The sequence below is a fragment of the Chelonia mydas genome, chromosome 11 (genome assembly GCF_015237465.2).
Source record: "Chelonia mydas isolate rCheMyd1 chromosome 11, rCheMyd1.pri.v2, whole genome shotgun sequence".
Taxonomy (NCBI): domain Eukaryota; kingdom Metazoa; phylum Chordata; order Testudines; family Cheloniidae; genus Chelonia; species Chelonia mydas.
This window is the reverse complement of record NC_051251.2, coordinates 15,432,520-15,504,608: the sequence shown is the minus strand read 5'-3', so window position 1 is coordinate 15,504,608 and position 72,089 is coordinate 15,432,520. Positions and strand designations below refer to the sequence as shown.

General features: G+C 42.3%; 1 long non-coding RNA gene across 1 annotated transcript; it reads right to left on the bottom strand.

Annotated features, from left to right (window-relative positions):
* Positions 1-22,496: 22,496 nt before the first annotated feature.
* LOC122462472 lies at positions 22,497-51,624 on the bottom strand. Its single transcript, XR_006285018.1, has 3 exons — positions 51,513-51,624; positions 38,720-38,869; positions 22,497-22,993 (listed from the first exon to the last, which is right to left on the bottom strand). It is a non-coding gene; the product is annotated as an uncharacterized LOC122462472 (long non-coding RNA).
* Between the last annotated feature and the right edge of the window lie 20,465 nt (positions 51,625-72,089).

The following is a 72,089-nucleotide window of genomic DNA, read 5'->3' as shown; positions in this document are numbered from 1 at the left end:
ACCAGATGCTATACCATATGCCAGAGGGAACTCATCTGCTAGCTAGAGAGTGCCTCTCATCTTGGGCAGCTGCAGTTAGCAACATGTGTTTTCTAGGAATGCCCGATGCACCTTTTTTAAAAAAAAGTGTTGATGAAGGGAATATGCGCCCCTGTAATTCTGCTTCTATGAAGATATTTTGCACATACAAATAAGTTTTCAGTTCACTGGAAATTTTAAAAAAAGTTTTGTGCTGAACTAAACATCAATTTTTTGGCAAATTAAGATGTTAAAAGAAGTAGTTTTGTGCCAAACAATATGTTTCATTTCAATTTCAAGCTTTATATTTTGTCTCCTTTTTAAATAAAATTAAAGGACGTTTCAAAATGAATTTTCATTTTGAAACAAAACATCTTTTTGAAAGTATAAAAAAAACTGATTTTTTTCAGTATTTTTTCGTTTTTTTTTTCCCCTGCCAAAATTGTTTGCCAAAATCTACCTGAAATCAAAAAATGTTTCTGTGTCACTGATTAGGTTGAAAAATTTCACACAGCTATAATTTTTCAGGATTCTCACACCTAAGTCTTAGCTCCTTAATGTGAGACCAATAAAATTATCATAGCTCTTGAAGTTTTGTGTCCTTGAGAAGACAAAGTCAGTGGGGATACTCATGTGAGCGCGTGTTCACCCACATTAATAAGAGTTCCATATTAAGAAAGGTGCCACAAACTCCTGCGCTGTGATCAGAATCCATGACCTTTGATTTTAAAACCACAAGCTTCTGTCTATTGTGCTAAAGAAGCTGTTTAATTAGCTCAGCAGCTAACAGAACTGGTATAAATGAGTAGACCTGAGCTATTCCAGCAGGTAGACAGCAGTGAGGTATACATACAAATGAGCTACTCAGACTCCCTCCCATCATTCCCCACCTGCGGCCTTTTCAATGCACCTTCATTTTATGCTACACAAACTGTGATACAGAGCCTCTGCCTTTAAGGAAGAAAGAAAACAAAAATGATCCGTGATATAAACCATTTCCTTAAACTATCTCGCTCAGGAGGAGGAAGTCTGATTAAAAAGAGATTAAATAGGTTTAGCTTGACATATTGAAACAACTGTGTGGGATCCCAAATCTTGTTAGCAGCAGCATACAAAATTGTCCTATCTAACTAGAATTGCATTTTCTATATTTGGTATATGATACATATTATTCTACATAGGGTGAACCTGAAGGTTACAGAATCCTTAATCACATGAATTCCCTAGTTTATGACAATTGTCCTCTCTAGGAGGAGCATTCTATGTAAGCGCTTTTATTTTGATTATACTGCATATACTGATATACAGTTCACCCTAGTTGAAGAAATATATGAGACATTTTTTTTAATTAATAGCAACTAAAGTTTCCAGGTTGTACTCAAAGTTATTTCAATTTCTATTCTATAATCTGCTGAAAAATACTTCAGTAACTTTTGCACAATAAACCAGTTCAAATGGGAGCTGTGAGTTCAATACTAAAATGTTTGGCCAATGCTCATTCATGGGAAGCCAATATCTTGGCAGGGGTTATTATAGGCTGAATGTTCATGTTAATGCTATCACCTCAGCACATCTCTATGGTTTTATTTTTAATGATACTGTATTGGTTAGCATTTTATTGAGATTCTGACTTGCTTGGGGAACCGACTGAATAATTATATTATTATATATTATATTAGCATCTGTTATTGCCAATATATGTTAAGGATAACCTAGTTACCAAGAAGGCAAAGGAATGCAATGATGTTCATATACGTTAATTGATGCTTACAGCAATCTTTTTGTTATTCTTCAGGCTGACCTGTCACACCTTATTTATAGTTTAATGCTGAATGAGAAAGAGAAATCAAATCAGCTGCTTATTGTGAATGCTGAAGAATGTTAACACAGATTGTGCTCAAAACCTGAGCATATAGTTCATAGTACTGCTCCTGATTTTGATGGTTTAAAGAGTCCACTAGAGAGAAGTTTACTGAGCAAAGTCCTCATTGCTTAGGGTATACTCTAAGTATATAAAGGAAGTGTTGAATTATTTTTTGCAAATAAATTAGCCATCAAATTTAGCTTTTTTTCCTCTTTGCAAATAATTTGTGATATAATCCAGATTTCTGTAAATGGATTTGTTATTTGCAATATTCACCAAATAGTTTGTGCCAGCATCTTTCAGCCTGCGGAGTGGACAACAACTGGTTACTTTAACTATTTGCTATGGTAGCATGTTTGCTCACCTAAAGCACATCACCAAAGGACTAAAACTAATGACAAAGAAAAATGTATAATAGTGAATAATTTTGTTCATGTACAAATATCACAGTGCACAAAGTGTTCACATGTGAACACAAATATCTGTAGGAAAACAGAAATTCCCTAAGCATTTCATAAGTGCATGGATTGTACGGCCAGAAGAGACCACTGTGATCATCTAGAATGATCTCCTGTATGATCTCCTATAGAACTTCCCTGAATTTGTGTTAGAAAGACATCCAATCTCAAATTAAAAATTCCCAGTGATGGAGAATCTCCCAAAACTCTTTGTAATTTGTTCCACTGATTAATTACCCTCACAGTTAAACATTTGCACCTTATGTCCAGTCTGAATTTCTCTAGTTTCAACTTCCAGCCATTATATCTTGTTCTTTCCTTGTCTGTTAGATTGAGGATCCCATTATCAATTATTTGTGCAAACAAAATACCTTTGCTTAAATACTTGTGAACAGAGAATAACAAGGTGAAAAAAAGCCATTCAGGATTCCCAGAAATGTTCATAAACTCTCTCTCTCTTTTCTTCCCCCCAAGAATAAAACCTGCTGTAGTTTGTAAGTGAGAATGGCTGCAATTTAAGTTTTTTCAATGGCTTTTTTGAGAATGGCTGCAATTTAAGTTCTGCCAATAATCTAGTGACAATCAATAATCAGTCAGATTTTTAAGTACAGGTAATATGAGATAAGAGTTTTAAGATTTGCTACAAAAACATAAATATACACAGGAAACAAATACTTTTATCAGGAAAATGGGTTACACACTACTAGGAAGTAAAAAAATGAGTTCATCTTTCTGCAGCAAAGTGCACTTAACAGACTGTCTGGACAAGTGCTGTGCCTCTTAACAAGCACTGATGAACCTTCATGGTTTTCCCATATTTGTGAAAATCACTTTGTTTAGGTGTTTACCTTTTAGGGATCATTGTTCAAACAATATTATTTTCTCCTAAGGACTTGAAGGATACCTCTCTGTGACATCAGTTATATGGTATGTGTCCTGATCTGTACAAGAATCATAGTATCAAATCGCAGCTGGGATTGTATGGCCATAGGTGACAGCAGAGGAACACAAGAGGTCTCCTTATCCCCTTACAAAGCTATCCATAGCCTGGGTAGTTGTGTAGGGCAAAAGCGCAAACTCAAATGGAGTCTATGTCCTACCCCTCTAGGCATGTGGGTGGGAGTGAGTGTATGGGTGGGGCTTTGACTGTTCCCCTTTCACAACATGCTCTCCATCATAGCTGTGCTTGCATATTGGGCGGAGTCTGGAGTGCCAATCAGAACAATCATCTGCTTGAGCACTTCCATTCCAGAACCAAAGAGTGAAATCCTGGCCCCACTGAAGTGAGTGAGAATTTTCCATTGACTTCAATGGGGCCAGGATTTCACCCAAAGGCTTCAGGGTAATTCTAGGTTTGCATTTAGCTGCCGCATCCCCTACCAAAATGGTATAGGCTTTTTATTCCTTAGTCTTTAGGGCAATGGCCAGAATTTCTTCCCAGCACTCATGTTTCTCATGAAAAACATGAACCAATTCTACCTTTCTAGGTACTTATAAGGCCCACATTACCGTAGTATCTAAGTGCCTCTAACTACTTAGTGCATTTATCCTCAGAAGACCACTGTGAGGTAAGGAAGTGCTATCATTCCATTTTACAGATGAGAAACAAGACCCAGAAGGACTAAATGATTTGCCAAAGATCACACAGTGAGTTTGTAGCGGAGCAGGGAATTCAACATGTCTCCATCAAGTCAACACCCTAACCATTGGATCATCCTTCCTCTCATTTCTACTCCAGCCTCCTTAATAACACTAATGGACACATCCCTTTTAAGAATTTCCCTAGAAACAGGAGGATGTTTCCAGACTGCAAACTCAGCAATAGTTCACTCCAGAAATTAAAGGAATCTATTGTTTCAATCAGTGAAGGTCCATAGAATTCAAATATATTCAATCAAAAGCTAAGCTTTCTCAGGAACATTAGATAACATCTTCAAAAGCACCTAAATCCCATTTTCAAAATGGAAAGCGACACTTAGGAGACTAAGACTTTCATAGCTCTGTTAAGTCAATGGCAGTTAGGCGCCCAACTGCCATTTGTGCCTTTGAAAACCTCCCCCTACATTTTTTAAAAGCAGGATTAAAAACGTGGGTCAACCAAAAAGAAGTCTCTTTCAAACCAAGAGAAAAGACAACAAATACATAACGAGTCTTTTTATCTATTGAAAAGGAGAGTGAGCAAGCCTGAAGTCAAGCCATCCCAGGCTGTGATCTTGTCAGATCACACAAGCTAAAGCTGGTCTGTACTTGAATGGGAGATCTTCAAGGAAATCCCAGTGTGGGGCAAAAAGTGGTGTTGATGCCTGATGCTTCCTTCTGAATCAAATACTGAACTAATGGCCCTGCATGGCGGAAGGATGCACTCTGCTGTTGGAGGTGCTATCTTCTGAAGCAGACATAAATTGAGGTCCAGACCACTTGTGGTCTTCAAAAATTCCATGGCACTTTTCACAGGAATAAGCACATTGCCTGTATAAAACCTGGCCAAATCCTACTCCCCGTTAACATTCCCCTTGTGTTTCCAACTGAATATAGTATTTTTTTATACTTTTTGCACCCCTAATTGTGTGTCATGTTGTGGTTTTTGTTATGTAGCTGCCACATCTACTTATAAATATTCCCACCTACTTATAGACCTTATTCGATAATGTGCAAGCAGTGAAGTAGCACAGAATAGATACAGAAACATAAGGACCTTCACAGTCTGGTACATAAGAATTTTCCTTAATCTTCAATAAAGCTATCAGTGTAGAGAAAATTAGAAGAGTACAGGAATACAGTGCAATACAATTGTCACTAAGAAGCTCTCAAACTCTCCTGTAGTTTTAACATGTATTTAATGGGTAAGTGAGGAGAAAATACAAATCCTGTTTCTGTATCAACCACTAAGACATATTTCCCATTGAGGTATTTCTGCTTCCACCTTCCCGCTGGGCTTTCACCAGGATAAATGTGTGAATTTAGCACATTAGTTAATCTAGCCTCACCACGGCCCTGAGAAGTGGCTAGGTATTATCACAGATGAGAAAACTGAGGGACCAAAAGGCTCCGTGGTCCATGAGCAGCATATAGGTATATGTTTGAATCCAGGAAAAGATGAACACAGCCTTTAGGCTGAGTGCTCAGCTAGTTTCTGAGTGCACTAGCAGCTGAGGAGGGCAGAGCAGGGGCAGTATTTCCACAGCTTCTGGCCTGCCCCCCAAGCTTTTAGGAGCATCCATTATTTTCCACTTCAGCTCCCTACTATGTATCCTAATAGCCACCACTGAAAAATCACCATGTGTGTGACTGGACCAAGACAGCACAGAAAGTGTGTCACAGTGACAGGAAGAGAACCCAGGTCTCCCGGCTCCTATGCCTGTGCTTAAGCCAAACTGCCCTTCCACCCAGTAATGTAAGCTCTCTTGTTAAGAACTGGTGACAGTCTCTGCCATAGGATATAATTCTGCACCATAACTAGTCCTTTCAAGGCTATATTATCTAACTGGCCAAATCTGATCTGAGAGAGAGAGTGTGGAGCCCTTACACAGCCTCATGTAACTAAGTTCCCACTAAAAGAAAAGGAGTACTTGTGGCACCTTAGAGACTAACCAATTTATTTGAGCGTAAGCTTTCGTGAGCTACAGCTCACTTCATCGGATGCATACTGTGGAAACTGCAGAAGACATTATATACACAGAGACCATGAAACAATACCTCCTCCCACCACACTCTCCTGCTGGTAATAGCTTATCTAAAGTGATCACTCTCCTTACAATGTATATGATAATCAAATTGGGCCATTTCCAGCACAAATCCAGGTTTTCTCACCCTCCGCCCCCACCCCCACAAACTCACTCTCCTGCTGGTAATAGCGCATCCAAAGTGACCACTCTCTTTACAATGTGTATGATAATCAAGGTGGGCCATTTCCTGCACAAATCCAGGTTTTCTCACCCTCCGCCCCCACCCCCACAAACTCACTCTCCTGCTGGTAATAGCGCATCCAAAGTGACCACTCTCTTTACAATGTGTATGATAATCAAGTTGGGCTGAAGCCAATGGGGCTAGAACTGTAGGTTGAGTAAGGGCTCTACAATCAGACTCTATGGAACAGGAGCAAGGTATAACCCAGCATGAGTTGGAAAACCATTTCCAGAGAGGAGTGATCAGTGGTTAACAGTCAAGTTAGGAGGACATATCAAGTGCGGTCCTGCAGGGATCAGTTCTGGGTTCAGTTCTGTTCAATATATTCATCGATGATTTAGATAATGGCGTTGAGAGTAAACGTACAAAGTTTGCGGAGAACACCAAGCTGGGAGGGGTTTCAAGTGCTTTGGAGGACAGGATTAAAATTCAAAATGATCTGGGCAAACTGGACAAATGGTTTGAAGTAAATGGAATGAAATTCAATAAGGGCAAATGCAAAGAACTCAGTTTAGGAAGGAACAATCAGTTGCACACATACAACATGGGAAATGACTGCCTAGGAAGGAGTACTGTGGAAAGGGATCTGATGGTCATAGTGGACCACAAGCTAAACATGAATCAACAGTGTAACACTGTTGCAAAAAAATCAAATATCATTCTGGGATGTATTAGCAGGAATGTTAAAAGCAAGACACGAGAAGTAATTCTTCCGCTCTACTCTGCTCTGTTTAGGCCTTCACTGGAATATTGTGTTCAGTTCTGGCCATCACATTTCAGAAAAGATATGGACAAATTGGAGAAAATCCAGAGAAGAAAATAATTAAAGATCTAGAAAACATGACCCATGAAAACAGGAAAGATTGAAAAAAAATGGCTTTGTTTCGCCTGAAGAAGAGAAGACTGAAGGGGGACACGATAACTGTTTTCAAGTGCATAAAATGTTGTTACTAGGAGGAGGGAGAAAAATTGCTCTCTTTAACCTCTGGGGATAGGACAAGAAGCAATGGGCTTAAATTGCAGCAAGGGCAGTTTAGGTTGGACATTAGGAAAAACTTTCTAACTGGCTGGGTAGTTAAGCACTGGAATAAATTGCCCAGGGAGGTTGTGGAATCTCTGTCATTGGTGATTTTTAAGAGCAGGTCAGACAAATATCCGTCAGGGATGGTCTAGATCAGTGGTTCTCAAAGCCGGTCCGCTGCTTGTTCAGGGAAAGCCCCTGGCGGGCCGGGACGGTTTGTTTACCTGCCGTGTCCGCAGGTTCGGCCGATCGTGGTTCCCACTGACCGCAGTTCGCCGCTCCAGGCCAATGGGGGCTGCGGGAAGTGGTGCGGTCCAAGGGACGTGCTGGCCGCCTTTCCCACAGCCCCCATTGGCCTGGAGCGGTGAACTGCGGCCAGAGGGAGCCACAATCGGCCGAACCTGTGGACGCGGCAGGTAAACAAGCCGGTCCAGCCCGCCAGGGGCTTTCCCCCAACAAGCAGCAGACCCACTTTGAGAACCACTTGTCTAGATAATACTTAGTCCTGTGTTTAGTGCTGGGGACTGGACAAGACCATCTCTCGAGGTCCCTTCCAGTTCCATGATTCTGTGAGTAAGGATGGCGGAATTGAGTCCTTAGAGAGCAGTCAGTGAATCCAACTACAATACTAGAGTAAGGTATCCAGCCACAGGTGAATGTCCAAACGTATATCCTTTTTTTGCCTGAAAACCTGTAGAGATACTCTAGTTATAGACATGCTATTTTGCAGTACTCAGGAATCGCTCCTGAAATGGAGAACTTTTCTAAAAATAATTGAACCTTTTAAATGACATTATTTCTCATTTCTTAACACTAACGTATGTGCATGTTATCCTGATCAGCTACATTGTCTAAACCCATCTAGGCCCTCCATAACCAATCCTTTTGCTATCCATACTTTATCCATTCCTGTTGTCTCTAGTTCTTTCTCTGCTGTCTGTCAAAAGTTGATCCATGACTTACCCAGGAGTCAAGTCCTGGAATAACTCTGCTATCTCTGATATAAATTCTTTATGGTCATTTATAAGTGGTCCATTGCTTTCTTTTATCACTTGTTTACAGTGTATATATAGATCTGAAAATTCCCTAATTATTGATACCTCATCTTCAATTAGCTGTTGATTCTTTTTAGTCGTTTCTGTTTGTTTTTAAAACTCTTCCAGTTGTCTTCCTTCCTTGGTGCCTCTTTGTTTTTAAATGCCCTCTCCATACCTCAGCCTCCTGAGGCCCAAAAGTGAGAGACAAGGAGGAGCAGAGATCCAACAAGGAGAGACACAATAATAGTGCCGGAAAATGTACATGAATCATTATTTTAGCATAAATCCTGTTGACCATGACAGCCGTGTGAGAGAAGTGACCATTGCTCATGATATTAGGAGTTTCAGTCCAGTGAACAGGGGAAAGGATGCACCCATGGAAAGGGGGCAGCTTTCATGCCGCTGTCTCTGGATGGGTGTTACAGAACATACACAGACACATCAGACAAGTCCATTTTCCCAAAGAGCCAGACATTTGTAAACCTTTTTTTCTGTCATCTCTAAATGAGCCTTTAACTTACAGGGCAGGCTGCACTGCAATTTCCTTTTCAGTTTTACTAGCCCTCTGCAAACACTCCCAATTTCCTGGATTAGTATCCCACCCTCGTTGCTAATTGTTGTGTCTTCTGATCTTTACACAATAAATGTAATAGGAAGGCCCAACCAGGGTACAGTGTAGTCCAAATAACCCTGTTTACTAACTATATACAATATACAAGGCCTAGCTACATATATATACTATGGCTCTGGCAGCTTTCTGGTAGCATTGAAAACATAGAAAACAGTGAGCAACACAAACTCTTTAAAGGGATACTACCCAATCCCTACACACGACTGTGTCACTCCCACTAGCATAAGAAGGGAACTCGGAGAGGTCTACCTTCTGGAGTTTGTGGTGGAGTTTTTTGCTTTGCTGGTTTTTAAATAGAACAGACAAGCAGAATCCAGTGTGACAAATTAGTCTCTGAGTGAGTCTCTCAAAGGGAAATATAGTATTCTCATCCCTTGGGAAATTTAAAATTAGACTACATAAGATACAAGCAAAAGCTTCTTTGTAATGAACAATTTGTAGGACCGACTAGATGACCTCATAAGTATTGTCTATCTCTACCTCAGTGATTCAACAGACCTTGAAAGTGATGTTATTTTACTTCATATAGGTCTCTGTTCACCTGTTTAGCTCTAGTTCCAAGCATACTGCTATAAGTTGATGTTTTAGGACCCAGTTGTGCAACTCTTACTCATGCTGGTGAGCACTAATTCATATGAACAACCTGATATGGGTGGTGTGATAAAAGCATGAGCTAGTATAACATACTGGTGATTGCCCTTCCGTGCAGAGCCACGGAGGATATGAATCTGCAACAGCCCCAGCTAGAGAGCCTAAGCTTAACTCTTAATAAATCTATAATTCAAATGTTCCACTGAATTTAATGGGACTATTCATGTGAGTAACATGAGCTTACCAGTTTGAGCCTGGGTTGTGTAATTGGGCCCCAAAATCTGTGTGTTTTTTCCTGGAATGAATTTTGATTGTGGTTTGTCTATCGGTATCTGAAATATTTCCTTTTCCACTCCTCATTTCCCATGTATTATTGAATTTTAGCCAAATTTCCCTTTGCTCATTGCACTTTCCTTGGAGTCTGATTCTCCAGAAGTCCAGTATATTGGCGTTACTACCCTATCTGCAGGCCCTCATCAGTATTTTAAAGCTGATGGTATAAGGGAAGAAGAAAGAGTTGATGGGCTAAAAGAAGGCTTTCTGTGATAAATGTCTTAACAGAATCTGTGACATCTCATCGAGCTAAAATTGCATGCATGAAACAGCCCATTTTCCTGAGGTCATCAGAATGATAAACCATTCTCAGGACAACACAGTAAAAATGCCATTGTTTTATGTAAAGCAATTTTGCAGTACAGTCTACCTCACATTGGGCAATTTGTCCAGGAATAAAAGGCAAGTATGCACTTTATATGAGCATTCCCGTTTGAGGAATTTCACCATCTGCATCATAGTAAAGAGAGTGAATAAGAAGCAGAACCTAAAAGAAATTAGATGAAAGGAGAAAATGGCATAAGATGGAAGTTGTGGAAGAATGATAGCAGAGCAACCAATTGTGCTGTAGTGAAAATTAATTGAGGGGACCAGATTCTGCCTTGGCAACATGAAGATCTTAAAGAGGGTGGAACCAGCTTTTGATGATTAATTCTCAGCATAATAGGGTTCTCAAGTGCCACAGAGCTGCCACAATAGCAGTATGCCACATGCCACTCACAACTCGCAGTGTTGCATGAGTGCTGTGGGTTCTGGCCATTTTTGTCTGTGAAACGACGCACAGGAAGCTATCGCAGTCAAGTTTAAATTAGAGCAGCCCTAAGAAAGCTGTAACTTGCTTAGGCTAGGCAGGCTTAAAGAAATGGAACTTAAAGCTGAGCCCCAAAACAGAAAATTCTGCCCCAAAATTAACATATTGTTTTAACACCAGCTGTGCAACTTTTTATCTGTGTGCATAACTGTCTTATCCATGCTATGGATTGGAAAATAATTAAATTTTTTTTTTTTTTGCAATTTCATTTTTTTACTTTATTTGAAATACAGTAGAACTTTGTTTATCAGAGCCTCCGTTACCCGTCTCTCTGGAGTAACCGAACCACCAGCGCACACACAAGAATATATTGAGGCTTCAGCCCCCACCCCCAAAGCTCCGCCACCTGGGGTTGACAGCCCAAGCCCCTCCTGATTATCTGATCTGGGCCCGGCCCCAATTAGATTGGCTAAACAGGGTTCCACTGTATATTAAAAAGCACTTGTGGACAGGCATAAAATGCACGGCTACAAAATAAAATGCTGACAAAGGTCAACCCAGATAAACTCCCTGTAATTAATCCCAGACAGTCACCTTATGAAGGCAGAAGACTTACTTTGTATTTATGTACTTGCATCTTACATACGTGAATACACACACACATATATTTTACACCTATATATGTGTAACCCTCACCCCCTTTCCTCCCTGGCTTACTCGTGAACAGGCAACACTCACCTCTGTGCCTGGGCGCCTGATGTTGTTGACATTAAAGGAGATCCTGAGTATCCCAGTGGTGATGTTGGGTAGGTGGGGATCCTCTATTCACCCCTCTGCTGCAGTCCCATTACTCCTAAAGGAGTTTAAAATTGGTGGTGCCTCTACCTGGCTGGCCCCTGTACACCTCCAGGAATAAAACCATTCTAATAATGATGATTATGATGATGATGATGCGTCATGTGGCATGCGTGTAACTCAAAAATACCAATTATAAATAATATACTTCAAATATACTTATATTAGTTTTAACACACCTTTACTTAACAACTTAAAGAAACAGGGTATAACAAATTAAGATTAAATGTCATTACTAATTTAAATCCACAGGGGGCAGTTGAATAAAATCAATTGACAAATATAGTATATAGCAATAAATGAAAATTATCTAAACTGGCATTTACACTTCCACCATTTGCCCCACCCTGAATCATAGAATATCAGGGTTGGAAGGGACCTCAGGAGGTCATCTAGTCCAACCCCCTGCTCAAAGCAGGACCAATTCTCAGTTTTTGCCCCATATCCCTAAATGGCCCCCTCAAGGATTGAACTCACAACCCTGGGTTTAGCAGGCCAAAGCTCAAACCACTGAGCTATCCCCTCCCCCCCCACACCCTGGAGTGTACACTCCTCTGGATTTCAGAGTCCAAGACACTTGCGTGGGTGCACTGGAAGATCTGCAGCTGGGGACAGCACTCTGTTAGTTCTGTGTATTAGTCGAGGCAAGGCAACAAGCTGCACAACCCCACTGACGATTGGAGCTGGCCCCACCAAATGTCAGCAGCTCTGGGTCTTGGTTCGATGATCACTCTGCCTCGCCTCAGACTCAGTCTCTCAGCTGTGCCCCCCTCCTTGCAAGTACTTTACCAAACCAGAGTGGGGGTTACTCACAGTCCTTCACTGCAGGCCCACCTCAGTCAGCTCTAGGCACAGCAACAGTCTCCAGTGAAGCCACCAACAACCTCTGAGGTTCCCTGCTCGATCAAAGCCCCTGCAGGCTCCCAGCAACAGCTCCTGACGTCCTAGCAGCAGCTCCTGGTATGGACAGAGCTCCATACTAGCAATCTGGATCCTCTCCCCAAAATGGAGCCCACCACCTGCTCTCCCCGTATTCCCTGGGAGAGGAAGTCTCTCACTCTTTCCCCAAGGCATCATGTGAGTTGTAGTCTCGAAGGCTGGATTGCAGCAGACAGGATCTTCCCATCTGGAACACGCCCAGTAAAGTTCAGAGACCCCTCTAGTAAAGGGTACCTACATATGGTTTCCATCTAAACACAGTACATATCCAAATCAACAGCAGGTTGAGAAGTATAAGCGAAGCTTCCCACTTTAGTGTATTAGACAATTTTGAATGGGAACTCACTCCATGGATTCACAGTTTATAAGGCCAGAAGGGACCATTGTGATCGTCTAGTCTGATCTCCTGCATGACACAGGCCATAAGACTTCCCTGCTGTATGTTCAATAGCTGTGCATGAACTAGAGCATATCTTTTAGGGGGAAAAAACCATCCAATTTTGATCTAAAAATTTTTTACTCATGGAAAATCCACCGGAAGCCTTGGTAAATTTTTCCAATGGTTAATCACCCTCACCGTTAAAAACTGCACCTTATTTCTTGCCTGAATTTGTATAGCTTCAGCTTGAAGCCATTGGTTGCTATTATGCTTTTGTCTGTTAGATTAAAGAGCCTATTATCATCACATTTCTTTTTCCCATGTAGGCACGTAGACTGTATCAAGTCACTCCTTAACCTTCTCTTCGATATAGAACTCAGTCTATTTAGTTTTTCACTATAAGACATGTTTCCAATCCTTTAATCATTTTATGGCTCTTCTCTGAACCCTCTCCAATTTTTCAACATACTTCTTGAAGTGTGGACACCAAAATAGGATGAAGTATCCGGTAGTGGTCTCACCAGTGCCAGATAAAGAGGTAATATAACCTCTCTACTTCTACTCACAATTCCCCTGTTTCTACATCCAAGGATCACATTAGCATTGGTAGCTCATGTTCTGCTCATTATCCACATAGTTCCCAAGTGTTTTTCAGTGTCCCTGCTTCCCAGGACAGGGTAAGTACATCCTGCCATTTTTGGTTCCTAAATGTATGACCTAATACTTTGTCATACTGAAATAGATATGGATTGTCTGCACCCAGCTTACCAAACGATCCAGTAAAGCGAAATCTAGCCAACCATTTGGTGCAGTATAGCTTTTTTTTTTAAACTACAATTACGATACATTTTCCTTGAACAGAAAAGAAATAAATCCACACTTCATGAAGCAAAGTATGGATCTGTGTAGACCTTAGGATTCTAGGCTCAAATTACTGTAAATTCTCTCATTTAAACCTTTAATTTTCTCATATTCCACAGCTAGAGGGGTACCCATAATAAGACAGTTAGAAGCACCCATACCCATACTGTCAGAAACATAATTTCTCTAGGTGTAATTTCATAATTAGATTCAATTCTTCAGTCAATGAATGATTAAATATATCATGCCATTTCCTATTACTGGCAGAGGACCATCTGAACAAATTGATCTTACCTCATTAAGCATCCACCCACCAAGTCTAGCATATTACACTCAGCTGAAGCTGATCTAATGTAGACCTTATATCACTTTAGTGTGAAGTATTCAGCAGCCATTTCTCAAGATTCATGGATGGCAAAATAGCAATATTTATAAAACATGTCTCAAGAAATCTGCCCCTCCATGCACAGAAGGATACACAAATGAGCTTGCATTTTAACTCAGTCACTTAGGGCCAGGTCTGGGCCAACTAGGAGCAGATAAGGAGAGTGAGACCTGCCTTTGCATCCTTTTCACACCTCCACTGTAGGGGAATAAACAGGGACCATGCACCAAGTACTTCTTCCCAACCTAGTGCAGGTGGGCAGGCTTTCGATGGAGAGGGGGTAGAAGGGTGGGTGGCCTGTGTGAGGGGATAGCAATCTGTTGCGATACCTTCAGATTTGTTCTGTGACATACTGCTGGGACAGGTGAACCTATGGGCTGCCCCTTGCAGAGAGCTAGTTATATAAGCACAAACTAGCCCTTAGGGGGGCAGACTTACCAAAGGACTCAGCACCCAGAATGGGGTCCACCTTGTGATAAGAACTCAGCATGTTTGGTGCACGTTGGATGCTGAAAAATCTTTTGAAATTCTGGCCCCGTAGTTCTTTGAAAATGTGGTATCTCCTACCTAAAGGATTTGGGCATTAAGTACTGTTTGTTTATTTTATATATTGTTTGGAGCTTTTGCAGACATGAAAATTTGCTGCTTTTTTTTTCCCCTCTCTGGTTGAATAACATCTAAACTCCCAAAGGACTGATGATGTGCTAATGAGACACAGCAAATACCAGGAGATACATTAACCAATATTCCACCCTCCGCAACTTTGTGGAGCTCGGTGGAGTTACTCCAGGCAGAGATTTGGCCCATTCGGACTAATAACCTAAATTGCAAATAGGATCTATTTTCAGAATCTGTAAACATAAAAAATTATGACATCACTCAGGAAATAAATAAAGGACTAAATTGTGTGCTACAGAAACCATAGTTTTGGCCTGAAGCAGACAGAATGAGTCAGATTCTGCTCTCATTAAGTGCCAGATCTCCTGTGCCCTTTGAAAACAATGAGACAATTGCCACTGAATTCCATGGTCTATGTCACAGGGTGCAGCCCTCCTTGCCAGACTGGCACCTCCTCCTGGTCAGTCTGGGGATTAGCTCAAGGCCGAAACCCACACCCCTGGTCTGCACACCTGCACTCTCCTCTACAGATGCCGATGGCTCCTCTCTCAGCTCTAGCACAATGGGGCCACCGTCTTGGTCGAGGCATTGAGGTGCTGCTATAATATTATTATTGTTCTGAACAATAATACAGGCACACTGTATATGTCAGCAGTGAATGTTGTCCTAGAGCTCCTATTGTGAAATGTAGAATCATAGAAGATCAGAGTTGGAAGGGACCTCAGGAGGTCATCTAGTCTAACCCCCTGCTCAAAGCAGGACCAATCCCCAATTTTTGCCCCAGATCCCTAAATGGCCCCCTCAAGGATTGAACTCGCAACCCTGGGTTTAGCAGGCCAATGCTCAAACCACTGAGCTATCCGAAGATGGAGAAAAGCAGCATGCACTGGTGCTGCTGGATGACTTGCACATTATAAGCTGACAAAACTAAATTTTTGTTTATTAGATTACAATAGAAAGGAGCAAGCATAGAAATGTAGGGCTGGAAGGGACCTCAACAGGTCATCTAGTCCAGTCCCCTGCACTGTGGGAGGACTCAATATTATCTAGACCACCCTGACAGGTGTTTGTCTAACCTGTTCTTAAAAATCTCCAATGACAGAGATTCCACAACCTCCCTAGATAATTTGTTTCTTCTTTACTACCCTTCCAGTTAGGAAGCTTTTCCTAATGTTTAATCTAAATTTCCCTTGCTCCAATTTAAGCCCATTACTTCTTGTCCTGTTCTTAGTGTTTAAGGAGAACAATTTATCACCCTCCTCTTTATAACAACCTTTTGTGTACTTGAAAACTTATGTCTCCCCTCAGTCTTCTCTTCTCTAGACTAAACAAACCCATTTTTTTTCAACCTTTTATTGCTCTCCTCTAAATTTCTCCAATTTGTCCACATCTTTCCTGAAGTGTGTGCCCAGAACTGGACACAATAATTCAGCTGAGGCCTTATCAATGCTGAGTAGAGTGGAAGAATTACTTCTCATATCTTGATTATAAACATTCCTACTAATACATCTCAGAATTGTTGACTCATATTTAATTTGTGATCCACTAGAACCCCCAGATCCTTTTGTGAAATACTCCTTCCTAGGCAGTCATTTTCTATTTTGTATTTGTGCAATTTATTATTCCTTTCCAAGTGAAGGACTTTGCATTTGCCCATATTGAATTTTATCCTATTTATTTCAGACCATTTCTCCAGTTTGTCAAGATCATCTGAATTGTAATACTGTCCCTGAACAGAATAGAACCCAGGAAAGATCCTTGAAGGACTCCCCTCAATATGCCCGTCCAGCCTGATTGTGAACCACTGATAACTACCCTCTGACTACAGTTTTTCAACCAGTTGTGCACCCACCTTATAGTAGGTTCATCTAGACTATATTTCTCTAGTTTATTTATGAGGTCATGTGAGACAATAGCAAAAGCCTTACTAAAGTCGAGCTATATCACATCTACTGCTTCCCCCTAACCACAAGGCTTGTTACCTCATCAAAGAAGGATATTAGGCTGGTTTGACATGATTTCTTCTTGGCAAATCCATGTTGGCTGTTACCTAGCTCCTTATTTTCTTCTAGGTGCTTACACATTGAATGTTTGAGTATTTGCTCCATTATAATTCCCTGGGTTTTATTCTCCTGTTTATAGATAGGTACTATACTTGCCCTTTCCCAGTCCTCTGGAATCTCTCCTGTCCTCCGTGAGTTCTTAAAGATAATTGCTAATGGCTCAGAGATTTCTTCATCCAGTTCCTTAAGTATTCTAGGATGTATTTCATCAGGCCCCTCTGACTTGTAGATAACTAATTTGGCTAAGTAATTCTTTACTTCTTCTTTTCCTATTTTAGCTTCAGATCCTACCTCAATTACAATGATGTTCACTATGTTAGTCATCCGATCACTGCAAACTTTTTTTTTTGGTGAAAAACAAAAAGGCATTTAACACTTTGGCCACTACTGCTTTTTCTGTTTTCTTTCCCTCCTCATTGAATAATGGGCCTACCTTGACCCTAGACTTCCTCTTACTTCTCATGTATTTGTAAAATGCTTTCTTGCTACCCTTTATATCCCTAGCTAGTTTAACCTCGTTTTATGCCTTGGCCTTTCTAATTTTGTCCCTACATCCTTGTAACGGTTTTTTGTTTTTTTTTTGGTTGGTTGGTTTTTGTTTTTTGGGGGAGGGGGGGTTGTTGTTTTTTTAAAAATATTCATCCTTTGTAATCTCACCTAATTTCCACTTCTTTCTATGACTCTTTTTTGAATTTCAGGTCATTGAAGATCCCCTAGTTAAGCCAGAGTGATCTCCTACCATAGGGTTGCACAACCTATGGCTCCACCAGAGCATTTCATAAGGCCCATGGCCTGTTTCAACACAATATACTAACAGACGATGCATTAGTGTTTTGTCATCATGTTTACATCATTTTAGTTTACACAAGTGTGTAAACAGACAATACTATATATGGAAAAAAATCGAAATACACATGAAACAAGCTGAACTTAAAATATAAATTAATACAGGTGACTTTAAATCTTATTAAAATATGTAGGATTTGTTTGGCCCATGCAAGGTTGTGCTTAGGTTTATATGGCCCTCCTGTGTAATAAGGCTGAGTACCACTGTCCTACCATACTTCCTATCTTTCTATGCATTGGAATAGTTTGCTCTTGTGCAAGCATACACTTCTCCTGGCTGGGTGTAGAGGGGAGGCCAAGTTGGAGGGCAAGCCCACCCTGCACTCACCCTCTAGTGGTGGTTCCTGTCCCAAGGGGCTGGAGGCAGTTCTCTGCTCTGGGTGCTGCATCCTAGTTCACATGGTTCCACTCAGGTTTGGCCTGGCTGCCCCTTTGTCAGGGCACAGGGGAGGCCCTGCCAGACTTTAGTAACAATGCAAGCTCACGCACCAGGTTACAACACCCCGAGCAAGGATCCAAGTCCAGTCCTGTGGGACAAGAACTGTGGCTGCGGGATGAATGTGCGGTAAGCTTGCTCTGCAACGCCCCCTGCCCACACCCTTGACATCAGGCTGGGATTAGGGATATGGTGCTATTCTGGGTTGTCGATGCCCCCTCGGCATTTTAATATACTGCACCCATTGAATCAGGAGGCTACATCTGGCCCAGATTAAAAAAAACTGTAGTGAGGCCCTGCTGTAATATAAGATACAGTGCCAACTGGCAAGCACTGCAAGGAAATAAACCCGTAGCTCCACTGGAGGAACAGAAGACACATATGTACAGTGGGAGGGTTTTGCAGTTCTAGTTAGAGGGAAGGAAGGGGATTTCAGATTTAAGACCATTATTTGTTTTCAAGGAACTGAGCTAGAGAGGCATTGAACGTATTACCTTCAGTGGGTATTGCAGGTGCTTAATACTTCTCTGGTCAGGCCATAAATACACAACTGAGAACTGTCACATCGCAAAGTGGGCCATGTGATGATTGAATTGGAAACTCCCAGGGGCAAATCCAATAAAAACTTAGTTATTTTTTGGGGGGGGTGGGGGGAACTATCAGAAAATACGGGATGAAAAATGCAAAAATATTTAGTGCTTATGAAAAAGGCAGCTAATGTACCATGGTGATTTACATCAGTCCTTATACACCCACCACATTCTCTCTGTATATACAATATAAAATTAGACACATGTCTGAGCTGGAAGTTCAGTGATATTTGTAGTTGCCACTCTAGAGAGTATCTTGGATCATGAAGTTTAGATCTAAGTTTCCCCGGATTTCAGAGGGATTCACATCTGGCTTGGGCTTATGTCCCTCTTGTCTTTCAGTTTAACAATGTAGCTATTTTCTTGGTGCACAACTGCACACAGGCATGAAATAGCCAAAATACATTATTCCTCCATTCCTTCACACCTTCATTACTAAAGATCAAGTAACGGTTTCCTTAGCAATTGTATCAGTCCCTATGAGAATCACTAAACCATCGTTTTCACTTTCCCTCTACTGTATGTTACAAACAAATGCAAAACATTTAAAAATTATTTTTGTTCACTGTGCCACAAAATGGTAGTTCTGTGGAGTGATATATTGTAATATGAAATATTGAACCCTGCTTCCCTATATTTTTCTCAGCTTCTTCCCATTGTGTAGTCAATTCAAATAACAATGCTTAGGGCAGAGTATGTCATCACAGAGCCCAGCTATGGAAAACCTGTCTTCCAGATGGTTACTCAGCAATATCCTTTGGCTGTTCAGCTTGCAGTTCTGAAGTAGAGCTAAGTTTTCTGAGTAATTAGTAAGTCAAGGAATTTACTGGACTAGTGTGTAGCAGTGTACCCATGCTCCTATGTCAGTCACCATTTTTAAAGACTTTACAAAAATAGTTATATCTGTATATATGGTTAGGATGAAACAAGTTCCTACATGATGAGATTACTGGTTCTGTGGATGAAGGGAAAGCAGTGGATGTATTGTTTCTTGACTTTAGCAAAGCTTTTGACACGGTCTCCCACAGTATTCTTGTCAGCAAGTTAAGGAAGTATGGGATGGATGAATGCACTATAAGGTGGGTAGAAAGCTGGCTAGATTGTCGGGCTCAACGGGTAGTGATCAATGGCTCCATGTCTCGTTGGCAGCCGGTGTCAAGTGGAGTGCCCCAGGGGTCGGTCCTGGGGCCGGTTTTGTTCAATATCTTCATAAATGATCTGGAGGATGGTGTGGATTGCACTCTCAGCAAATTTGCAGATGATACTAAACTGGGAGGAGTGGTAGATACGCTGGAGGGCAGGGATAGGATACAGAAGGACCTAGACAAATTGGAGGATTGGGCCAAAAGAAATCTGATGAGGTTCAATAAGGATAAGTGCAGGGTCCTGCACTTAGGACGGAAGAATCCAATGCACCGCTACAGACTAGGGACCGAATGGCTAGGCAGCAGTTCTGCGGAAAAGGACCTAGGGGTGACAGTGGACGAGAAGCTGGATATGAGTCAGCAGTGTGCCCTTGTTGCCAAGAAGGCCAATGGCATTTTGGGATGTATAAGTAGGGGCATAGCGAGCAGATCGAGGGACGTGATCGTTCCCCTCTATTCGACACTGGTGAGGCCTCATCTGGAGTACTGTGTCCAGTTTTGGGCCCCACACTACAAGAAGGATGTGGATAAATTGGAGAGAGTCCAGCGAAGGGCAACAAAAATGATTAGGGGTCTAGAGCACATGACTTATGAGGAGAGGCTGAGGGAGCTGGGATTGTTTAGTCTGCAGAAGAGAAGAATGAGGGGGGATTTGATAGCTGCTTTCAACTACCTGAAAGGGGGTTCCAAAGAGGATGGCTCTAGACTGTTCTCAATGGTAGCAGATGACAGAACGAGGAGTAATGGTCTCAAGTTGCAATGGGGGAGGTTTAGATTGGATATTAGGAAAAACTTTTTCACTAAGAGGGTGGTGAAACACTGGAATGCGTTACCTAGGGAGGTGGTAGAATCTCCTTCCTTAGAGGTTTTTAAGGTCAGGCTTGACAAAGCCCTGGCTGGGATGATTTAACTGGGACTTGGTCCTGCTTCGAGCAGGGGGTTGGACTAGATGACCTTCTGGGGTCCCTTCCAACCCTGATATTCTATGATTCTATGACATTGACTTCAGATTTAGCAGGTGCAGGAAAAAGACATCTAGCAAAATAATATTTATACCAAATGCAAATAAAATTGATCTTATTCCCTTGCATTTTCAACACACACTTCTATAGTCTCCTTTATCCAAAAATAAACTTGGTGTTAGTTCTCAAATTTACACTCTTCCCTTTAACTGTGTACATTTAATCTGGATTGGTTTTAAAGAAAAAAGGCAGTCCTGCCATTCTCCAGTGAAGAAATAGAGGCAAAAAATCTGAGGTATATGTGTGCTGAAGAGACTAGGAAGATGGTAGGAGAGAAATTTGAAAAGCGTGAAGCAACTAGAAGGTTTCTGAGTGTGGCTGGACCAAAAGACGACTGAGGAGATGGAAGCCAATGTGTGCACAGACAGCATGTTTGGACCACAGAGCAGGCAAATTCAATAGAAATCCTGTCCATGAGACAAAAGAGAAGTGAGCTTTCAAAACTCCCAGTTATTCAAAGAAGCATTCCAAGTGGTACTCAGATTGTCACAAAATTCCAGCTGTGCATTTCAGTTGGAAGAGTCATTGGTGTGCTAGATGCTAGGTACCTGTACCAGGGTGCTGTGAGGCATTTTGGAATGTAATTCCATGTCACAGTGCAACACAAGGCTAGAATGCTTGAAATCCAGGAGTTGTAATTGAGGTATGATGAAGAGCCAATTGATGCAAGGACAGATTGGGGTTAAGCATGGGATACTGGTGGCCATTTCAGGGATGCTCCAAGATGGACTAAATATTGCTCTCTTGGATACAGTTTCTCTTTGTTCTCCTAGAAAATAAACACAAAAGTCCAAACTCATGGCCAGCTGACCCTTAGCTGCCATCTCAACAACTTCCTCAGAGGACTTTACAAATAAGAATAACTGTTTAGCTTGTAACTCCATTACTGTTTTGAGCTTGCTTTCAATCCCAGATTTCATTTCAGAATGCAGCAGAGGGCTAAGAACATTTGTTATTATGTGTGGAAAACAGTCCTGCTTTATAATAGGGCCCAATCCAACCCCTACTGAACTCTATGGGAGTCTTCCCTGGACTTTAGGGAGCTTTGGATCAGGCCCTAAATTTTGGATTAAAAAGAAGTGATTACTGAAGTCAGTGCAGTTCCGTTTGGAAGGCCATTGACAGAGGATTTCTGATAAGAAGGTAATTCTATTAATTTGGAAAAGTTATTAATGTTAATAGCTAGGAACTGCAACCACTTTTATCTAAAATATCAGAGCTGATTAAATTAAATCCAATGACAGGGAGACAGTTTACCAGTTGCAAATTTTTAAAATCTCAGGACTAGTTTAAGATAATTCTTGTGCATGAAATTAGTCCTTGGGAAACACAGAAAACATGAATGTTTTGCATTTGCTTAATCATAAGGGAATTTTCCAGCTGAAATATTTTTTTTCTTGTATAATAATGCATGTTTTATTTAGACAACTGAATACTGTCAAGAAATAAGGCTACTTCATGGTAATAAGTATTGTAAGCTGTTATATTTTCACTAAAAGGGAAAAATACAAGTAAATTGTCACTTATAACTGTTAAAACTGTGTGACTTGATCCTTTCTGAAGCGTTGTTTAAATCCTAACAAAAAGATCATCTGCACCTCAGAATGGAAGGTGTGAAAGAAACAGAGCAGCTAATCTGCTCCGGAGGCAAGTGAGGACTCAAACGAGCCTTTTGTGGGATCGGATTGTGCGGGAACAATTCTCATATAGCAACTCCAGTTGTACAGTGCCCCCACCCTCCCGAAAATAAATATGAGGCATTGGTCTAATGAGAGCAGCTAGTGGCAGAAAATGGCCGTTATACCTGAAGCAGGAATGGGAACCATGCGCTGGTTCCAAGGGATGGCTAGGGAAAGCCAGGCTAGTCTGTCTCTCATGTGCTTCCCTCCCCAACCTGGGAGGTGGGGGGTTCCTATCCTATGTGTTGAGCCAGAGGTGGTGAGCCCAGCCCGGTTCTCTTCTCTCTCTGGGAGCTGGGGGAGCTCCAGCACCTGTAAAGCCCCCAGATATGGTAATAGGATGCTGAGGCCACAAACCAGCTCTTGGAGGGCGGTGGGGAAGAGATGTAGAGGAAGTTTGGCCTGGCTCAAGCTCTTCCTCTCTACCTTCACCACAACTATTCCAGCAACTCCCAAGCATTCCTAGTGCAACACGTATTGCTGCTGTGGTGGTGGTGGTGGTTATAGAGACTTAGCTCTTCAAAATCTCCATGTTCAGTTATTTTGGCAGACTGCCAACGTTTTCCTAAAGAAGGCAAACAAGAGAAGGGAAATGGTAACTTTAAACAATTTGTAATTCGGCTAAAACTGAATAAAGTTTCATAGGATAAAAAAAAAGGCACTTCTCTCTGGGAAATTTCAAAGACCTGCTGCAAACAATGGAGGTGATAGAGTTCCACAAATAAAAGGTCACAAGAATCTTTTAGAATGGGAAGTGTTAAGCAAACGAAATATAGGCTACCAGCACCCCTATAATAATAAAACTAATTAAGAATAAAAATAGTGAGCTTGGTTTTTTGTATTACAGGCTAAAATAAACATATTTATTAAAAAAATATTTTTCACTGAAGAATACAGGAAGTAAATCCAAATGTCACTATGCTGATGACAAAGTTTAATCAAATAGCTCTGAGGATTGAATACAGTGCATCAGGGAAGAGCAAAGGAAAGGAAATTGAAGAACAAGCAGAATAAAGAGCCGCAGTAGCTGCTTCACATTCAGGGCTAAAGGAACAAAGCTGTTGAGAGGAAGAACTCACAATGAATAAACAAATTCTCGCATGCTTTTCTGAGGGACAAACTTAAATAAAAAAAAAAGAGAGAGAGAGGAATACTAAAGAAACATGTATGAGCTTTTCTCAAGGGCAAAGACTATAAACTGGCAAAGAAAAATTAAAGGGCTGAATAAAATACATTAAATATTTCATTTTACAGAAAATGAAATGAAACACACTGCTCTCAGAGCTAGAGACTGATTATTTATAACCAGCCTCCCCACACCACCTTCCTACGGTTCAGGGAAATTTTCCAAGGCTGATTTTTGTTTCTTTTCATGTTATTGAATATATTGAGTGCATCTCTTTAGAGCCTCAGATGATATAAATCATCATAGCTCCTTTGAAGTAAATGGAGCTGCACTGATTTACAGCAATTGGGACTCTTGCCCATAGTCTCTAATACATTGGCACTTAGTTATCGCCGCTTCCATTTCAGTTATCATTAGTTTCTTCACTTTTACTAACCCCTTCCCCCAAAATACAACTCTCTTGTTTTGGGGACAATAATTTGCACAGTGGAAGGGAAGAATTACACCTCCCCCATCCTCCCCACATGTTGTTTTTAATGTTATCCCAAAAGGAGACAAATAAATGGGACAGAAACAAAGATATGGGATTATAGATTAAATCAGAGAGGGGAAAGGGCGTGAGGGTGATATACATAGCATGTTTCTTGTTATGGTTCAGATAGCCTCTGAAAGAAGGCACATTTGATACAGAATGAGAGGTACCTAGAAGAAGACACCTCCTTTCCTGGCCTTCCTTTCAGGCCAGATTCTAACAGAGTTACTCATGTTCAATAGAATAGTTCCTTACCCCCCAATAGTTCTACTGGAAGAAACAGGACTAATCATTGAGTAAGATGCTACTCATCTTGATGAAGTGTATCGGTATCTGGCCTTGCAAACAGTAATGTGTGCCAGACTTTAAGTCAAGGTTAGCCTCGCCCACTGGATCCCCATATGAAAGTCCAGTTCCAGGCACAATGACTCAATGAGTACAAATATTAAGTAGGAATTAAGTGGTGGATTGACCTTGGGATGACTCTTTGCACAGATGAATTTCACCCAGAACTCCGTCAGGTATGTTTAGACAGTCATGTTACCCCACCACTAAAAGTCCCTTGCAAGATTACAAAAAAGAGTATAGTACTGAATAATGCAAAATGCAGGGGAGTTGTAAACAGGCACACAGATACTGCTCAGAACATTAAGCAACATGCCTGTGACTGTTCACCAAGGTTTTCCTCCCCCTTTCTAATAGCTCCCATTCCTTTGGAACTGCATACAACAGGATTTTCCTGTAAGAGAGCAGAGTATCATCAGTTTCTTTTTCTTCTGGTTTTTTTTTTTTTTTTTTTTTTTTTAACGAAACTGACAAAACAAATCTGTGCATGGTTGATTTTTCAAGGCCTGTATTTTGTTTACGTTTCAAGAAAAGTGGGAAAATAATGTGAAAGCCTGAGGGGACACTAGCTTCTGGCATATGCTATTCTTTCACATATTGTAAGTGTAATGGTGCATACCATCTTGAGTGGTGAGAAAAATGTTAGACTGTCATCTGAAGTGTCAAAAAGATGTGGCAGCTTTGTTTAATCGGGAGAAACTTTGACCATTTTAACCAGATTTCATTAGGACAAACTTCTTGGTAATACAGCTAATGCAGTAAGTCATTACAACACCCCATTTTTCATGTCTGAAAGACATTTGTCACTGTAATACCTAAATAAATCAACAACAGACGCTAGAATATTGCTGACATTCTTATTAACACACAGCCATGTGTAATACTCATGGACCAGAACTGCCACATACCACAACCTGAAAAGGAGAAATGAGTCTTTAGAAAATGACAAATGAGTGTGTAGATGGTATAACTATCCAATACAGTATGCCAGGGAAATCCAGATTACATAATTAATTAAGACATGAGTGTGATTGGGGTTTAAGCTCCTCACCCCTATCCTGTCGAGTTCAGTGTTAGAACACTCTGTATGATCTTCTAACGGAAATAAAGTCATTCTTATTTTCTTGGACTTAAATTATACATGACTTGCTATGGGCCAGATCCTGAGAAGTGATGTGCAACCATTCTAAATCCTCAGAACTTCTCAGGATATGGTTCTATTTCGGGCCTCACAATAAAAACTCTAGGTTCAAGGCATGCTCACTCATATTCTATACATAGTTTTATGCATGCATAAAGATTTTTACATACTGCCCTCAGTGCACATATAGAACTGCTGTTGATGGTCCATAGTGGGGCATATAAGGATGTTTTATATTTGAGAATTTAGTACTTACAGAATATGTTATTTTCTTCAAATATATATTTCACTGCAAAGAAACAGACCAGACACAGAAGACTATTGAGGGCTGTTTTGTAATATACCCAGTCTGTCTTTTTTTTTTATTGGGGGGGGGGGAAGGGGGCTCCTCACAGTTGCAAAATGAGTCTTAAATGGGAGAATCAATAAATATCAATGAACTGAGCATTTAACAGTATCTTAGCATAGCTTCCTTTGTGCTTCCCTCTTCAGCTTCCAGATGCACAGAATTATGCTAGACCCTTTCAAATCCATTGCAGCAGCTCCATCAATGGCCATATTTGTATTATAACAATATCTACGGTGTTTTGCTTTGGCTTAAGGTCCCTAATGGCTTTACTGGCCAAATTTGGTGGCGATACAATCAGTGGTGTAAATTGTTCAATAAGAGGTGCAAAGCAATTAAACTTGCATCAGTGTAGCTATACAAAGTGAACAGAAGTTTACACTGACTTTGAAAACTGTGGGGACAAAACTCGGTCCCTTGCATAGGCAGGTGCACTTTCTGTTGAATCTTTAGACAGATGTGTTACAGAAATTGGTCAAAACGCTGCACTAGCACTAGGGTTCCATTCAGTCCTGATTACACTAACTTCTGATGGTGCGTGACACCTGGTTGTGGAAAAACCACTTGCAATCAGGGTTGTGGAGCCATAAAGCACCTGCAGTCCTTGTGTGCTTTGTATCACCACAATGCTCATCCATGGGCATAGGGGGCCTGCAACCAACTAAGCACCAAAAGCAGGTATCTTCTACAAGAGCAAGAAGATGGCCACGGAACGAGCATGCACACTCATCCAGCACACCCTTGAGGGCTACGTATCATCTACTTTCTCCTGAAGAGACCTTACCTGACACAAAGCTATCCGTGGGAGTACAGTAAATACAAATTGTTGTTCCTGAACCAGGCAGGGAGAAATCACACCTACAGTGTTTAGAACTTTAAGAAATGGCGGTTACTTACAGTAACAGGAGTTTCTTTGAGATGTATGGTCCCAATCTGTATTCCACATGTGGATACGCATGCGCACCCTGCTCTTGAGTCCGGGGATTCTAACCAGCAGTGTCCATTGGCCTGCACTTGCCCAGTAGGCCTCCTTGTGCTCCCAACCAAGGCCATAAAGAGGTAGTGGGGGTTGTACTGTGAATTTAACCAGATCCAAAGCAAAGGGGATGGAAAGCCAGTAGTGGAATTCAGATAGTGGAATACACATCTCAAAGAGCATTCAGTTACAGTAAGTAACCTCTATTTCTTCTTCGAGTGCTGGTCCCTGTGTGTATTCCGCACATGGGGGATTGACAAGCATTGTTCAGACTGGAGGTGAGTGAGAGGAAGCTGGTAGCAAAGATCCTTGCAGTACTGCAGATATCCCCTGTTGCATCCATATCAGAGGCCTGGACTAGTGCACTATGTTTAGCGAAGAAGTGGCTGCTCTGCATATGTCTTGCACTGTGACTTCCTGCAGGGATGCTACAGAGGTGGTCTGTGCTTTCGTGGAGTGGGTTGTTATGCTGCCAGGAGGCGGGATGTCTGCTTGCTTGTAGCCCTCAATGATGCAGTCAGAAATCTATACAGAGATTCTTTGAGATTATATTGCTTGACATCGGGGTCTCTCTGTTACTGTGATAATAGTCTTGTTGACTTCCTGATTGGCTTTTTACCTGCAAAAGCCAAAACCTAAGTCTCTTCTCTTGTGGAGAAGCATGGGTTGTGTTTTTGTTGTTTTTTTTGGGGGGGGGGGGCGCGCGCAAAAAACAAGTAAGTAAATACACTGGTTGATGTGAAATTTGGAAATGACCTTGAGGAGAAATTTACGGTGGAGGCACAGGGATAACTTCTTTGTGAAAGACCATACAAGAAGGATCTGCCATGATGGCTCCTAGCTCATGGACCCTCCTGGCCTAAGCGATAAGCACCAGAAACTCAATTTTCATGGAAAGATGTGACACAGACCATATCACTAAGGATTCAAATGGTGGTCTGGCAAGTTTTGACAGCACGAGGTTGAAGTTCCATTGTAGGGTAGGTTTAGTCACTGGTGGGAAGGTGTGGATCAGGCCCTTCATACAATCATTGTAGTTGGGTGGGTGAAAACAGCATGCCCAGCTACCGGAATTAGGAAGGCACTAATCACTGTGAGGTGGACTGGTAACAAGCTAATTGAAAGACCAGACTTCTTTAGAGACAGGAGGTAATCTAGAACATTTGGGATGTTTGTAGTGACTGGTAAAGGTTGATTCTCTGCTTGGATGCAATACAATCACTTCCATTTAGCATGTTTGGATGGGGATGTAGGCAGTCTTGCCTAGTAGTCAGAGCACGAGTCAGGACTAGTGGGCAGAGCAGACATCCAGGTTGGGGAACGAAGCTAAGGGTCAGCACCAGAGTCAACTGCCAGTTACTAGAGCCAGGGCTCAAGCCAGAGTCAGAACCAGGACTCGAAGCTCAGGGTCAGAGCTGAGGTCAGAGGCCAAATGACAGAGCCCAGGGTCAAGCCAGAGTCAACCTCAAAAGTCAGAGGCTGGGGTCAGAGCCAGAACTGGTAACTAAGGACTGAAGGTGAGCTATAAGGGCAGGAGGAGATGCAAGGATCAAGCATGGAGCAGGATGGGAACAGAAGCAAAGGGTGGGATAAGCCAGGAACAGAACAGGAATCAGGTTGGATGCAGGAGGCAAGCACTATCAGGGTCCAATGCAGCCACAACAGGAAACCATTTTGTTGCTCAGATAAATTTCCTATGCCTTATTCTGGCTTAAATAAATAGTGTAATTGGACCAATTGGTGGAGCTGGGCAATCCTTCAATCAGAGTTCCTGTGGGTGATGCCTCGGCTGGGGCTATAGTCCTACTAGCCTTTCAGCCCACCAGGTTTCAGTAGACATTGGGTGGCCAGGATGCAACACCTGTCTGGGAACTCCCAGACCTGCGTTCAAGACCTGGGATATCATAGATAGCAGGTCCTAGTCAAATCTTTCCTACTTTGGGTAAGTATATCCTGAAGGGTGATGAGCCAGAGCATTCGGTTTCCGATGCCCATCCACACACCAGGCCGTGAAGTGGAGTGAGCTGGGATTGGGGTATTTGATTCTGCCCCCATCCTGAGCTGGGAGTCTGGGAAGAGATGTATCTTAATTGCAGGGTGAGCTGACACTGATAGGAGCTCTGGGAAACAGTTCGGACCAGTTGGATGCTAGGAGAATGATACTGGCCCTGCCATAATGTATCTTTCTTAGGACCCATGGAAGAAGGGGAATGGGAGGAAAAGCATATCTGAGACCATTCGTCCATGATTACAGGAGAGCATCACCTTGGGAGTCATGGCCAATGGCTCCTCTGGAGCAAAATAGCAGACGTTTTTTGTTTGTTTGTTACAAAAGATGTAACTAGCACCGTAAGAAGTTATTCAAAAGAGAGGATAGCAAGATATTTTTGTTGCTGTCAGTTTTAAGATAAGCAGATGGCATGTCCTGGTTGAATAGCTTCTCAGTTGTCGGATTTGGACAACCACATCAGTGTACCTAACGCACAGTCACAAATGTAAAACATACTGTGGTCCTATCAAACATGATCCGTAATAACCCAAGCAAAATGAATTTCAAATCAATTATGGGAAGATTGTCAGGAAATGAGAGTAGAAAGCTATTCCTACCCATCTCTAGTGTCATCCTCTATATTGAATTTTCCTACCAGATCTTTGAAAATGAAAATAGCTATTTCTAAACCCTGCAGAGCAGCAGATTTGATAATCATTGATGAGCATTAAAAATCCTTGGCATTTTTTTTACATATTCCAATAGTGACAAGATTGCCGGGGAGGGAAGAGGAAAAAAAAGATGCTGAACTGCTTTCATATGACATTTTTGGTGATGTAAACTGACATAAGTGTAATAAGAACTCCCTCTAGCTTTTCTGAGAGGACATGAACACAGTGTAGAAGAGTGGCGTAAGGTATTTGTTATTTCTACCTAGATGACCCAACCAGCACTGAGACCCATTGTGTTAGGCAGTGTGCATGCACATAGCAAGATACATCCCTGCCCCAAAGAGCTTACAATCTAAGTAGAAAAAGACAGAGAGAGCTGGAAAGGGAGTTTTATTATTCTGATTTTGCAGCTGGGGAAGTGAGGTACACAGGCCTGAATAAATAAGGAGTTAGACATCTCAGTCTAGTTTTATGCTCCATTATGATGCACAAAACTCCCACTGAACCCTGTAGATGCCTAAACTCGCTTGGCGCTTACGTTCTTGCAGTAAAAGTTCCATAGGTGCCTACGTTTCTGCCTCTGAGTATATATACTGCTGCCTCTTTCTAGCCAACCAGGTGCCTATCTCCACATAAGCCCCAAAGTAATTCACAAACCAGGGGAAGATAGGTGTTCATATGTCTAAATTGCCTTAGGGGCCCGATCTGGTATGTGTGTTCAGAGGCCACTTACAGGAGCAGGCGCCTCAGACAAATTCACACGAAACAGCTGACGAAGAATAAAGAGGAAGAGGACGCAGCCTTCCCCCATAGTTTTTAGCATAGTGGTAGGGTACCGACTTGGGATGTGGGAACCATGGGGTTCAAGTTCCCTTTCTACAGAATGGGGAGAAGAGATTTGTCACTACTCAGATGAGTACTCTAACCATTGAGCTATGGGATATCCTGATGTGGGGAATATCTTAGTCTCTCCTGTGGAAGCTATTTCACTGTAGATAACTAGTTAAAAAGTAACTGGAGCAGGGGGAGTGGATCCTGGGTCTCCCACATCCCAGGTGAGTGCTCACACCACCATCCTACAGAGCCACTCTCATGCTTATGCTCTGTCCTGGTCTCTAAGAGTCATTTGATCCAGACACAGTGAGCGAGAGAATGAGAGCACAGGCATGAGAATAACTATATCAGGGGAGAAGACGGATAGGAGGGGGATTGAGGGAGTGAGTGAGACTGATGGGGGTGGACAGCCAGCTCCAGGCTGGGAAGGGGTGTCCTGGAGTCCCGGTATTTCCTACTCTCATTCCTATGGAAGTTCTTTGGCAGCTGTTGTCCCCCGCCCCTAGCTCAGATGCAGATGCCCTCTCCCATCCCCAACCACACCCCAGAGGCTGGTGCACATGTTCCTGCACCTCCCCTGGGCCAGGTGTCTTCACTGGAACCTGAGATGGCTGAAAACCTGGACCCAGCTGGGCCAAGGATTCCTACCTGCTCCCTGGTGGCTGGCCTGAACTTACTGTCGCTGCAGCCGCTCCAACCCTTCCTCTCATCTCTGGCCACCTCCCCCATGCAGAGCCAAGTCCCGCTCTCACCTCTGTGAGCTACCATGGGGGTGAAAACATAGCTCTGATCCCCCAGCATTACCATTGCAGGGGCAATAGCTACCCCACAACACCCCTGCTTGATAGCCTGGTGGTTAGAACACACACCCAAAAGACAGGAGACCCAGGATCCAGTGCCCCTGCTCCAATTACTCTTTCATTATTTAGACACAGTGCAACTGCTTCAATAGAAGAGATGTTGAGATCCCCCACATCAGAATATGCCATAACTAAGTGATTTCAGAGCACTTACCAGGACAGTGGCAGAGATCTGCTCAAATCCCTTCTCCCTTTCAGGCAGAGCGGGAACTTGAACTAGGGATTTCCCACATTCCAGGTGGGTCCCTAACCACTGGGTTAACAGTTAATAAGAACATAAGAATAGCCATACTGGATGGGACCAATGGTCCATCGATCCCAGTATCCCATCTTCTGATGGTGACCAGTTCCAGATGCTTCAGAGGGAATGAACAGAACAGGGCAACTACCAAGTGATCCATCTTCTGTCATCCAGTCCCAGCTTCTGGCAGTTGGAGGTTTAGGGACACCTGGAGCATGGGTTTGTATCCCTGACCATTTGGATAAAGCCATTGATGGATCTAACATCCATGAACTTATCTAATTTTTTTTTGAACCCAGTTATACTTTTGGTCTTCACAAAATCTGCTGGCAACAAGTTTCACAGACTGTCTGTGCGTTGTGTGAAGTACTTCCCTAGATGGGTTTTTTTTTAAAACTGCTGCCTATTAATTTCTAAGTGATCTCTAGTTCTTGTGTTATGTTAAGGGGTAAATAACACTTCCTTATTCACTTTGTCCATACCATCCATGATTTTAAAGACCTCTATCGTATCTCCCCTTAGTCATCTCTTTTCTAAGCTGAACAGTTCCAGTCTTTTAAATATCTCATCATATGGAAGTTGTTCCATACCACTTCTCTGTACCTTTTCTAATTCTAGTATCTTTTCTGAGATGGGATGACCAGAACTGCACTCAGTATTCAACGTATGGTCATATCATGGATTTATATAGTGGCATTAGGATATTGTCATTCTTATTATCTATCCCTTTCCTAATGGTTCCTAACATGGTATTAACTTTTTGATGGCTGCTCCACAGTGAGCAGATGTTTTCAGAGAACTATGCATGAGGACTCCAAAATCTCTTTCTTGAGTGGTAGCAGCTAATTTAGATCCCATTATTTTTCATGTATAGTTGGTATTATGTTTGCCAATGTGCATTACTTTGCACATAGCAACACTGAATTTCATCTGCCATTTTGCTGCCCGGTCACTCAGTTTTGTGAAATCTTCTTGTAACTCTTCGCAGTCAGCTTTGGACTTAACTATCTTGAGTAATTTTGTGTCATGAGCAAAATTACCACCCGATCTCATGGTTTATGCCCTTTCCCAGGTCATTTATAAATATGTTGAACAGCACTGGACCCTATACAGATCTTTAGGGACCCTGCTATTTACCTCTCTCCATTCCGAAAACTGACCATTTATTCCTACCCTTTGTTTCCTTTCTTTTAACCAGTTACTGATCCATGAGAGGACCTTCCCTCCTATCCAATGACTGCTTAGTTTTCTTAAAAGTCTTTGGTGATGGGCCTTGTCAAAGATTCTGTGAAAGTCCAAGTACACTATATCAAAGGCTCCCTCTTGTCCACATGCTTATTGATTCCCTCAAAAAATTCTAGTAGATTGGTGAGGCATAATTTCCCATTACAAAAGCCATGTTGACTCTTCCCCAACCTATCGTGTTCATATATAATTCTGTTCTTTACAACAGTTTCAATCACTTGTCTGGTACTGAAGTTAGGCTTACCAGCCTGTAATTTCTAGGACTGCTCCTAGAGCCTTTTTTAAAATTTGGTGTTATATTAGCTACCCTCCAATCGCCTGGTACTGAGGCTGATTTAAGAAATAGGTTACATTACACAGTTAGTAGTTCTGCAATTTCATATTTGTGTTCTTCCAAAGCTCTTGAGTGAATGCCATCTGTTCCTGGTGACCTATTACTATTTTATGTATCAGTTTGTTCCATAACCTCCTCTACTGACACCTCAGTCTGGGACAGTTCCTCAGATCTGTCACCTAAAAAGAATGCCTCTAGTGTGGATATCTCCCCAATATCCTACAATGAAGACCAATGCAAAAAATTCATTTAGCTTCCTTGAGTGCTCCTTTTGCACTTTGATTGTCCAGTGGTCCCACTGTTTGATAAGCTTTCTGTTTCTGCTGTACTTAAAAAACAATTTTCTTTATTTTCCAGCTAGATTTTGTGTCTTCAACTGGTTGGTCTTCAGTTCTTTCTTGGGCTGCCTAATAATACTTTTACACTTGATTTGCCAGAGTTTATGCTCCTTCCTATGAGGGATCTCCTCCTCCTCCTCTTCCTTCCCAGGATTGTTGCTAAAACAGCATAAGATACCTAACTCCAAAGAGGGTTCACAAGCAAAAATAGGTTCCTCCCCGCAGCTCACTCTTAGGCACCTATGTCTGTGAGAAGCACGGGGCTTAGCTCACATCCCTCTGGTCAGCGGACTCCCTGCCTGGAATGCTTGCTTTTGTGAATTGCATTCTAAGGTGCCTATTCCCTCCCTCTCATTATATAGGAGCTTAGACACTTAACTAGGGCATTCTGTAGCACAATGATTTTCTCAGGCATCTAAAGAAGCTCGTTCTTGTGATGCTCAGCATACTGCATCTTTAGGTGCCTGAATACTTTTGAAAAATCTTGCCCTAAGTTGCTTGCCCAAGGTCATATAGTAGGTCTGTGAGAGAACTAAAAATCAGAAACAGATCACTTGAATGCCAGTCCAGTGTCTTAAAAGCACGATCATCCTTCCTCTGTCTACTAATAGGAAAACAAAATTAATTCTGTACTGTATCCTACGCAGAGTTGCCTTTTAATGGAATAAAAAGTGACTTTGGAATAGATTGCATGAAAAGCTGGTCTGTATATGGGAATGTTGTATAGCACTATATCCAAGCCAATGAATAAAACGAAATACTGCGGTAAAATAATTGCATAGTCATAGGTCTCAGTCTCAGTCTAGAGCAGACAGGCACATATTAACTAGGGATCAACTGTCCTTGCAATATGCATATTTAACTCCATTGAGGCTACTGTGAATTATGGCCACATAGTGACAGGAAGAATCTGGACACTTGAACTGTTAACAAAACCCTGGTGTCATCAGTGCCACTGCTGAGAGCCAGTGACCTTTTATAAAAAATTATTATTAAGAAAGCCATTGATATTGTAAAGGGTGACATCATAAACTGAGTTCAGGATCAAGTCTTAGGTACATAAAATGCCTGTAGACCAATGAAAAGCCCTAGGAGACATCCAGTAAATCACTGTACTGCCAATATTTATCACCACATTGAATCTAAAGCCATTATTTCTATTTTGCTTCTAGTACCACAACCAAACCAGTAGGGGGAAAAAAAACTGTGCAGATAAGCGTTATCCCCATAGGGCAATTAGATTACTTAGACACCTCTAGGAGCCTTTCACGACAGACTGCAAAGTATTACGTACATTACACCTAACACATGTAATTATAAATTACACAGACAGTAATTGTATACCTTCCCTGGAGAAAAAATAACAGGGAAATGTACTACCAGATGAATGAGCTGCAGGAACAACCGCTGATTTGTTTCACTAGCTGGTATTTAATGTGCTGCTGGCCTATGAGGCTGCAGACAAAGATTCACGGGTAAGTCTTCTTCTAACCTGATGTGAAGAGACCGACAGACAAAGAAGACAGAGTTACCTGGCTAATTTACTAGTCAGCAGTCACTGAAACAGTTGTTTTATACAAGACTGCACCTCAGAGGCAATAAATCTAGACAAGTTCTTTTGGACAGAAGAATCTACTGCCAGAGAACAGAAGTTCAGGAGCAGGGTCCCATAGAAAAGTCATCTTGGCCAGATGTATATTTCACTATATACTCAATTCAAATTAAATTTACAAAAAAAGTCTCATTTGCTGTCCACACTTATTCCAGAGATGTATTATTGATTGTCTTTTTCCCCCTCAAATACTGTAGATGATTTATCAGTGGTTATTCAGTCCATTTTGAAAATATACCTATACACCCAGCCCCTATGCCGTGCATTCCCCTGTCACAGCCTCCAGGTCCGCAAAAGTGTAGCTGAAAGAAGAACTGGGGCAAATAATCTGGTGTTTTTTCTTAGAATGGGTAAGTGGGGGACACGGTCCACTCTGTGAGTCATGTCCCAGGGCAAGGTTCAATCTGCTGTGCAGGAGTTGATGGAGATGAAGAACGGTGATAGTGATGGATGTAATACCACAGGGCTAAAAGGGATGAGGAAATGAAGCCACGTGAGAACTGATTTCTATTTCAGTATAGGCCCCTCCCATTTTGGTGGCCTCTAACACTTGCCAGGGGTGTTCTGATTAGGCTGACCAGATAGCAAGTGTGAAAAATCGGGACGAGGGATAATAGGAGCCTATATAAGAAAAAGCCCCAAATATTGGGACTGTCCCTATAAAATCGGGACATCTGGTCACTCTAGTTACGATTAGGCCTCTGTGGACAACTACTTCCAATTGAATTGGATGGGCTTGATACCACAAGGACCACAGCTCGCATAATGCAGTGTTTGGTGCCCTCTGGGGGTGGGAAACTTTGAACTTTGCTCTGTGATCCTGTATCTGGGCAGAAGTGAAAAGTCAGGAGTTCCTACATTGACTGACAAGAAAGGCTGAGTGACAGAAGGGAGATGGCTGGCTGGCATAGGGAAGCATGAAATCTAGGCATAGCAGCAGGCAGTCCACAGACAGTCAATTTAGAGTAAGGAGGGATCCAGAGATTTGGGAGACTCCACTGTGAATCCATCCCTGCTGAGAACACATGGCCAGTATTATGGCCATGCTGCACCTGCAGGCCTATTTGACTGAGTTTCAGCAGACAGTCACTCTAAGCTGTAGCCAGGAAGTGCTGATTGTACTGACAGAGCCAGAGCTGCATCCATAGGCAATTGTGGAGTGTATGAGGATCCAGAGACTATTCTCCTTATTTGGGGAGTCCCTGTTGGTCCCCTGGGTGGTCTGGTGTGAAAGTCCTTGTGCTAGGAACAGTGTCTCCCATAGGCTAGCTGAGATGCACTCTAGGGAGCTTGTAATAAAATCCATTGTCCGCTTACAGTTCGTGGCTGTTTTATTACTGGGATTATTACCAGCTCTCACCGTGTCACTTTTACCCTGTCCTGTACACAAGTGTCTCACTACTATCATCTGGACTGCCTCTGCTGATTCACAGATACCTAATGCTGCCCTGGAACTCCTGTTCATTAAGCACTTCATCCCAAGAAAGTGTTTGGGATTTTAAAACTATGGGGGAGCGTGCACTCTGGGAGGGGTTGTTTGTATAATGTTAATGGTGAATGTTCTTTTGTAAGTTTTTATTTTTTAACATAAGCCTGTGGTGTAGTGAATAGTGGTTCATCTACTTTAATGTTTCGCCTTTTGCTGAACAATTGCAATCCCATCTATTGACTTGTCATAGTCATTACCACAGTTGCCAACTTTCACGCAGTAAATAAGCACTCCGACTTTCATAATAAGCCCAAAATCAAGCTAATCCTATTTCAAAACAAGGCCAAACAAGCCAATCCCTAAGAACCCCAACACTCTATGTGACAAGATCCCCCGGCGTACAGTCTGGGATTGTGTTGGGCCCTTAACTGTGCATCCTGACTCTCCCCAGCTTGTCCCTGCTTGCCCCTGCCCCCACCCCGCTTTGCCAGAAGCCAATCAAAAAAAAAAAAAAAAAAGCAGCTACAAGCCAAAAACTAGCCAACAAGCACCTCACAAGCCAATTAAGCCAAAAACAAGCCCAATTTCTCCTTTTTTTTCCCCGCAGGTTTGGCATGTCTGGTCATTATGGTAGATGCTCTATTTTTATTCCATTGCATTGTCAATGGATTTTGCTATGTTACTTTTAAGTAAAGTTGTTCCTGCCTCTACTTGAGTGCTTAATGCTTTCCTTAGAGCAATAAGTAATCATTTGCCCTTATTTGCTATGGCCATTGCCTGGTTTAGACCAGAGTTGTTCTATTACAGTACCCTAACAGAGGCATACAGTCCATATCCAGGTGGACACACTGCTAACAATTATTCTTTCTATGAACAGAGAGCTGCTGTAGATGGGTGGATAGACAATTTCCACCTAGCCAATACCACCACTGGGACCTGCCCAGGATGTCCATTATCCACAAAAAGAAAAGGAGTATTTGTGGCACCTTAGAGACTAACAAATTTATTTGAGCATAAGTTAGTCTCTAAGGTGCCACAGGTACTCCTTTTCTTTTTGCGAATACAGACTAACACGACTCCTACTCTGAAACCTGTCATTATCCTCAAGAACATCTGGTGTCCAGGCAAGAGGTGAGCACTTGCCTGCTTTCAGGTGATCAGGGAAGGAAGAGGTATAGGTACATCAACATCCTGAACCCCGACTTGTGAAGGTGAGGGTTCCACTGTGTGTACTGTCCTTTTTATTATAGTGACCCCTACACAGATATGATTATATTCTACGTTAGTAGTACAAAACAGTACACATTGCAATTGGGTTACTGAGGTGATTTAGGTCTTCACTACAGGATACTGTGGAGGGTGTATAATGATCAGAGAGTACCCCACTTTCAGTCATCACAAAAAAGGGGATCAAAAGAATATCTTTCAAGACAGCTAAAGTGACACTGAATCTGCCACATTTTAGTATAAGTGTCATTTACTTACCTTTCAGCAATGAAAAGTTATTAGAAGGACTTTGCACAGTTCAAACACAGGTGAAATTTACAATAAACCAGATTAGGGGGCACATGTCTATTCCTATTTTTTGGAAGCCAGCTCCAGTCCTTCTGTTACCATTAACTAGCCTGGATTTGCCTTTGGAGCACTCTATGCAGCTATTATTTTCTGCAAATAGGATGAGCTCTTCTCCGTGAGGTAACTGGTGGCTCAATTGGTCTAGAGAATGAGAATCCTGTATCTTGTACTATATGTAATTTCACCATTGGGCAGCAATTCACTAACCATGCATAGTATTGAAAATACATAGATTAGTACCACCTGATCATCTTTCCCGATGCATTAATTGTAATGTTGTTGAGACACTGTGATTTTAGAGATCTAGAATTGTAAAAGACTTTCTACTGATGTTTGCCCCTTAAATAATTAAGGGAAATTAAAAAACACATTTTTCAGACTATCATGTTCTACTTCTAATGCAGAAAATGCTACCAGATTCCTTCAGTTTAAGACAAAACAACAAACCATGAAAGAATAAATGTATAATTAACATAGAGCCCAGTGTGAGTAATATATGTAATTTACTGCCTCCACTTTGCCTCCCAAAGCAGCCACCTCTGCAGACAGCAGAATCTTAAAAGCTTGAAAGGTTCAAGAAAAAAAAACCCATAACTTCCACTGCTACATTCACCACAAATCACCTATCTTAAATTATTAATTTTAATTAAGTTATAAAGGGAGGGAACTAGATTATTTTGAAAAAAAATGACCTACCTTTTTTCTTCAGTTGTTTTTCCAAAATCCATGCAATTTTATGCATCTCTTCCCTCCCCTCCAAATAAACACTTCAATCCTCAATTTCCAAAATTAAGTTTTTGTGGCAGCAGCCCAGGTGTCATGAGGAGGAACCTCAGAATAATACACCTGTGCACATAAATAACAGAGGAAAATAAATTAGGTTATAGGTCAGAATTTGGATGCAATCTTTCATAATGGTTATTGCAAACAATAACTTAATCCATGTTCGAAAGCTAGGAAACTGTCAGGATGAAAGGGCACGTTGTAGGCATAGGAATTCAATCACAAAAAAGTAAATAAATAAGATCTGAATTTATACTTAAAAAGAGAGACAGAATCAGCAAATCAAATTTTCTACAATGAGGGATTCCACTGGGCCCTCACTGGCAAACGTTCAAAGATTTGAGTGAGTTAGAGGCAAATAAAGAGATACCCAAGAGGCAAGCCACAGCTAACTATGAGCTGCAGGCTGGAAATAAAGCTTCATTTAAGTTAATACTTGCACATAGAATGAGCCCAGTACGTTAAGGGACAAATCCTACCCCAAGTGTATAATATTCATAACTGGCCTGAACCATGCGGAGGCCCAAGGGGCAAGGAGCAGAAAGAAATTGTGACCTCCAAGCTGCTGACAGGAGAGCTGCTCTCAGGCTGTTACAGCAACTTCAGCCTCAGGGCTGGAGCAGCTCCCTGTCCCCCACACTTTGTGAGGGCAACTGTTGGTAGATCTGTACAGCAGGAGATCCATCAGCCCAGCTCCAATCTTCCCTGGGGGGGAGGGGGGTCTCTGCCTCACCTAAGCAAGCCTGAATACAGTAGGAGACCTCAGGTGAGCCGGGCTGCATGGTGCACTGGGCGGGAATCCCAAATCCTAACCTGCTTTTATGACATTTAATCCAGGCTATTCCGATCATATTCCATAGTAAGAGAGAAGGTTTCTGACCAAGAATAATTGAGGGCTCAATTCTGCAATTTCTTGTATGTAGACAGACTGCAGCATCCACACGGAGCCCCATTGTAATCAAGGTACCTGTATGCAATGAATTATAGGATTGGGGCCTGTCAAGGTTCCTCCCCCACTCTGAACTCTAGGGTACAGATGTGGGGACCTGCATGAAAAAAACCTCCTAAGCTTATCTTTACCAGCTTAGGTCAAAACTTCCCCAAGGTACAAAATATTCCACCCTTTGTCCTTGGATTGGCCGCTACCACCACCAAACAAATACTGGTTACTGGGGAAGAGCTGTTTGGACACGTCTTTCCCCCCAAAATACTTCCCAAAACCTTGCACCCCACTTCCTGGACAAGGTTTGGTAAAAAGCCTCACCAATTTGCCTAGGTGACTACAGACCCAGACCCTTGGATCTTAAGAACAATGAACAATCCTCCCAACACTTGCACCCCCCCTTTCCAGGGAAATGTTGGATAAAAAGCCTCACCAATTTGCATAGGTGACCACAGACCCAAACCCTTGGCTCTGAGAACAATGAAAAAGCATTCAGTTTTCTTACAAGAAGACTTTTAATAGAAATAGAAGTAAATAGAAATAAAAAAAAAATCCCCCCTGTAAAATCAGGATGGTAAATACTTTACAGGGTAATTAGATTCAAAACATAGAGAACCCCTCTAGGCAAAACCTTAAGTTACAAAAAAGATACACAGACAGAAATAGTTATTCTATTCAGCACAATTCTTTTCTCAGCCATTTAAAGAAATCATAATCTAACACGTACCTAGCTAGATTACTTACTAAAAGTTCTAAGGCTTCATTCCTGGTCTATCCCCGGCAAAGACAAAATATAGACAGACACACATACCCTTTGTTTCTCTCCCTCCTCCCAGCTTTTGAAATTATCTTGTCTCCTCATTGGTCATTTTGGTCAGGTGCCAGCGAGGTTACCTTTAGCTTCTTAACCCTTTACAGGTGAGAGGAGATTTCCTCTGGCCAGGAGGGATTTTACAGGGGTTTACCCTTCCCTTTATATTTATGACACGCCCCCCAAATCTCAGCTAGGGTGAAACACTGGCTGGGATTTCTTCCTGGAGCTCTAGGAAAAACAGAGTTAATAAGACACATGCATCTCTAAATATACTACCAAGTACATAAAGACTAACAATATTTTCTACATCTCAAGGACGATTTTAACCAGTTGATTCTGGGAAACTTTCACGGGAGAGTGCATCAGCCACTTTGTTAGAAGCTCCTGAGATGTGTTGGATGTCAAAATCAAAATCTTGGAGAGCTAAACTCCACCGAAGAAGTTTTTTGCTATTTTCTTTGACCGTGTGAAGCCACTTCAGTGCAGCATGGTCGGTTTGCAGGTGGAAACGCCGTCCCCAAACATATGGGCGTAGCTTTTCCAGAGCGTAGACAATGGCGTAACATTCTTTTTCAGTGACTGACCAGTGGCTTTCCCTCTCAGACAGTTTTTTGCTGAGAAACACTACAGGGTGGAATTCTTGATCAGGTCCTTTCTGCATTAAAACTGCTCCCACACCACGCTCGGACGCATCTGTGGTTACTAGGAACGGTTTGTCAAAGTCTGGGGCCCTTAGTACAGGGTCAGACATGAGTGTCGCTTTAAGCTTGTTAAAGGCCTTCTGACACTTTTCGGTCCACTGAACCGCATTTGGCTGTTTCTTTTTGGTTAGGTCTGTCAGTGGGGCGGCGATTTGGCTGTAGTGCGGTACAAATCGTCTGTAATAACCGGCCAAGCCTAAGAAGGATTGAACCTGTTTCTTTGACTTTGGGACAGGCCACTTTTGGATAGCATCCACTTTGGCCTGTAGGGGGCTGATAGTTCCTTGACCCACCTGGTGTCCAAGGTAAGTCACTCTGTTTAGGCCTATTTGACACTTCTTAGCCTTAACAGTTAGTCCTGCCTCCCTTATGCGCTCAAGGACTTTTTGTAGATGTTCCAGGTGGTCTGCCCAGGAATCCGAAAATATGGCCACATCGTCAAGGTAGGCGACTGCATATTCTCCTAATCCTGCTAGGAGACCATCTACAAGTCTTTGGAAGGTGGCGGGTGCATTTCGCAGCCCGAAAGGGAGTACATTAAATTCATACAGCCCGAGATGTGTGGTGAAGGCTGACCTTTCCTTGGCAGATTCATCTAGCGGTACCTGCCAGTACCCCTTGGTTAAGTCCAAGGTAGAGATGAACTGGGCCCGTCCCAGTTTCTCTAATAGTTCATCTGTGCGTGGCATTGGATAGTTGTCTGGGCGAGTTACAGCATTTAGCTTACGGTAGTCCACGCAAAAACGTATTTCCCCATCTGGTTTGGGAACTAGAACCACTGGAGATGCCCATGCACTTTCAGAGGGGCGGATTACACCCATCTGTAACATATCCCGGATCTCCCGTTCTATAGCAGTTTTAGCTTGAGGAGACACCCGGTAAGGTTGGACTCTAATTGGGCGAGCATTACCTGTGTCAATGGAGTGGTATGCCCGTTCAGTCAGTCCTGGGGTGGCTGAGAACGTTGGCGCGTAGCTAGTGCACAGCTCCTGGATCTGCTGTCGCTGCATACGCCCAAGGGTCATGGAGAGGTTCACCTCTTCCACACCACCAGCACATTTCCCTTCGTAGTAGACACCTTCAGGCCACTCAGCGTCGTCTCCTCCCTGGGCTGTAAACTGACAAACCTTTAATTCTCTGGAATAAAAGGGCTTTAGAGAATTAATATGGTACACCTTAGGCTTTCGGTTGGAGGTGGGGAATGCTATGAGATAATTAACAGCTCCCAGGCGCTCCTGGACCGTGAATGGCCCTTCCCACGATGCTTCCATTTTATGGGCCTGGAGCGCCTTTAAGACCATGACCTGGTCCCCTACTTTGAAGGAACGCTCTCTGGCATGTTTATCATACCAGGCTTTTTGCTCTTTTTGAGCATCCTGTAAGTTTTCTTTAGCAAGGGCTAAAGAGGTTCGGAGGGTGTTTTGTAGGTTGGTTACAAAGTCCAGAATGTTAGTTCCTGGAGAAGGTGTAAATCCCTCCCATTGCTGCTTCACCAACTGCAATGGCCCCTTAACCTCACGGCCATATACAAGTTCAAATGGGGAAAACCCTAAACTGGGGTGTGGTACAGCTCTGTAGGCAAAGAGCAACTGCTGCAACACTAGGTCCCAATCATTGGAGTGCTCATTTACGAATTTACGTATCATGGCCCCCAAAGTTCCATTAAACTTCTCCACCATGCCATTTGTTTGATGGTGGTAAGGAGTGGCAACCAAGTGATTTACCCCATGAGCTTCCCAAAGGTTTTTCATAGTTCCTGCCAGGAAATTAGTCCCTGCATCTGTGAGGATGTCGGAGGGCCAACCTACCCTGGCAAAAATGTCTGCTAGTGCCTGGCACACACTTTTAGCCCTGGTGTTGCTTAGAGCTACTGCTTCCGGCCATCGGGTGGCAAAATCCATGAAAGTCAGTATGTACTGCTTTCCTCTGGGTGTCTTTTTCGGAAAAGGACCCAGAATATCCACAGCTACTCGCTGAAATGGAACTTCAATGATGGGGAGTGGCTGGAGAGGGGCTTTGACCTGGTCTTGGGGCTTTCCCACTCTTTGGCACACCTCACAAGACTGGACATAGGTAGAAACATCCTTGCCCATTCCCTCCCAGTGGAATGACCCCCCCAAACGGTCTTTGGTCCTGTTCACCCCAGCATGGCCACTAGGGTGATCATGGGCTAAGCTCAAGAGCTTGGCCCGGTATTTAGTTGGAACTACCAACTGTCTCTGAGGATGCCAGTCTTCCTGGTGTCCACCAGAAAGAGTTTCCTTGTATAAAAGTCCTCTTTCTACAACAAACCTGGATCGATTAGAAGAGCTGAGAGGCGGTGGGTGGCTCCGTGCCGCCGTCCAAGCTCTCTGGAGGCTTTCATCTGCTTCCTGTTCGGTCTGGAACTGTTCCCTTGATGCTGGAGACATCAGTTCCTTATTGGATTGTGGACCTAGGCTTGGTCCCTCTGGAAGCGATATAGGGGATGGGGCTGTTTCTGTTGACTGTGAACCGCTCTCCGCTGGTGAACTATGTTGGGATTCAGGCTCCGGCTGAGCCTCTTGTGTCGGGTTATCGGCTGCTGTCGGTTCAGGGTCGGTGGGGCCCTCTGGTGTTGAGGTTGCAAGTACTGGATTCAGTGCTGGCAATGGGTCTGGTGTTGGTTGTTCGGCTGGTTCCGGTTCTGGGACTGGTTCCGTCTGGGTCTCTGGGACTGGATCCACTACTGCTGTTGCAGACATTGGTCTGGGGTCCAGATCCATCACCTCTGACCGGGTCCTGATAGAAGTTTCCGGAACAGAGCTAGGCCTCACGGCTTGGTTAGCCTGGCTGCGGGTGACCGTTCCCACCCTCTTGGCCTGCTTCACATGATTGGCCAAGTCTTCCCCCAACAGCATGGGGATGGGATAATCATCATAGACTGCAAAAGTCCACGTTCCGGACCAGCCCTTGTACTGGACAGGCAACTTGGCTGTAGGCAAATCGAAAGAGTTGGACTTGAAGGGTTGAATCGTCACTTGGATCTCTGGGTTGATTAAATTGGGGTCCACTAAGGAAGCATGGATAGCTGACACTTGTGCTCCGGTGTCCCTCCACGCGGTGACCTTCTTCCCGCCCACACTCACAGTTTCCCTCCGCTCCAAGGGTATCTGGGAGGTATCTGGGCCTGTGGACCTCTGGTGCGATTCCGGTGCAATGAACTGTAATCTGTTGGGGTTCTTGGGGCAGTTGGCCTTTACATGCCCCAGCTCGTTACATTTAAAACATCGTCCAGCTGACTGGTCACTGGGGCGAGGAGGGTTGCTGGAGAACGGGGTGGTGGGACGATAAGGGGTCTGGAGGGTTCTTTGGGAGGTAGGTGGGGCTTTGGGCGGCCCCCGGTAATAGGGTGTGGTCTGGGGTTGTCCCTTCTGGTCTCCGCTCCAACTGCGACCAGTTTTTTTCTTCTCTGCCACCTCCACCCATCTGGCTCCAATCTCTCCTGCCTCGATTACAGTTTTGGGCTTCCCATCTAGGATGTATCTTTCTATTTCCTCAGGAACACCCTCTAAGAATTGTTCCATTTGCATTAGGAAGGGCAAATTTACTGGAGATTCAACACTTGCTCCGGATATCCAGGCCTCCCAATGCTTCACAATGTGGTAGGCATGTCGGGTAAATGACACATCTGGTTTCCACCTTAGGGCTCTGAACCTCCGACGAGACTGCTCGGGTGTTATCCCCATTCTGACTCTCGCCTTGGATTTAAACAGTTCATACTTGTTCATGTGTTCTTTAGGCATTTCAGCTGCCACCTCAGCTAAGGGTCCACTGAGCTGCGGCCTCAGCTCTACCATGTATTGGTCAGTAGAGATGTTGTACCCAAGGCAGGCCCTTTCGAAGTTTTCTAGGAAGGCCTCAGTATCATCGCCTGCTTTGTAGGTGGGGAACTTTCTGGGATGGGAAGTGGTACTTGGAGAAGGATAGCTAGGGTTTGTTGGGATATTCTCCTGAGCCTTTATCTTCTCTATCTCCTCCACATACTTCCTCTCTTTTTCCTTCTCCTCCAGTTCTTTGTCCCTTGCTTCCATAGCTCTCCTGTGAGCAGCCGCTTGGTGTTGTTCTGCCTCTTTCGCTGCCTCTTTCGCTGCCTCCCTTTCTTGTTCCTTCTCCTCCTTCTTCAGCCGCATGAGTTCTATCTGTCTTTCATGTTCCCTTTGTCTTTCCTCAGCCTGAAATCTGGCTAATTCCAGCCGTAGTCGAGCCGCAGATTTTGTCATTCTAACCTCTCTGTTTTTAACTAACTTTACACCCGAGGTTTAGAAATAAACAAAAAAAACTTGGCTGTAAAATTTTGCTGTGCTGGAATAGAATACCTATTCTCTGATAGTGATTGTCAGCCTACAAAAAAAAAAAAAGACAATTCCCTTGTCTCTGCTCTGGGCCCAAATCAAAGCAAAAACTTCCAGCTACTTTGAAACCTGTTTACCCAGCCCAAAGAAAAACCAAGTTTCCTTTTTAAACTTGTGCTCCTTGTAAAAAATCAAAATCCAAAAAAAAAACCCTTGCCACTTTTGTCTCCAGGCAAATGGGTAGAACACCCCCCCTTCTACTTACTTTTAGGGAAAAAAAAAACTCTGGGTTGGAAGACTGTGAATTTCCCTGCAGGAGTTAAGTACCCTGCCTCCAGGCAAAGAAAACCTGCAATTCACAAAGATAATCCCCTTTTGTCTCTGCTTGGCCACAAAGCAGAGAAAAAAACAAGCTGCTTTCAGTTTCAGCTGCTTCTGGACTTCCTTTTTAAAAATCTGTATTTCTAGTTCAACAAAATCTCAACTGGATCTCAAAATGATTTCAGGTTAATCCCACCACTCTGCCACCATGTCAAGGTTCCTCCCCCACTCTGAACTCTAGGGTACAGATGTGGGGACCTGCATGAAAAAAACCTCCTAAGCTTATCTTTACCAGCTTAGGTCAAAACTTCCCCAAGGTACAAAATATTCCACCCTTTGTCCTTGGATTGGCCGCTACCACCACCAAACAAATACTGGTTACTGGGGAAGAGCTGTTTGGACACGTCTTTCCCCCCAAAATACTTCCCAAAACCTTGCACCCCACTTCCTGGACAAGGTTTGGTAAAAAGCCTCACCAATTTGCCTAGGTGACTACAGACCCAGACCCTTGGATCTTAAGAACAATGAACAATCCTCCCAACACTTGCACCCCCCCTTTCCAGGGAAATGTTGGATAAAAAGCCTCACCAATTTGCATAGGTGACCACAGACCCAAACCCTTGGCTCTGAGAACAATGAAAAAGCATTCAGTTTTCTTACAAGAAGACTTTTAATAGAAATAGAAGTAAATAGAAATAAAAAAAAAATCCCCCCTGTAAAATCAGGATGGTAAATACTTTACAGGGTAATTAGATTCAAAACATAGAGAACCCCTCTAGGCAAAACCTTAAGTTACAAAAAAGATACACAGACAGAAATAGTTATTCTATTCAGCACAATTCTTTTCTCAGCCATTTAAAGAAATCATAATCTAACACGTACCTAGCTAGATTACTTACTAAAAGTTCTAAGGCTTCATTCCTGGTCTATCCCCGGCAAAGACAAAATATAGACAGACACACATACCCTTTGTTTCTCTCCCTCCTCCCAGCTTTTGAAATTATCTTGTCTCCTCATTGGTCATTTTGGTCAGGTGCCAGCGAGGTTACCTTTAGCTTCTTAACCCTTTACAGGTGAGAGGAGATTTCCTCTGGCCAGGAGGGATTTTACAGGGGTTTACCCTTCCCTTTATATTTATGACAGGGCCTAAACACCTCGTCCAGAGAGGGATTCAGTTTCTGCTGAGAGCCTGTAATTCTCATTGATGCTAGTGTGAATTGAGAGTGCTCAGCACCTAACAGGGGGCACTCAGCATCTCATAGGATTCGGCCCTTAGATGAAAATGCAGTGCCCAGCAACTGGCCCAGACAACTTTCTAATTACCAAACACCCTTGCCCTGCCTCCTTCCCCACCCCACCTCTCTTCCAAAGCCACGCCCACACACACTCCATACCCCCCTCCCTCTGTTGCTTGCTCTCCCCCACCCTCACTCACTCATTTTCACCGGGCTGGGGCGGGTGTGTGTGTGTGCCGGAGGTGGTGAGGGTTCTGGGGTGGGACAGAGGGGTTCGGAGTGTGGGATGGGGCTCCAGGCTGGGGCAGAGATTTGGGGTGCTGGAGTGGGAGAGGGCTTCAGCTGGTGGTGGGGACTCTGGGGTTTGGAGTGCAGGAGGGGGTTCAGGGCTGAGGCAGAGGGTTGGGATGCAGGAGGGGATGCATATTTCAGGAGGGGGGTGTGGGCTCCAGGAGGGGGTTCTGAGCTGAAGCAGGGGGTTGGAGTAGTGCAGGAGGGGGTTCGGGCTCTGGGTGGTGCTGACCTCAGGTGGCCCTGGCATTTCCCAGGGATAGAGGAAGCCCGCACAGCTCCCAGGAAGCAGTAGCATGTCCCTCTGGCTCCTAGGCGGAAGGGTGGCCAGGGGTTTTCCACATGCTGCCCCTGCCTGCAGGCGCCACCACTCCACCAAGAACCGGAGGGACATTCCAGCCGCTTCCTGAGAGCCGTGAGTAGCCAGGCATGGAGCCTGCCTGCCCCGGTGTGACCAACTGGACTTTTAGCAGCCCGGTCAACTGAGCTGACTAGGGCCACCGCCAGGGTCCCTTTTCAACTGGGCGTTCCAGTCAAAAAACAGATGCCTGGCAACCCTACCAAGTGCTGGCCAGATGCATCGGGAGAGTCTGGTCTGAGGAATCTCTCCTCCAGGCCAATAATACCTGCTGAGCCGCTCTGCATGGGCTAGTTAGATCCAATTGCTGAAGTAGCCTATTTGGGGCCCTTACATGTACTCCTCTACTGCAAGGATCCTCCATGTCCACACGGTCCTTGTGTATGCCTGCCCTACCCTCATCTTTCTAATAGAAATACATGGCTCTTCACAAACCACAGAAGCTAAGGCTGGATTTGCCTGTTATTGAATTAGTAGACCGCAATGTTTGGACAGTCTCTTATGTAAAGGAGACAGTCTGAGACATTACTGGACTTGCTAAAGAACTGAGGCAGAAAATATTTCTTTAAACCAAAAGGTACTAAACATGCATTTTCTCTTGTACCACATGATCTAAATTCATGGAACAGAAAACTGCAGAACATACAGATATGACTATACAGCTGGACAACAACACTTAATTCTGTAGCTAGAACATCTACTCAGTGATGAGAGAATGTATATAATCCAAGTTGGAATAGACATATAGAGAAGAAAGACCTAGAAAGCTACCAAATTGGCTGGAAAAAATACAAACCTAATTCGTCTAACACCTAATTCTCAAGGGCCATAACATACTACAGGCATAACATATATGAAACATTAAGGGCTCAACTGTGAGTCTACCTGTGCACCTGCACAGTGGTATAAGGGGGCATAATGCCCACATGTGCGGGTACCTGCATCACAGATAAATTCACTGGGGCTGTTACTCCTTCTCCTGCACAGGAGGGCAGGGAATAGGCAAAGCCTTGGAAGCAAAAGACTAGTACAGATTACTTGCTCCCTGGAGCAAGGGGGAAGTAGTCACAGTTTGGCCTCTTCTCTGTTTGTAGGACAGCACAGATACATACTGCCCCATACTCAGTGCAGATTACAAGCTGCCGACCAGTCAAGCCCTGAGATAATATGCAGAGTGAAGACTAACAAGTAGCAAATTTTACCTCAAATTCTCCAAATGAAAGTTGTCATTAATATCTAAATGTAACACATATTATCCAAAGGTTATATATACACACACATACATAAACAAAATTTAAGAATCCTTTGGCTGATGCAATTTTATATATCCTTATATAGAATAGTATTGACCAAAGGATTCATACATTCCCATATCCAAAATCCAGGGTTGTAGCATACTTCTATTATCAACGGTAAACTAGAACATCCATGCAGTCAGTGAAATCAATGAAATCAGCTAGAGTCAGTGAAAGTTAATCACCTGGGAATTCTAAGTAAAGCTTACCCACAGCAGCAAAAGAGGCTGATGCCCAGCCAGGCAAAAAACAAAGTCTAAATTTAAAAAATGCCCAGAGCAGCATCAAAGGCTGCCCAACCAGGCATCAAAGTAAGAGAGAGGAAAAGAAATTGAAGCTTGCTTTAACCACAAAGATATAAAGGGCCAAAAGTTTAAGTTTCCGTCTGTAATCCAAACATAAGAGCCCCTGCTCACTTTGTGCTGCTATTATAAACAAGTCACGGATCAATACATTCCTCGTCTAACTTCACGCTACTGGTTGCTGCTTTGTACACCTATCAAGAACCAGAAAATCCAACATGAAACCCATGTTTCTTCTGGAGAGTCTTGATACGTAACAGGTAATACCCCTCTCCTGCTGTCCTCCAGATCTGTCCTTACCTGTGATTGGTGCTCAAAAAATAAAGCTTATTTTGTTTTATTTTCAGAACATTAATCTCTTCTTCTGACCAAGTTTTGGGACCCCACAAGGATCATTAACAAAACCCATTCCAAAGTGGCTAGTGCTGGGGAGGCTGAACTTGGAAAGGTTTTAATTCACTTCCATTTGAAGAAGCAAACAAAACTCACCCTTCTGCAAAATTGGACAACAAATATCCCCTCGAGAACAAACTTCAAGAGGTCAAATCCTTACTGCTTATTTTGGGGCTAGAAATACAAACTTTCTTTCAGTTTTTCCACGTTTACTTCCAGTCCCAGGAAATACAAAGAAACATTAAACTGAAAAGTAAAGTTTTTTAAACATTAACTATTCTTTTTCAAAGTATTCGGATACTTTTTTTGCATTTATGGGAAAGCTTTGGGTCATTTCTGATCTTATCTGAGCCCATTTTCCCCATCCATAACTAATATAATTACTGAATCTACACTACTAGAACAAAATGTAAAGAAAGGACAGGGAATTAAAAAAGAAAAGAAAAAAAAATCTTTCTAGAGATAAAAGAAATAGTTCAAAGAGGCAGCCAACATGTAAAAATATCCCTCAGCTGAAAGTATAGTACAAAAAATTTTTAACTGAGAAGTGAACCATAAAAACCAAGGAAGGAGTAAGTTCAGATCTGCTCTGGCATTCAGAACTTAGTGATACTACAAGCATGGTAAACATGCCACCTGCTTGACACCGAATCATAGAATATCAGGGTTGGAAGGGACCTCAGGAGGTCATCTAGTCCAACCACCTGCTCAAAGCAGGACCATTCCCCAACTAAATCATCCCTCCTTGTGCCTCAGTTTTGAAAAAAAAATGCAAAATGGCAGCTTTTATTCTTAAATTGTGAATTTTATTTATATAATACCGAATCCTATGGCCAAATCACTCAAGCATTACTCAATGACCTCAGTGAGAGTGTTGCACAGTAAGGATTGAGTATACGTTAAGTAAAAAATGTTAGAATTTGGCTACTTATTTTTGTGGTAATCTTATTTTGCCAAACTGAAAACGCAGCCTGGGCAGCCAGGCTGACATTCTCTGTAGAGGAAGAAGATTCCACCCTTTCCCTTAATGCACTGGTTCACTTATGCAATGTGCATGAAAAATTATTTCCTTGTCCCAGCTGGTGATCAGATTGTGACCTGAAGCATGGATGACTGATCTCTCAAAACTTGAGATTGTAACCACAGAGGCCAGCTATATTCATACCTTTTTTTTTTATTGTTTTGAGTGAACATCTTGGAGTCTTTATTAGAAAGAAGTGAATAGAAAAAGCACTATGTAACTGCTGCTATTATTCCCAAACATATTGGGAACCCAAACACATCCTAATATGGGTCTTTAACGCACAATCTTTCTGTCTCAGGAAATGAGCCAAAGAGTTCAAACAACTAAGCCATATAAGAACAAAATACAAACATGAATGTGAGGCAATATATGCTGTAACAAGTTGCTGCCTTCAGCCCATGCCCTCCTGGCATAGGGTGGCTCTGCAGCAGACCTGTCTCAGTTTCCCTTAGGTTCCCAGAAATAATCCACTCACAGAAAAAGTCTTTAAAACAATACTCGCTTCCTTGGGGTCTAATTTATTTAACATTGTCCATCTCTCAAAGCAAGCCCCCTTTTAGCCATCCATAAGTTCTGGGTTTTCCACAGCCTTCCTTCCTAGGATGGTGTGGTTCAAGTCTTAGCCTCCCGAGCTTGTAAGTTCACCCCTTTAGAGCTGGGTTTCTATAGCCCTCCTGCTGGGACTGAGTCCTATACGTCCTAGCCTACAAACTCACCTCTTGAGATCAGGATTTCACAGCCCTCCTTCAAGGCAAGGTGTGCTGGCTGAGTTCTTCCTCCCATAAGCTCCCCAGGTCAGCCTCTGGTTTCACCCAAATCCTACTTAGGTCACATGACCCACCAGTCACATGACTCATGTTTCCCACTAGGGAAGGAGAGTTGGCTGTGTCACTGGAGGGGCTGAGATCTATTTGCCTTTAAAAGGCCCATCAAGTTGTGACATTGTTTTAAAAGACAAACTGTGCTATCATAGTGGAAAAACATTGCAGTATATGGAATGACTCCAGTAGTGCAAGAAAGAGTTAGAAAGAGAAAGTGCAAATCATTGGTTTATTTCCTGTAGAAAACTTCTCACTCAGAGTGCCCCCTTCTACCTACAATCACAACTTGTGTGCATCTAACCTACTCTGACATTGATAGACTGACTAATTTAGTAAGAATCAGTCTTCAGTAAGGAAGGATGGTTTTGTGATTAATTAAAGAACAAGGCTATAGCTCGCTCAGAAGATCTGGGTTCAGTTCTGCACTCTGCCATAACCTCCCTGTGTGATGTTGGGCAAGTAATTTAATCTCACTCTGCCTCAGATTGTAATCTGTAAAATGGGGCTAATAGCACCCCTTTCTTCTATACTTTGCTCCTTTTGTAAACTATTCTGGTCAGGGATTTCTCTTGCTATGTGCATGTACAGCATTTAGCACAAAGGGGCCATGATCCTAGGAGACCTCTAGGGGTGCTACTATAATAAACAAATAATAATAAAGCAGATCTTTTTTTCAGCATAGTCTTTTGTCTAGAGGCAGCTAAAACTTCAAATTGCTTATCCAACAAGAAACTCCATCCCACCCTCAATTTCCTCACTCCTGGGAAATTCATTCTCTAAATGAAATTAAAATGAAACACTTCTGTAACCATCTAAATGCATTTCTCTGCATTCTGTCCGAGACTACTGTACCAGGGTTTCATTTTTGTTCATTTTCATTTGTCTCAACCCCCGCAAAAAGATGGGGTAAGGCAACTCCCATCTTTTCATGTACTGCTATATATATCTCCCTACTGTATTTTCCACTCCATGCATCTGATGAAATGGGTTTTAGCTCACGAAAGCTTATGCCCAAATAAATTTGTTAGTCTATAAGGTGCTATAAGTACTCCTCGTTTTTGCTGATACAGACTAACGCGGCTACCACTCTGAAACCTGTCATTTTTATTCTTATTTCAGTGGATCTGATTCTCACCTGGGCTTATGTGTATAGTTTCATTCTTGCTTTATTTTAAGTTAAAATATGACTGCCACTCCCTACTCCGAAGGCAGCCAAATTCTCCTTGCTTTATTCCCATTTAGCCCTCTGCATACTTCCCTTATACTGGTAGCTGCCGACACTGATCTCAGCCCACCACTGGCCTCCTCCGCTCTTATTCTCCAGTGGGCTGGAAGCCTGACATCTTTACTTGCCCATGTAGAAATTCTAGGCTGGAAAAAAATCTAATTTCCTTGGACGAGTAGAAGATTTATTTATTTGTACAAAGTTAGATCTAATTCACATTTTCATATTTTGGTTCAAACTTGCAGATGGATAAGGTACTATCTTGGCTGGCCCACATTACAACTCATCCCTCTGCCAATTTGCTTCAGACATATTAATGTGTATGAAAAGACTTGCCTTATACACAGACTTTATTAATAATGGAACAGTAAAATCAGTAAAGAACCCAAGTACTGTAGGTTTGTTGTGCATAAGTAACTACTGCCTCAGGCTCCTTTCTTTAAATATCCGTATTATATATATATTTTTCATCAGGTTTCAGTCCCTTGTGATTTTGTGCAATCTCTGAACCATTGCTAAGAGATCTACTTTATATTTATGTTCACTGATTTAATGCTCAGATATTTCAAAGCTTCTTTTATACCTTTTATACCCCCCTTTCAGTACATTTTACCATCTTGCCATTTAAAGAATTATATTTTAACCTTCAAATGGGAGAAGCTTAAAAAAAAGTAAAAGAACCACTAGCACTTGGAGACTGTAATGTTATTCTGGTCAAAAGCCAAGTCTAGTGGCTGTTCAGTTGTTTATGTGAAATGAATTGTTTGTTACAGTTTGGGTTCTCACTGAAGAAGTGTCCACATCACAAGAAATACCACTGAAAGTTACAGAATCAAATATTAGACTATTATTTAATATCTATATTGTGATATAACTCAGGAACCCTAATCAGGATCAGAATTTTGTTCTTTGAGGTCTGCAAGACTTGTATCCAGATATTGTTCCTGCTCCAAAGAGATTACCGGAAAGAATTTACTTGTCCTGCAGTCTGTCTTCCTGCCATTAAAGGACTCTTCAAAACCATATATTTTCTAATGTTGATGTACACTCTAATTTTAATAGTCACGAGACAGGCTGGTTAGAAAATTGTAAGTATTTTTCATGACATTTCATAAGAAACCAAAAAATTAATTATTTTATCAAAATACGATTTTATACTTTTTTGGTTTGGTTTATTCTAAGGCGGAAACGATGTTTTTAGTTTTCCATTGAAGAAACAGAAAAATCCAGATGTTCATTTCCAAGAAAAGGCCAATTTTGGTAAATATGAGTGTATATTTTTGTGATGAACCTTTCCCTGTAGTGGTAGATTATTCTACCTACATCAGTCAGGAAGAGGTTCCTGACAGACTAAATTTCTCTTTTCCGAATTTCCACACTTAAGTGGCACTTTTAATAGTTCCTTTTCCTCCTTCAGAAATGTATGAATTCTGGAATATTTGTGCAAAGCCTAACTAAAATCCATGGACATTCCACATCAGCACAAGGGGCTGTACAGTCAAAGCTCATTGTAGGATCAGGAACTTATTCATTTTTTTGCTAAGTTCTACATATTTAGCTTTTAGTCTTTGCTCGTAAGTAGATTTCACCAGTGTCCTACTAACTTCTGTTGCTTCTCTCTGAACTCCCTCCAAGTTCTTAGCATCTGAGGTATCCAGGAGCGAACACAATAATCAAGGTGTAGTTGTATAAGATGTGCATTATCTCTCATAACTCGTCAAAAGTCCTTTTGAGCTGCCATCTTGCATTTCAAACCCATTATCAACTAGTTTCTGGGTTCCCCTTCCCACTGAATAGCTTGTATTTTGGATTAATTTCCCAAGTTATGTTGGTTAATTGGAATCTCCTTTTACTTTCCAGTAGGGTCAGGAGAGAAATGGTTTTCCCCTCCTGAGAGAATTTTTGACATTTAAAATTCTTACCCCCCGCCCCCATCATGAATCATGACAAAAAGTTGAAATCTAAAATTTTTTTTGCAAGCCAAACATAAGAATTTTTGTTCAATAATTGCAAAGTATCTAGTTTTGATGCTGACCTTTTATCCCCTCCACCTTTTAGGGTAAATATACTAAAATTATGAATGACTTTAAAACCCCAAGAAACTTTCCCATTCAACAATCTCAAAAAAAAAAAAATTTACCAAAAAAAAATATTCAAGTCTGGTGTTTTGAACTGATTGTTTCACAGTTTTGGTTTCAGTGACTTGGGGTTTTTTTGGCCGAAAATGTTCTAAAAAAATTCCCAACCAGCTCTGCTTTCCACCACCATTTCTACTCTCTCTAGATCCCTTTGTATGATTTCTCTCTCCATACTGGTATTTGCCACTTCTTCCAATTAATTATCTTCTGTGAATTCCTTTAATTAACTGTTTACTGTCTCTTCCAGTTCAATCCACTGCCTTTCTTTATCTTGTTTTCAGTCCACATAACAATATACCCAGCTACTTCCAATTAAAATCATTTTAAAGTATGGTTTTGTGAGACTTTCTCTCAGCCCTGTTAGCAGTGACCATTAGCCTTGTTGACACTCTCTGCAGAAGGGGCAATGACTGCATGGAGACTGACTTATTCCTTTACTCCTAGAGGTGATCCATCTGCTTCAGATTCCATAGATTCCAAAGCCAGAAAAGACCATTGTGATCATCTTTCTAGGACCTTCTGTAGAACACACAAAATTTCTCCAAAATAGCTGCCCATGATGTACCTCTTTTGTGGATAAATTCTGTGTATTTCAGTCTCTAAAAGGGTCTGCCACATTTCACAACAAGCATTAACCACATTATCCTAGAATGGCTTTGTTAAAAGTAGAATTGCACCTGAGATTCCAGCAAGGTAGAGCAGCAGCAGGTGGGTGCTGGGTGGGGAGGCAGGATGGTATGGAAGTAAGGGAGAAGTTTGGCAAATGGGATATCATATGGAGTGACAGTCAGAAGGTAGGGTGAGTGAGGTGGCAGAGCAAATGGTAGATGCAGTGGGAAGAAGTAAGGGGGCGTGCTGGTTTGGTTGGGAGGCCACAGCAATGTGGGAGAAGTTTACATGGGAGGAAGTTCAAGAACCTGCTGACTAAAGAGGAGCAAGAGGGATGGGCTGTGGGAAGCTGCAAGGCAGGACTAGGAGTGATGCTGTGAGGTAGCACTGGGGGAGAACTGGAAGGTGAATGGGTGGAGAGGCAGTAGAGCGAAGGTAGACCACAGATGAGCATGAGGAAAAGTTAGATAGGCTAGGAAGAGAAGCAGAGGTCAGAATGTTACAGCTCCCATGGGAATGCAGCAACCTTTTAGCCTGAGGTGTTTTAATTGAAGATTTCAAGATGCAAAAGAGAATACACTCACTGCTCTAATAAGTAATCCAAGCACTTAAAATACATGGACTGCAAATAAGAAAAGGAAAAGCAAATATAATAATTTTAAACTCTTTTTAAACTGATAACATAGTTGGACACATAAAATTGAGGCAGGTACTTACAAGGAAAGACTAAATGGATATAAGTAATGATGGCAATTCAGCATCTTCTACACCCAACCCTGACATCTTGTTACCAGATAAGCCATTTGTGACTGATGCCATAACTAGTATCTCAATGTTAACATCTCCAGGCAAGTATTGACCTGATGATTGGAAAAGTCACTCTACGTTTCGACAGTTCAGAGTGCAATTTTGTCCAATTTATTTTCTAGCCTAAACCCTAAAAACAAAAAGAGTGACAGGAAATATTGACTCTCTGTTTACTCTCTACATTAAGACTTTATGTAGGTTTCTTTCTTCATCTAAAAAGTGTTTTATACATTTTGACAAAGTGTTGAGAAAAGGGGGACGTTTATTTGGCATGCAATGAACTAGTTGGATTTTTTCCTCAGGGTGGGAGCCAGCAATACCACAGTGCTAATATTAAACTGTGCTTGTGGAATAAAGTATTGTTATGATTGAATTAAGGCAGAATTGGGCCCTAATTGAACAAGGGGAGGTGGCACAAACGGAGAACATTAACCTCTGTACTTGGGAGCTGGTACTTGGCAGAGAGTATAGACGATGTTGACTGGTACTAGTACCAGACAACATAATGGAACTGTCTTCTTGGATTTGAAGTTGGGTATCTAATTACAGAATAGATGCATTTATCTATCTTTATACACAGATAAGATCTGCAGATGGGTGGGTAGGAGTTGCTCCAATTTAATTACTGTGCTTCCTTGATTATTTATATTACATTAGCATGTACAGACCACAGCTGACATCAGGGCCCTGTTGTACTAGGCACAGCACAAACAAATCATGAGAGAGTCTCTGCCCGAGGAGTTTACAATATAAACAAACATGACAGATGAGAGAAAACAGAGGCACAGAGAGGAAAGTGATGTACTCAATATCACACTGAGGTCAGTGACAGAGTTGGGAGTAGAACTCAGACCTTCTTACTCTGATTGAAATGAACATTGTTTTAGCCACAAAATGAATGTTGGGTACAGGTCCAGGATTCGTTTTCCGTGGACACATGTATGAACAAAATTTCACTGGTGTGAATGTCCATGAGAAGTGGTAAGTCAAAATTCGGTTTCTAATTCACAAAAGTATCTGGGTTTTTTTTTAAACCATCTGCAAAGCAGAGGTTCACGGATGAAACACTAGGCATATCAACAGCAGGAGCAGAGGTGGTACCACGATTAGCTAATGCAAGTTTGGTTCAGGTATAAGATCCTGCAAGAGTGCAACCCAAGAGGATACACATGTACAAACCATGTGTTTGTGACCCAGAAGCATCTCTGTTGTTGGCTATTATTCATGTATTAAATTAATACTACAGACTTTGCTATTATTATCCATATTTAACAGCTGGGAAACTGAGGCATGGAGTGTGACTTCCTCACTTCCACATCCTGCCCAAATAATATCACTCAGGAATTCTGTGGCAGAGCCAGGAATTGAACTCATATCTCCTGAATTCCAGCCAGTGCCTTAAACACAAATCTCCCTCTGGTAGAAAATACAATGAGCGAAACACTGAAATTCAAAGGTTGCACTGGTAACTCGCCTGTTAAATTAGATGAGGCACTTTGCTTGGCTCTGTTGTGAAGTAATCAGATGAAAGAATGGGCAGTGTGCCTAGACAGCATTTCTCAAAAGGGACAAAAATAAGATTCCCTATTTATTTTGAGTTAGGGGAAATGTATGACTTTCCAATCAGTGCAACCTCTCATGGTGCAGTGAAATGTAGTTTCCAATATGCAAAGGGTCCCTGAATAACTTTCTAACAGCAGCATTAGCAAATATACTGTTTCTTTTCCTTGGCTGCTTGCAGCACGAACATGTAATTTTGCTGTTAGTGGAGTGCCATGAAAATTAAATCAGCGATAGAGTCCAATATGTTCAGTCAATCAACCACTAAAATGTTTTCCTCTTATTTACTAACTCAGGACTCTACCCAGCAATGAATTGGCTACCCGAGTGCAGCCGCTAAAAGCTCCACTAGACTCTTTAGCATTGCAGCCATGCTGCCTCCACCAGAGCACTCTAATCTATAAATCTTGGCATAGAGGAAGGTTATGGTAAAAATGATTTCAGAGTCCTATCCCTCGACCAACTTCTTCTACCACCATATGATGATTGGCTGATATAGGTGTCAATCATGTTTCTGGTAATAGTGATATCACGAGGACTCAGTAAAGCATATTCAAGGAACCTGTTTTTGTTGATTGGTTTGGTTTGGGCTCCTCTGCATGCCTGTCTGATGGGGTTTTGCCAGGACATTGTGGCACCTGGGGGGGGGTCCACGAGTTGGGGCCAGTCTTAGACAGGCTGGGGATCAAAGCAGAAAGCTCAGAGCCCCAAGCCTCGGTGCCCCACATCTGAAGCTTGGAGCCCCAAGCCTTCACACCCTGCAGTTGAAGTCCAGAGCCCAAAGCCCCAGCAACCCATGGGGTAGGAGGTCTGAACCCTGGCACTCCACAGTGCTAGAACCCGGAGCCCTGGCCTTCCTTCTTCACACGCTGAAGCCTGGAGACACCCCCCTGCCCAAAGTTTTTAATAGCATGTTGCGGGTCAGAAAGAAAAATGTTGAGAACCCCTGGCCTACTTGGTGGAATTCAAGCGTTCAAGTCATTGCTCACATGGTACCAACCAACAAGACTTTCAACTGCTTTATCTTCTCCCTTTTATACCCAGAGATGTCACTGTGTTACTCCCTTTCTGACATGGCCCTGGCCATTCCTCTTTTCTGGGAGGCTAGGTTCATTTTTTCTACAGTGCCCCAAATCTAAAGTCCCTTTTAAGCCAATGGGAAGTGTCCAATGGGAAGACTGTATGGGCTTTTTTGATCAGGCTCCTAAAGAGAAAGCCAACGATGTGTACCACATCATGTCTTCCTTCTGCCCAAACAGCTGTTAATGGGAGTTATTCATATCTAGTGAAAGGAAAACAGAAACCCCAGATCACAAGTTACCATAATACATTCTTGAGTGAAATTTACACCCTTGCTGAGATTATTAGCTGCAATTTGCAGCTTTCCTCTCAAATGTGTGGCAGAGAGGGAGGAGGTGCAGGGTTGGGATCCCAAATATATGGCTGTGGACTTCCTTCCCGCACATAAACAATACACAGACACCTCATGAGGCACTGATTAAGGCTGGATGTGTTATCCGAAGGCCACTAAGATCAGTCATGTTCCGATTACGCCAAACCTTCCCTGTGTCATTGCTGATAATTGTGGTCCCAGGAGATGGCAGCATGGGCACACTGGCCAAGGGAGGAGAGAGGCATGCACGGCTTTAGCTCTCTCTCTTCTGAGGATGGAGAGAGATCAAAGAATGAGGTCAGACACTGCACTCTTCAAAAAACAAAGCCACCGAAGGATTTGCCTTTGCTGTTACTAGTATAGTGGAAGGGACTTTTTGTAGTTTTCAGCTTCCTGGCTTGAGTTGCTTTGTAGTCCATGAGGCCATCAGTCATTACTCGGTTGCACTGTTCATAGCATTGGTCATGCCAAAGCACTTAACAGGAAAAACCATGCCATTTAACTCCACTTTCCTTTAAAATCTTTCTCCAGAGGTACAACCTTGATTCATGCCTTGCCATTTGATCCCGTGAGCGGATGACAAATTTGGACATCAACCTTTAATGTTGCTATTCAAGTTGCAATATGAAAGAAGAAGGTGCTAGGTGTGCCCTTCTAACTGAGTGAGAAGGGTTACTTACATGGAAAAAAATCCTTAATGGCAGACAGAGCTGTCCCTAGGGACCCCGGGCAGCATGGGGCCAGCAGCCCAGAGCCCCTGGACTTCCAAGAGCTAAGCAGATCAAAGTAAGTATATCTATCACACTGAGGAGATTTAAACGTCAAGACTCCTTATAAGAAATGTAAAGGGAGGTAGATAGCTTTTGCTGTTTTTAAAATTAAATAGGCAGCTAGTATTGTTTTTAAAATTATTATGAAGAACATGTTTAAGCTTTGTTGTAACATGCGTTGTTTGCTTGGACAGCTCAAGACCTGAATGCTTGTGTAGGAGGAACTCTTTGAGTTGGCTTCTTAAATACCTTCATGCTGTTTCACATCTGATACTCCCTGATAAAACATAGGAGCCTTGTCTTATAACAGGCTTATTCAAAGTGATACAAGCTACGAAAGTGAGATCTTGGAAGGGTGTTGCCGTTTTCATAACATAATAAAAATACTGTAATGATAAATAATAATTAATAATAGTGTGTAATAAGCATGTCATAAAAACAAATTTTATATTTTCCGAGATCACTGCTTTTATAATTTATACTCAGGTAAAGGAGAAAATCCCTGGAAATATTCATTTTTAGGAGGGGGCTCGTGAGACTTGACATTTTAGTGAAAGGGGTTGACAGGTTGTTAAAGTTTGGGAACCACTGATCTATAAAATATAGGGATCATGAACCTGACATCTATAATCACATAATGATTCTGAATTGGAAGTTTGTCTTAATATCTGTTGTATATTGGTATTAATACAGAAAGGGACCATATTAGTCAGTCAAACATCTCAGGAGGGATCTTTAAACTTAGTGGCAGTCTTGTGAGAAGGCTAGAGAGAAGTGTCTGTTTGCTGAATAGCTAAGCGCTCAATTTAGTTCAGCAAATTAGCACTACAGTAAAGCCAGGATGCAGTACAACAATTAGCTGCTGGAAGAAAAAGTATTCTTCATGCTATGCTGATATAATAGGGTGCCACTCTTCTTTACTGAAATGTATTCAAAACTGACTCACCAGTCAGGCTGGTGCTAACCAGATTCTTTCTGGCTTAGCTTTAATGTTGAATAGGTCAGAGGTTCTCAACCTTTTTCTTTCTGAGGCCCGCTCAACAGGCTATAAAAATCTCCATGGCCCACCTGGGCCACAATAACTGGTTTTCTGCATATAAAAGCCAGGGCCGGTGTTAGGGGACAGCAAGCAGGGTAATTGCCTGGGGCCCCATGCCACAGGGGCCCCGCACAAAGCTACATTGATCAGGCTTCAGCTTCAGCACCGGGTGGCAGGGCTTGGCTACCTGGGCTTCAGCTTCATGCGGTGAGGCATCAGCTTTCTGCCCTGGGCCCCAGCGACTGTAATGCTGGTCCTGTTTGGAGGCCCTCCTGAAACCTGCTCAAGGCCCCCGAGGGGGCCCTGGATGAGAACTACTGACATAGGTAAACTAAACTGAGTTTAGCTATTTAGAACATATAAGGTTAACAATTTAAAAATTCTCCCTAATTGCTGGACTAGTTTAGCCCATCTGTGTATTTGTACCAAGACAGGTCGGACACATCTATCAGACTATTCCTTTGTCTTTCAGATTCAGGGTCAGAGGCTTATCTTATTTACATTGATGTAAAACACTGTTGACTTCTACACATTATTTGGGATTTACTCTAGTGTACAACAAAATTAGAATCTCACCTCATTCTGTACTAAAACTTCAGCAGTAACAGTTTTCCCAAAACTTGGATTTTCTACCATGAAAATCACTTCTAGTCTTTATTTATACCAAAAGTTGAAACAAATATTGCTTTCTAATAAAGAGGGAGAACGAAATGCTATGAGAAAGCTTGCCTATCCAGATCATTTGTTTCACATCTGACTGCATTAATTCATCTCAGGAAACATATATATATATATATATATATACACATATATAAAATGCCACTTTAAATTTTGGTTCAGAAGGGACATTTTGTCATTCAGATGAGTTACTATGTCACATTGCATTATCAAATGTAATAGTCCAGAGTACCTAATTCACAAAATACTGTCTCCTTGTTCAAAACCAAAAGTGGCATAAACCCATTTATAATTTAAGTAAGTTGCTGGCAGTTCGTAAAATGGCTTTCCCAGAGAATAATGAAGTAGACTGCTGGGGCAAGAAACCTGATAAGTGGGTATACAATATAAGTCATAATGAATAGTGGCTCCGTCCCTGCAAGAAACTGCAGTACCAGAGAATCATGTTATACGGTGTCTTTTATGTCAAGTTATAAATTAAATATGATCCTTATTGTGAAAGCTTCTGTCACTACAAAATGGGAGCACAGTATAATGCCACGTCCCTTTCTAGGGTGTACAAAATATCTAAGTGTCAGATTTTGGGCTGGTATGAATGGGCATAGATCCACTGACTTCAACGGAGTTTTGCACATTTATATCAGCAGAAAATTTGGCCGTAGGGTCCCCCTCCACAAAAAAAGTTTGTATTAAATTTAATATTTTAGTTAATAAATGGCATTCTTTCTCTCACTATATATATCTATATATGTAGCTAGGAGTGTGTTTGCTTGTGTGTCATAGAATCATGGAATATCAGGGTTGGAAGGGACCTCAGGAGGTCATCTAGTCCAACCCCCTGCTCAAAGCAGGGCCAATCCCCAACAAAATCATCCCAGCCACGGGAGGGACAGGGAGATGTATCCATGAGAGAAGTAAAGAATATATTTATTTGCATTTATAAAACCACAAGTGGTGTCTCTCTCATACTCTAATTGCCTCTGATAATTGATTAAAGACAGTCAACCCAATACAATCAATACAGAAAGAAACCAAGCAACAACCCTTCAATATAGAACATTTTTACCCTGTCCTATTATTGTTATTATTATTACACACAGAACTCCTGATCAGTATTGGGGCCTCCTTGTTGTAGCCACTGTACAGGAGAGAAACTGATCCCTGCCCAGTGCTCTTAAATAAGTAGGTCCCAGTCCTATAAACACTTACAGACATGCTCACCTTCAAGCTCATGAGTAGTTCTATTATGGTCAATGGAATTACACACATGCTTTTGACAGATCTTAAGAATCTAGTTATCTATGTAGAAATCCCTACTACTTTAAAAAAAATTAAAGTAGTTTTTTTACAAATATACAGTATAATGTAAACATTTACATATAACAGAACATTTACTATGAAATCATACACACTCTTAGGAAGTCAGGTTTAAAATTTAAATTGCTAACGTATCCCAGTCTGTATTAGCTAGAACTCGTTGGAATATTTCAATGAGAAAGAAAAACAGGTTGTGATTTTTCCCTCTTTTCCCCTGACTAGTTCATGTGTTAGCATATGAATTACAGGTTCGCTACTCTTTGTGTTGAAGATTTACTAATCTGCATTTTCCACTATAGGAAAATTTAATATGGTGTGTCCTATATTTTAAATTTCAATGTAAAACTGTTCTCTTCCTCCCTGCATACAATAACTTCCATGCACTCCTATCAAGCGAACAGACCTCACATGCATGAAGATGGTACTATAAACCCTTTCTCAAGGTTATTTGCAGTGCAGTTCATTTGGACACCAGAAAGTTCCCATTGACTTAAATGGGAGTTATTCTACAGGCTGTATACCTCCATGTGAATCATGCTATTTAGACTTATTTATGGCTCCATATCACTAACCAAAGTTTTCCCTTTTGTATTAGTTTAATTATACCATATTAATAAACCTTGACTTTTAGATAGACGCTCTAAGAGGTGTATTCTCAACAGGATGCATTTGTGCAACTCCCCTTAGCACCAATGGTAGTTATGCATGGATGGAGAGTTGGTAATAGCCTTAGGTTTGTAGCCATTGCTGGCATACCCATTTTTCCTTGAGTAAATTCTTGAGCACAGATACACATGGCTTCCATCTCTCCTTTTGCTATGAATTTTCCTAGGAACAGAATTAAAAATACCAGTTTATGTAAAATAGAACGCTAATCTAGCAAATGCAGATTGTAAGCACTGAATGAGAGCAACAAGAACCTCAATGGGAAGCTAAGGAGACTGCAGAAGCAGGTCACAGAGATCTATTTTCTCTGGGAGCTTCTGTATGTGAGAAAATTGTAAGTAGTTCCTGGCAGCTCCAAGCCACACACATTAAATGTACCTACAAAGGGTTTTTGACAGGTCTCTACAAATCTAAGGTCTAATATCCCTACAGAACATTTTCAATTTTGTAGGAGGGCGAAGAGGGGAAGCAAGACACTTTGTGCCACAGCTAAAGATTGTGGGAATACGCATTGGGCCCAATTCTAGCCATTTATGCTAAGGCATTTTGAACCTCTCTGGTAGTATAAAGGGGCCTTAATCACATTGCAGTACAATTTACCAACCCATTTTAACATTCCTCTGCGCCACTCTGCCACGGTAAAGTATAAATGAACATTTGGGTGGTACAAAGGATGTGCTGCAGCTCAGGTCAGTTTTCATTATTTAATAATTGCAAACATCAGAGTTGAGTAGGATCTAATTTTAAGATTAGATATGTGCTAAAGTAACCTACTAGCTTTTTTAAAGAGGTTCTGTGCAATGGTGGAGAGAATAAATACTCTCTGTCCTTCCCATGCCTTCTCCTATTTCTAAAAAAATCCATGGAAGTGAACCTTGAAGGTTTTGATATTTTTGCACACATACCAATCTGTGTTAAGTTCCAAAACACCATGGCATCCAGGAGAAGTGGAACTGTTCAGAGCAAAGGGCAGTTGATAAACCCAGCATTTATATGCTAAGTGATAGAGTTGAGTTTTTCCCTATCTACTCTATAGAGCAAATAGATCAAACGAATGGTAACCTGGCTAGTATGGTGGATGTTGTGTCTGAAATTGACAAATACACAAACTGCTTTGGTGAAGTTTCATCCAGTGTTGTTCAAAGTGACAAGATTTATTGAAGGACCTTCATTCAGCCATCTGCAAGATGGATATTTGCCCATTATCTGAACTGGGCCTATTTTCAACAGGGATTTTCAATGCTTACCTGTGGGAAAGCAGTTTGCCAGTGTCCTTAAACAGGGGATGTCCAGGTCTCTACTCAAATGGTTGGTAAATCCCTGTTCAGAAAAGTCATTTCTTAAATTTGAAAGCATTAATTACTGATGTGGTTATCCATGCCTTGGCTGTACTCTTTCCTCACAGAGGTTAAAGAAATCAAAAGGAGCATTGAGTACTTACTTGTCCTAGCGAAGGTTTCTCAAGCATCCTTTGTGTTCAACATAAATCTATGGCTAGTAGTGGTAATTATGTCACCCGAATGCCAACAACATTCAGCTCTCTCCAGCATGCCTCCTTTTCACTCAGCCTGGATTCTGCTGCGTCTGGATTTGCTCAGGGTCTATGCAAAGGAAGGACATAAAGGTGTGAAAATTGGCTATGACGCTCCTGACCCAGAAGTATCAGCCCCATTGAGAGGAGTAAAGGATCATTTTGTGTTTCAGAGAGGCAGATGATGCTAGCCCTGATTTGGCAAACTGGAGGAGAGGGTGAGGGCTAAGTTGTGGAAGGGGAGGATATGTCATTACCTTATTCTAGTGGCCTGGAACCAACATGCACACGGAGGTGGCACCACTCTTTACTCAGTGTCTGCAACAAGAGCCACACAGGGGCTGTGCTGCAGCCCTGTGTCCTTCCACACATTGAGAGGGTGGATTCTTTCCCCTCTAACTGCCACACAGTTCCCCGAACCACACCTATGTTCTCAGGCTTTGAAAGAGGAGGAGTGAATTTCACCTTATCTCCACAGTGTAACAAGTAATCACTGGGACAGGGGTTCTCAACCTTTTTCTTTCTGAGGTTCCCCCCCCCCCCCCCCCGACAACATGCTATAAAAACCCCACGGCCCACCTGTGCCACAATAACTGGTTTTCTGCATATAAAAGCCAGGGCCGGTGTTAGGGGGTAGCAAGCAGGGCGATTGTCTGGGGTCCCATGCCACAGGGGCCCACCACGAAGTTACATTGCTCAGGCTTCCGCTTCAGCTTCAGCCCCGGATGGCGGGGCTCAGGTACCTGGGCTTCAGCCCCATGTGGTGGGGCTTCAGCTTTCTGCCCTGGGCCCCAGCGAGTCTAATGCTGGCCCTGCTTGGAGGCCCCCCTGAAACCTGCTCCAGGCCCCCGAGGGGGCCCCGGACCCCTGGTTGAGAACTACTGCACTAGGGAGCAGCACATAGTTAATTTATTTTATAGCAGAATTAAACACACAAGCCAGGTCACAGTCCCTCTTTTGGAGAAGTTTTAAACAAGCAATATTAAAATGACAGAGGATTTTTTCCCCATGAAAAGATGGTTTTGTGATCAGTTTGATTTTTGTTTAATTATGCATATAGTTCTTTTATCCTGTGCCCTTTATGAAACAAAGGACTCCATGAATTTCAAGGAATACCTGAGAAGAAATCATAATATAGAGTTACAGGGGACAGAGCTAATATTGTTGCCTGTTATATTTAAAAACAGGATTACTTTAAAAATACTAACCTTGGGGTTAGTTTATGCTTCAGGCACTTCCCAGAAACAATTCCCTCTCCATATCTGTTCTGTCATTTTTCATAAACTGAACAGTTTTTCCCTCCCATAATGTGTTATTGAGAGATGTCCTAAGATGTGCAAGTCCCCTAAGTGTTAATTAGTTTGTGTGGAAAAAAAAAAAAGTCAACAAGTTTTAAGGAACTCTTGTTGTAAAATGCAGCACTAATATGGATTTCCTTCCAGCTGTACCTCTGACTTCTTATCGAGACTTGAGATGTACCATTAATAAGATGCCAGAGTCTTATACTTCCCTTTTTTACCCACGTTGCTGAAATATCAAGTGGTACTTCATTGCCAGGGAATCAGCATGCCTATTAGAAAAATGGCACTTTCTGAAATGCAGTAGCATGTTCAAGTGGGTGGTGCTTCTAGAAATGGAAATTAATTATATGAGGGACATGAAGCATCCTCATTAAGGAGTGGTTTGAATTGCCTAGTGTTTTCTTGTTTCAGTGCACGCTGTGGCTTCCTGGTCAGGGATCTCTGGGACATGTTTAATTATTTGTGTGATTTTGTTTCTGTTGTCAAGTGTACAGAATCTTGGGTTGTCACATAACCATAACATGCCATTCCCTGCCCCCCACAGTATGCCTTGGTTTTGTGCATTTCACACTAGGCCTATATGCAGGGGAAAGCAGTGTCCATTGACTCCCCCCCAAAGTAAGGTCAGCGATTGCACTGTCAAGGCTTTACATGCTATAGGGAAAATCATTGGGAATACAAAATTTTCCTAGCCAATAGCAACACCCTTTGTTTTCCTAGGTCTCCACTGATAACATTTGTGGCACTTTCTTGAGAGAGAGTGCAAGAATTTTTAGGAAGGATATTCCAAGTCTAACTTGTTTAATAAAATGCCTCAAAGCTTATACTAGAGCCAGCCCGAGGTCAGATCTCCAGCTGATGTAAAACAATGTAGTGCCATTGGAGTCAGTGAAGATATGCCGGACAACACTAGCTGAGAATCCAGCTTTAAGAAAGAACATTGACAACATTTGGTTGCTGACCCAACATGCTGTGTAATATTTGGAGTTTCACTACTACAATAAAAACCTGCAGCACTCCTGGTGCCCTTGGACAATCTTTTAAAAAAAATTCACTACCCCAGTTCCCTTGATAAACATAAGAAAAACTAATTGACTTCCATCACTTGGTCCCACATCCTCAAAGGTATTTATGTGCACAGCTCCCATTGAAATCACCTGAATACCTTTGAGAATCTCAGCCACCATCCCCACTAGAGTCCTACACTAGAGAGAGAAAGTAGCCTGCCGCAGTAATATCTTTTTGCCTCTCATGTATATACACACACGGTCAGTTTAGATTTTGAATGGAAACATTAAAGGACCAACATTTTCAAAAGTTGCTAGTGATTTTACAATATCAAAATACATAAGCAACCCTTTTCTCAGAGCTGAATTTTCAGTTAGTAGAGCATTGTCATACTGTAAACTGCCTTGTCACTAGACTATAACTGGAAGGCAAGTAAAACATCAATATGTGGAGCTTGTGAATTTAATAATGCACACTACTGTTACTGTACATTGTGGTTGACTGCCACTTTACAAGATCTCAGGGGACTTTGTTGGAGAGGCTGTAATAAAATGATCATTACTTTAAAATAATGTTCAATCAGTTCTCTAGCAACTGCCTGTGCTAGGAGAACTGGTCTGTTTTGGTTACCTATATCAAATATGTCACGTGTTTGAGTTTAACGGTGACATTTCTAACAAAACAAGTGTTCAACAGTGTTTCTGAGGAACTTGATCTCTTTTCTTTCCTCTACAATGCTTAATTTTGTCCACGACTGGCCCCTCTACTAAACAATGCAAAAGTCTAATCTAGGGCAGCATTGCTCTCCCTATATGACTTAGCTGAGATCAATATTCATTAACACGAGTAATTCACCACACAATGAGGACAGTACTCTAGAAAATATTAAAAGACACATGGGAAAGAAAAGGAAGGAATACAGCCAGCATGAGGGAAGCAGATCATGTCTGTAAAGCTGTAGGTAGACAGAGAGGGTCCATTTCTATGGGAATGCTGCTTACCATGTGTCTCCTCATTTCACCAGCATCTAAGGCTGGCATTTTGTCAAATGTGAAATGTTGTTCTCGCAGATTCTGAGTAGAAAGAATCTTTGATGAAGCACATGGAAATTAGTGATGGGGAAACTGCAAACGAACATCAGAGTCTGGGTTTGGTTTGGACAAGTTATCAGCAATAAGCAGATGGGCAGGTTGGTGGGGCTCAGTAAGCCATTGCTCCAGGTCAGGGTATATAAATATTGTTCCTCCAGCCTGAATCCCCAATTAGTAGTATATACTGGACCAGAAACTGAAGGGAATAGAGGAGCCTGCTGCAGTTACCCATGGCCAGAGCATGCACCATGCTGGGTTGGGGATCCTCTGGATTAGGGCGACAAGCAAGGTCCCACTCAGGACTGGCTGAAAGTCACCCCCTGGTCACAACAGAGGAAGCAGTGGACAGTGCATGCAGTGGTAGGCACCCAGCAGCAGGGGCACACAGCAGACAGCGAGTGCAGGCATCTTCCCCCACCACAGGGATTTTTACTTCACCACGCTGTGGGTGTGTGAGTAGTCCCCTTGGATTGGGGAGGATTATTTGTGCCCTGGCCAACCTGTGCCCTCTGCCAGACTTTAAGAGATCAAACACTGTTTATCCAACTCAGAGAGGGAATGTAGGAATAGGGTTAAAGGCAATTTGGAGAACTCCCCTTTTGTGGAGGGGCAGACTCTGTGTCAAGCACCCTCACAGGTAACAGCCTCAGTCTTCTACCACTACTAATTCACAGGCATGACTCTGCAGTGGGAGGTGAGAGGAAGCCTCCCCAGATCGCCATACAGGTGAGTCAACTGCTTTCCTTCCTGGAGAAACAGAGGCATAGCTCAGTGTTGCTGTGGCCCATACCCCAACCAAAAGTGCGGAAAGTAAGGAAGTTAAGGAATACAACATGTGATTCCTACCCAAGAATGGGAAAAGCCCAAGATATGTGTGCAGCAGACATGTAGCCACTGCCTATGTAAAAGAAAACCCTTTTCAGAAGGTGGCTATGGATATTGGGGCACACCTCAATCAAGGGACTCAGATTTGCAGCTTGATGGACGTGGGCCAGAGAGGGGAATCTGTCCCTGGGGAAGGAACACAGGGTTATCCCAAAGAGTGGAGATGGTTTCCTCACACATACACAGCCCACAGGGAGAGACACCCCTAGAGAGGGCATACCACCTGACACAAGTGTCAAGTTCAGGTACTCATTCCATAGGGGTTCAGTTTGCTGATGAACCAGAATAGGAACCAGACTTTGGGGGAAGGTAGCTCCCACAGAAGACAACAGGGTTGGGGCTCCTAATGTGAGGAACAATGGGGATACAATCCCTTTCCCCAGCCCCTTAAATCTCATCTGAGAGGAAGGCTGGGACCCCACTGGGCTGAGGACCCACTGTGGAAGTTTGTGGAACTGACAGTAAAGGAAACAAATCAGAGGATTTTTATTTTGTCAGCTAATTCACCTGACCCTATTCAAATGCCCTGGTGGAACACAAATAATTCTGTTCTGCTCTGTTCAGGTTTTATGTTACAACTATCACCATATCTTAATGCCCAATGGCATCTGGGCACCTAAACCCAAGGAAAGCATTCAACATGCAAAATTCTCCATGTACCTGGGCTTAACTTCTTGCTGAGCCTTATTTTATAATTCAGCCTCTTGTCATTTCAACATGCTAAGATAGGTCCCCAATCCAGTTTTATTTATGCTTCTTGTACCAGCAAATAATAGAAACTGTACAGTTAGCATATCACTACTTTTAACACAAAGATTAAGCCACTGTACGTTAATGGCTGTTATCAACAGGTGTTGCTTCATTGACTTCAGCAGAGCTATGGTGATGTATCAGAGCTGAGAAGTATGTTTTTAATGCAATGCTTGGTCTTATATAAAGTCCTATGGACTGGATGTTGCTGATGGAGGGGGTAAGGGATATGGAGTGCTTAACTTATTATGCCTTATCCGGCCCTTACTTCTAGCATCACTCCTACTGCATAATCAAATGAAAACACAGCCATAATTTGATGGTGATAATAAGTACAACAAAGGCAGTACATGATACTAACACACTTATAAATCAGGAACCAGATTCAAGAAACAAATTGTTAGAATGTACCTAATCTCTTTTGCTGATAGCTCTTCAAGATGAAGTTAATTGAAACAGCAAAAATTTCCAGACACTGGAAGACAAAGATATTGACAAATATTCTAAAATGATAAGGACACTTATTGATAATGACATGTTACCAACCTACAGGATCAAGAATATGACAACAGGAGTGGATGTCTGCAAGAAACACAGCTTCCTTGGATTCATTTAGATTTGTTCTGTTCCTCCTATAGGACTGATCCTCAGCTGTCATTAGTATGGTATACCTTACAGCTGTTACTTTGACAGGTGGCCAGCCACTTTTTTGGAATTTAAAATTATCTCCCATTTGTGATGTGTTAACTGACTGAAAGCCTTCTTCTGTTGTATTATACTGCAATCAGAGCTGGATAGAATGTTCCATCAGAACATTTATCTGATGGAAAACACAGTTTCTGAACAATTGAAATTTTCTGTTGGGAATATCAAAATGAAATAATTAGTTTTGGGCCAGTTTGATCCAAATTGAAACATTTTGTTTTGTTGAACTGACCTGAAAGGGTTTATTTCAAGTCAGTTCAACATTAATCTGTATTTGCTTATTTGGTTCTTTGCCTCATGGGAATTGTAGTTCAGTCCCCCACTCTCCCTTACGGCAGCAGGAAGTAAACTGGACAAGAGTCGGGCCGACTGCCAGAGAACTATCATTTAGATTTTCTTTAATGGAAAAATCCAAATTTTCCCATGAAAATTTTGGTTTTACATTCAAATGGCATTATCCCTTGGAAATTTTTTTCTAATAGAAAACTTCTAGCTTGCTGAAATTTCTTTCCTTAGAATTTTATGCTACATTGTACTAGAAGTGTATTTTTTCCTGCCATTCTGTGGTCATCCCCATGAAACCATTATACACCACAGCATCTATTTCTTCATGTAACAATTTCTTTAAACCCCTTCAAAACATACCAGCTATTTTGTGGATATCTTTCCTTGCCAGATTTAATGAGCTTGTTGATTCCTCTAAGGTAGGGGTCAGCAACCTATGGCACGGTTGCCAAACACGGCATGCTGCTGTCTGCGGGACCCGAGCAGACAGCAGCGTACCATTAAAAATCCTGCCCGGCCCGCTCTTTTCCTCCCCGCGCTCTCTCCTTGCAGGGCAGGCAAGCTTCCCCCTCCCCCCGCCTCTTCCCCCAGCGAGCTGGGTTCCTGCCCCTCCTCTTCTCCCTCCCTGCGGCCCATCAGCTGACGGCCCTTGCTATGAGCAACCGGGAGAGGTAAAAGCGGAGCCGCAGTGCGCTCTCTGCTCCAGGGACCTTG